The 60,948-nt window shown below is 34.5% G+C and overlaps 5 protein-coding genes across 9 annotated transcripts in view; all 5 read left to right on the forward strand.

Annotated features, from left to right (window-relative positions):
• The window catches only part of LOC110690427 (probable serine/threonine-protein kinase PBL11), a 2,584-nt gene extending 739 nt beyond the window's left edge, over nt 1–1,845 (forward strand). The window contains exons 2-6 of one of the 2 annotated variants that reach the window (XM_021867257.1): nt 98–351; nt 669–825; nt 898–1,037; nt 1,139–1,275; nt 1,396–1,845. In XM_021867257.1, the coding sequence (XP_021722949.1) occupies nt 98–351; nt 669–825; nt 898–1,037; nt 1,139–1,275; nt 1,396–1,426 (719 nt within the window). In that variant the 3' untranslated portion in view covers nt 1,427–1,845. Of the gene's footprint in view, nt 1–97; nt 352–668; nt 826–897; nt 1,038–1,138 lie in introns of both variants that reach the window. The other variant, XM_021867256.1, reaches the window with a different exon arrangement.
• A 2,848-nt stretch (nt 1,846–4,693) lies between these two features.
• On the forward strand, nt 4,694–5,494 carry LOC110690567. Its single transcript, XM_021867430.1, has one exon. It carries the CDS (start codon nt 4,694–4,696, stop codon nt 5,492–5,494), a length of 801 nt encoding a protein of 266 aa, XP_021723122.1.
• A 16,128-nt stretch (nt 5,495–21,622) lies between these two features.
• Nucleotides 21,623–23,358, forward strand: LOC110690425. Of its 3 annotated transcripts, none has more exons than XM_021867250.1 (2): nt 21,623–22,087; nt 22,296–23,358. In XM_021867250.1, the coding sequence occupies exons 1-2, from the start codon at nt 21,739–21,741 to the stop codon at nt 23,156–23,158; spliced, it is 1,212 nt and encodes a 403-aa protein (XP_021722942.1). In that variant the 5' UTR covers nt 21,623–21,738; the 3' UTR covers nt 23,159–23,358. The 3 variants fall into 3 exon arrangements, with proteins under 3 accessions (XP_021722942.1, XP_021722944.1, XP_021722943.1); XM_021867252.1 differs by having other exon boundaries at nt 21,627–22,087; nt 22,650–23,358; XM_021867251.1 differs by having other exon boundaries at nt 21,841–22,087; nt 22,312–23,358.
• A 4,430-nt stretch (nt 23,359–27,788) lies between these two features.
• Nucleotides 27,789–30,746, forward strand: LOC110690428 (probable serine/threonine-protein kinase PBL3). The gene is made up of 2 exons (XM_021867258.1): nt 27,789–29,735; nt 29,858–30,746. The coding sequence occupies exons 1-2, from the start codon at nt 29,588–29,590 to the stop codon at nt 30,163–30,165; spliced, it is 456 nt and encodes a 151-aa protein (XP_021722950.1). The 5' UTR covers nt 27,789–29,587; the 3' UTR covers nt 30,166–30,746.
• Nucleotides 30,747–33,567: 2,821 nt separating this feature from the next.
• On the forward strand, nt 33,568–38,997 carry LOC110690429 (probable serine/threonine-protein kinase PBL3). 2 transcript variants are annotated; one of them, XM_021867260.1, is made up of 7 exons: nt 33,568–33,684; nt 33,948–34,008; nt 36,038–36,390; nt 36,471–36,606; nt 37,181–37,317; nt 37,411–37,534; nt 38,183–38,997. In XM_021867260.1, exons 2-7 carry the CDS (start codon nt 33,948–33,950, stop codon nt 38,629–38,631), a joined length of 1,260 nt encoding a protein of 419 aa, XP_021722952.1. In that variant the 5' UTR covers nt 33,568–33,684; the 3' UTR covers nt 38,632–38,997. The 2 variants fall into 2 exon arrangements, with proteins under 2 accessions (XP_021722952.1, XP_021722951.1); XM_021867259.1 differs by lacking the exon at nt 33,568–33,684 and having other exon boundaries at nt 33,691–34,008.
• Nucleotides 38,998–60,948: the final 21,951 nt, after the last annotated feature.

Below are 60,948 nucleotides of genomic sequence, written 5' to 3' on the forward strand. Positions count from 1 at the left end.
AATCTCATATACGTGAGTAGTCACAGTTGAGGTAGTAAGATGATTGACATGATTCTGTGGGTGAAAATTCATGTGCCACTAAATTCTATTTTCTCAGGAGCAAGACTAGAGCAGCGCAACACTCAAAATCTTATTTCCACTAGTTTGAAGGCCTTCTCTCTTGAGGAAATTGAGACTATCACCAAAGATTTTCATGTTGACAACTTAATTAGAACATATTTTCCTTATTTTGTTTTCAAGGGATGGATAAATAAGAAAACACTTGCTCCGTCAACACCTGAAACTGGAATGGCTGTTGCTGTCAATAAGATGCAACCAGACTGTTTCCCAGGCAATCAAACCGAGTGGTTGGTACGTACGTTTCAATTCATTAATTGACATACGTATAGTTGGAGGCCCTTTTTCCATCCCTATGTGAAGGGTTCCCAATTTCCCTGTTTTTTTTTATTGTAAAAAACAATCATATGGGCATTTTCGTGAATAAATCAACAACTTTTTCATTATTGTGGGTTCCACAATTGAATAAAGTTGAATAAAATTATTGATTTATTTACGAAAATACCATGTGAGAAACAAATCACCATGAGAAACGGGGCATCCTAAAAAAAAAAAGTGACATACATATGGGAGTACGACTGTATTTCTTATGACTTATTTTATGCACCCAGGAAAAAATAATCCATCTTAGCAAACTACACCATCCTAATCTGGTGAAACTAATTGGATATCGACTTGAAAATGAATGGGAAAAATTCAGTCCATACCACTGGTATTTGGTATCCACGTTTCAGTATAGGGGAAACCTAGATAATTACTTATACGGAAGTAAGTAGCCTAATTCTTGTGAACGATCATGATATATACTCGCTCTATTAAGTACTTACTATATGAATACAGGGGAGGGCACTCGGGCGTTGTCCTGGGAGAAAAGGATGAAAGTGGCTATAGGTGCTGCCAAAGGACTTTCTTTCCTACATGATGCTCAACCAGAAGTCATTTATCGTTATTTGGATGCAACAAATATCCTGCTAGATGATGTATGTCCAACAATCTAAACATTGTGCTCTAACCTTTAATTAATTTATTCCTCACTAGCTTATTTTTCAATCTTATGTTGATCTCCTGATCAAATTTGTAGGACTATACCCCGAAGTTATCAGCTTATTTGTCAACACAAGTTAGGGACATCCAGGGTTATGCTTTAAAGGACTATTTATCACCGGGCTATTCATCACTGGGTTATGCAGCACCCGAGTTTGTAGATACTAGATACAGGTGCAACAATCGCCATAGTTTTATAAAAAAAAGTTCTCTGTTTTTATAGATAAGGTATATGTAACGTATATGCACTAGCTTTAATGAGTCTTTTAACATATTTAGCTTGATATGCACCAGGTTGCGTTTCAACAAAGAGCAATGTCTATAGTTTTGGGGTTCTACTACTTGCACTACTAACTGGAAAACAAGGAATGACAATTTATGATAAGATTCTAGTGGATTGGGTGAATTCATTTCACAATAATAACATACTCGAAATCATGGATACGAACAAAGTCATGAAAGATTATCCCAAGGAAGCTGCTATTGCAGTTGCTACACTTGCTTTAAATTGTACTCAATTTGATCCAAGCTTAAGGCCTGATATGTCAGAAGTTTTACAGTCACTTCAGAATTCTGTTGTTAGGCCTCAAAAATGGTTATAAATTTCCTCAAAAATGGCATCTTCATTGTCATCTCAACCATGATCTCCTCGTTTTTAATTTGTTTGATTGAGGAGATTTTAATTCATTGTATGTTAATTTATCTTTTATGTAGAAGACTGCCTTCAAAGGCTTCTATGTGCTTCATCTAATATATATACTCATCTGCCTTTTCTTTCTCAGTTTTGTATTGATACTACTTCATTATTTGGGGGTGTGCTTTCTATTCTAAATTCTTTACTTGGTTACTTGTATGAATTTTATCTATGAAATTGTGTTTATAAAAGATGCTTAAAATGCATGCTTTGGAACAATGGATATTTCATCTCAATCATAATGTATACTATAACATTATGCCAATGTTTACTACCCACAATACCAGCACACGACATTGGTGATCATCGAAAATATCCCTAGTAAAACCCTTTGAACAAGTAGAGCATGGCGTTGAGATAGAGAGGAATGGAATACCCAATCGTATAGGTAACACAACACACATCGGTAAGTCTTTGCGTTCATCGTCTGACCTAACCCCTAAAATAGGAACCACCTGAAGAAAAGCTAAGGTGTATGTCGTAGTTGCCCTGCTATGAAAATAGTAGAATTCACAACCCACAAACAATAACAAACAATAAGAGATTGAAAGTAGAAGGTGAAAAGAGTATAATTCACGTCCAAAAACATAGATTAGTTTTGTCCAAAGACAATTCCGACCAAACCAAACCAAAACAACAATCCAACTGTCCAAAATAAAGTCTTTTATTACATAAACAAGATGTTAAAATTTTAGCACGATCCAACGATGGAATTTCTAAAAGCGACCAAATTTGTAAAAGATATCTAGAAAAGTCCGAAAATGGAAGCACTCTAGAAACCCTCTCTTCTCTATTTTGTGTGTGTATTTGCTTACTTGGTGACTTGTTTACCACAAGATGTCACCTCAAAAGCTTCTAAAAAAATCCAAAATATAAAAACCCAAGTAGGATTTACTAAATTAGGAAAGGGACCAATTTATTACCAATTGAGCTGGACCCATACCACAATTATATTACCCCAAAACATATGATAAGTTGTTTATAACGTAATTATAACATACTGATGAATCACAATTATATAGGATTCATAGGCATGTTTATGCTAAGTTTATAATAGTTTTTTAGGTCTTTTGTTGCTTTTTGGGTCGCAAATCCATAAGTTGTTTGTTTTGTGCTCTATTGCGCCATGTTTGTGTTTTTCTTAATGTTTCAAGTGACTTCATAGTCATTTGGACGCTTTCGTAATGTTTGGAGTTGATTCGGATGATATTTGGATGGAAGTTGATGAATTGAGTTTATTAATCGAAGATCTCATGTTCATAGATGTTGACTCTGAAGATTTTATGCATGAGAAATGGAAATAGCTAGCATTCACAATGATCGTTATGCACTTTTCAGAATTGTATTTGAGATTGTCATTCTCATTCGATTCTGATAGAGTATAAAACACATTCCTAGACATCAATCGTCAGGCTAAGCTTTTAGTTGAGTTGGTCCTCTAACAGATCCCTTGGTATATTTGTTGTCAGATCATCTCAAAAATCTCCTTGTGCTCGTTTGATTATAGTGATTTCAGTTCAATGTTTATCTTCTGTGTAGAAGACCACCTTCAATTCGTGCTTATCTATTTTTTCTCTAAGATTGAAATTGATCTAGATGAAAGAAGTTTTGTTATTTCTTATACTATTTTGTACATGTATTCAATTCTGTACTATGTGTATGAATTTTAACTACACAATATATATATGTCTAAAATGCTTATAGGATGCTTGGTTTGTATTATTGTTGTGGTGATTTTCACTTATTAGTGCAACGCTTATTTTTGAAAGAAATAACGGACTATATTATATATTAAGATAAATTAAGGCCTGCAAAATTTGTAGACTTTGGGAGAATGAGTTCATACAAAGTTACAAACAACTGTATTTCCCTTTTCCACTCGTTTAACATGATTACATATTTATATATATACTAAAGTAATAACCGCTGATGTCATCACTGTCTACGTGTCACTTTCTTATTTTATTTTTTCCCTCCAAAATACATGAATAATGTCATATTTTTCCTTTACAGACTACCTTATTTAACATTGTTTTGAAAATTAAATTCCATTTGAATTTTTAAATTTTTGGTTTTCTATAGATTTTTTTTTTGACAAGAGATATTATGTTATTTAGTTATTTATGATTTGTTAACAATAGTGAATAATATAATTTAATTGAAATTTTCTAATTAAATATGAAAATTATGCACTTTTGGGAATTGTATATTCATATTTAATAAAAAATTAATTAGGAAAACGGAGGAAGTAGTTATTTTATTTCAATATGTGTTAAAAAGTTTATAATTCAATTCTTATTATAAAACTGTGCATCGCACGGGATTAACCTAGTTTACATATTAGGAGAGTGATCAACTTGATGGCCTTGTATATTATACACTCGTCATTATCAAATTGAAGTATATTCTTTCACCTAAAATATTTTTTTAAACAAGAGTCTTGTTTTGCTTTTATGATTTTTATCTAATCTTTCATTCACTTTTATTTTCTCCGTGTTTTAATAAGTACTCCGTAATACACTTTGATTAAATAAGCGTGCCAAGAAACGACTTTAACCATTGATATATCTAATTATATATTAGTAAAATTATTGGAAAATTGATACTTGTATTATATATGAAAGTATTCCTGTTAGTGAATATGATTAATATTCCTTGAGCCCTTTTGTATTATGTAATTATTATTGCTATAATTGTGTAGCTTTATGTATTCCCTCATAATTAGGTTGTAACATTTCACCTATATATTTCTGATAATGGGAATGCAATCTCCAAGGAGAATTACACAATATCCTCATCTTACATGGTATCAATTGCCTAAGGGTACTCTTTTTATCCCTTTCGACCCTTGGCCTACCGTAGCCATTCTTGCAGCCGCCATCTCTCCTTCCGTCATCTATGGCCGGCGATGATGAAACCCCTCCACCTCCCTCTAACACCTTCCAACCCGCCTATGCCGTAAACAACATCAAAAATATGATTAGCATCACCCTTGATCAAGAAGAAGGGCAATACGCCACTTGGGTAAAACTCTTCCATATTCAAGCTTGTGCGTACAATGTTCTTGACCACATCGATGCCTCCGTTTATCGACCCCCAAACATTGATGATGCGACATGGACAAGGTTGGATGCAATTGTGAAAGGTTGGGTTTATAGCACTATATCCAAAGACCTTGTTCACACTATCATGAAGCAAGGTGCAACCGCTCTTGAATTATGGACCCGACTTGAAGAAGTTTTCCATGACAACAAGCACACTAGGGCTGTGTATTTAGAGGAGAAATTCAACAATACTCGACTTGAGAATTTTGCTAATATGGCAGATTATTGCAAAGAGATCAAGCTCTTAGCCGATCAATTAAGCAATGTCGACAACCCGGTCTCCGATAGAAAGATGGTTCTTCAGATGATTTCTGGTTTGACAAAGGGGGAGTATGATATGGTTGCTGCTCTAATTTCCCATACCGAACCAACCCCAAGTTTTAGCAAGGCTCGTTCTATGTTCTTGCTAGAGGAAACTCGAAAATCCAAACAAGATGAGCATGGTCAACAAGCACTCATGGCTCAACAACCACCAACTGCCGCCACTGCACCGCCACCACCTCCACCGCAGCAGTCCGACAGCCAGCGTAGTGGGGCAGGCCATGGTGGCCAGGGTCGTGGCAGGGGACAACACAAGAACGGTAAGGGACGGTGAAGGGGGCGTAATCCGAACTCTTCCCAGCAGCAGCCCTCAAACGGCCATTCTTTGCGGCCTAACAGGCACCCCAGTGGGGCAGGCAGCCCACATGGCAGCAACAGCAGCCAGGCCAATGGGCCTTCCCGCCATGCCCTTTTCCTACAGGCCCAATGCAACAATTCAGAGGGCAGCCCCAATCATCTATATTAGGCCCACGCCCAAATCAGAATCAAGCCTACTATGCTAGCCTAGCTCAAAACAGATATGGTCCTCTCATGACTCCCACGGAATTTGGTCAAGCCTATAGCTCCATGAGTTTCCAAAATTCCGACAACGGTTGGTACATGGACACGGGGGCCACTTCTCATATGACTCGTGATTCGGGTAATTTTTCTAAACTGTTTAATTTGAGCATTCCTCAATACATTTTGGTCGGTGATGGCACACGCATTCCAATTCATGGCTACGGATCCACCACTACCCCCCACCTAATTCTTCTTTCAAACTCAAGAATGTCCTATATGTCCCTAGCATTATTAAAAACCTTATTTCTGTGCGAAAATTCACTTGTGATAATTCTGTTTCTGTTGAATTTGACCCTCTCGGTTTTTGTGTGAAGGACCTTCATTCGGGGACAATTTTAGTGAGATGCAATAGTGTGGGGGACCTCTATCCTCTATCCACAAATTCCACTACCAACACTCAACTCTCTCTAGCTGCCATTATTCCTTCAACTTGGCATCATAGACTTGGTCATCCCGGCACACCAGTTTTTGATTATCTTAGGAAAAATAATCTTATCAGTTGTAATAAGCATACTAGTACTTCTTTTTGCTACTCTTGTCCTTTAGGAAAACATGTACGGCTCCCCTTTAAGTCGTCTACTACTGTAACGTTTTCCCCTTTTGATATAATTCATGCGGACTTATGGACTTCTCCTATTACTAGCAAATTGGGTCACAAATATTATTTGGTTTTGCTTGATGACTTCTCTCATTTTCTTTGGATTTTTCCTCTAAAATTCAAATCCCAAGTCTATGATGTTCTCTTGAATTTCCGTACTTTTGTGAAAACCCAATTTGAAAGGGACATCAAAACCTTTCAAAGTGACAATGGTCGGGATTTCGATAAATCTCCTTTTCTTACCTTTTGTGCGAAAAATGGCATGGTTTTTTCGATTTTCTTGCCCTAACACTTCTTCCCAAAATGGAAAGGCCGAAAGAATAATTCGTACTATCAACAATATGTCTCGCACAATACTCTTTTATGCTTCTCTTCCACCTTCTTTTTGGGTTTATGCAATCCATATGGTGGCTTATATTCTTAATATTCTACCTTCAAAGACCATCCAAAACAAAACACCAACCGAAGTTTTATACCGTAGGGTGCCCACATACGACCATCTTCGTATTTTTGGATGTCTTTGCAACCCAAACTTGAGTGCCACCGCTCCTCATAAGCTAGCTCCCCGCTCTAAACCATGTGTTTTTTTGGGGTTCCCTTCAAACCGTCGGGGTTATCTATGCTATGACTTATCATCTAACAAAATCACGATCTCACATCATGTCACCTTTGTAGAGGACATTTTCCCCTTCTCTGACCTCCCTCAATTTCGTGAAAATGATTACGGATTTTTAGACTCCGATCTCCCTCACATACTAGCACCACTTCTCATACAAGCTCAAATCGGCCTAGCATATCAGCCCAATATTGCCGGCCCAATTTCCCCACAACCAAACCCACCTAATTCCCCTCACAACTCTCCCTTACAAACCCCTCCTCTGTCCATTTCGCAAATGGGCTGCGGCTCGGCCCAACAGACCTCACGGGATCAGCCCAGTCCGCTCACTTCCCCCATTTCTCCTTTGATCCAATTTGGATCAATTCCCACAAATGTTGTCCAAACTCCTTAAATGAGCCCACCTCCTATTCCCTCACATTCCATGACTACTCGTGCTAAGGATGGAATTTTCGAGCCTAATCCAAAGTACAATTGCTCGGTTCAAGCTATCTCTTCTATTCCTAAAAATCCCAAATTAGCCAAACTTGATCCGAATTGGAATGCCGCCATGAATGAGGAATATAATGCTCTTGTAAAACAGCAAACTTGGGAACTTGTTCCGAGACCGGAGGGGGTGAACATTATTCGATGCATGTGGCTATTTAAGCATAAATATAGGGAAAATGGTGACTTGGAGAGACACAAGGCGAGACTTGTTGTAAATGGTAAGTCTCAACAGGTTGGAGTTGACTGTGATGAGACATTTAGTCCGGTGGTTAAACCGGCGACTATTCGTACAGTTTTGAGCATTGCTATGGGGAGAAATTGGCCTATTCACCAGCTTGATGTCAAAAATGTGTTTCTTCATGGGGATCTCAAGGAGACTGTCTTTATGCATCAACCTCCAGGTTTTGTGGACCATAGGTTTCCTCATTATGTGTGTCGGTTACGAAAATCTTTGTATGGTCTGAAACAGGCTCTTCGGGCGTGGTACCAACGATTTGCTAATTATCTCCTTCGGATTGGGTTTGTGTGTAGCAAAAGTGATAACTTTCTTTTCATCTTCCGTCATGGCCCGAATGTTACTTACTTACTTTTGTATGTTGATGACATTGTCCTCACCGCATCTTCGGAGGCTCTCAAATCCCATTTTATTGGGCTCCTTAAATCCGAATTTGATATGACGGACCTCGGTAAGCTTCATTATTTTTTGGGCATTTGTGTGACACGGTCTCCGAGTGTTATGTTTCTCTCTCAACAAAAATATGTCGAGGAGATTATTAGTCGTGCCAACATGGGAAATTGCAAATCGGTTTCAACCCCGGTGGACTCCAAGTCAAAATTGAGTGCTCTTGATGGCAAACCGGTCACTGACTCTTCTTTGTACCGCAGTCTTGCGGGTGCTTTGCAATACCTCACCTTTACTCGCCCAGACATTGCCTATGCCGTACAACAAATTTGTTTGTTTATGCACGACCCTCGTGAGCCGCATTTTAATGCCCTTAAACGCATCATAAGGTACATCAAGGGGACTACCGATCATGGCCTGCCTCTCTACCGGTCTGCTCCTAGTAGCCTTGTCTCATATACGGACGCCGATTGGGGCGGATGTCCGGATACACGGAGATCGACCTCCGGCTATTGCGTCTTCCTCGGTGATAACCTTGTATCTTGGTCAGCAAAACGGCAACCTACCTTGTTTAAATCAAGTGCCGAAGCAGAATACCGCGCCGTCGCTAATGTTGTTGCAGAAACCTGTTGGATTCGCAACTTGCTGCTCGAGCTTCACTGCCCGATTAAACGGGTAACCATTGTCTACTATGATAATATCTCGACTGTTTATTTGTCTAGCAATCCCGTCCAACATCAACGAACCAAGCACATCGAATTGGACATCCTCTTTGTTCGTGAGAAGGTTGCATCGGGTCAAGTAAGGGTACTTCACGTTCCTTCTTTGTACCAGTACGCGGACATCTTCACAAAGGGTTTACCTCGGCAGCTCTTCTTGGACTTCAGAAACAGTCTAAGCGTTCGGCCACCTCCCGCTATGACTGCGAGGGTGTGTTAGTGAATATGATTAATATTCCTTAAGCCCTTTTGTATTCTGTAATTATTATTGCTATAATTGTGTAGCTTTATGTATTCCCTCATAATTAGGTTGTAACATTTCACCTATATAATTCTGATAATGGGAATGCAATCTCCAAGGAGAATTACACAATATCCTCATCTTACAATTCCGTTATAACGAATTTAATATTGTACTCTCTCTTTTTTTTTGTAAATGCATCACCTTCATTTTATGGGTGTTTTTTTTTTAAATGCATTACTTGCTTATTTGGTAACTTGATACAATATAATATCATTTCTCTCTCTTACTTTAAAACTTTACTTAAAACTCCATAAATTATTTTATCATCTCTCTCTTCCATGGTCCCCACTTATATAATAAAAATATTTACTTTCTCCCAAAACCGGTTATCGTGACGGTTGACCGGGTTCGAGCACTAGTTGACCGTCATCAAAGGTCAGGTTTTATACTTCATAATTCAATGTTAAATGTCGAAATCATATTTGTTCAAAGGCTGACGGTGGAGATTATTATTGGTTTTCCGACGAGCCACCGTGATTATCATCTATTTCCGTTGACTTTTTCTTTCGTGGTAGTGGTCCAATCTAGATGGTTGACACGGTGGTTGTATTGGATGGATTAAAGTTAGTAAAATTTAGAAAAATTGGGTAAATATTTATTAAGGGCAATAAAGTCCTTTTACTTAAAATGATGGCGGTTTGATGATATTTGATGCCGGTATTTAGCAATCATAATAAATTATTCACCCACTCATAATATTATATTACTCTCCTAAAACTCCGCGAATCACCAAGTGAGCAAATAAAAAACAGAGGGAGTATAATACAATAATATATTTTTTTAAATTTATACGAAGTATTTACTATAGTAAAATTATTAAGTTAATACCATTTTATGAATAGTGAAAAAGTCAAAGTGTTACATTTATTAAAACACGGGGAGAGTAATTAAACATGTATCACTAATTTATTGCCTTTACATATAGGCATATTAGAGAGATGATATTTTTTACAAAAAAAGTGATGGTATGCGTTTGCAAAAGCAAATAGATATCCCATTGTCCATCCCTTCCTCCCTCCCCACCCCCTCTTTTTGCTTCATTGCAAAAAAATTTGCAAATTGCAGCCATTTAAAGTTCGTATTTTGCAAATTGCAGTCTTTTTAAAAAAAAAATTGCAAATTGCAGCCCAAAAGTTCATATAAATTGTAAATTGCAGCCCGATTCAACTTTTCATCGGTTTACAAGTTGAAAAATCTTCGATTAAGATTTTAGGGGACATTTAAGGCTTAAGGAACCGAATTGAGCTCAGAATTAGCAAAAAAAATAACGCAAGTATCTCGTTTTGCGTAACAAAAATGTATCGATTTGTGGAAAACTGTAAATATGAGACACTTACATTATTTTTTTTGCTAATTTCAAGCTCAATTCGGGCCCCTAAGGGCTAAAATGACCCTTAAAACCTTAAACGAAGATTTTTCAAGATGTAAACTGATGAAAAAATTAAATCAGGCTGCAATTTACAATTTATACGAACTTTTGGGCTGCAATTTGCAAAAAAAAAATTTAAATGGCTGCAATTTGCAAAATACAAGTTTTAAATGGCTGCAATTTGCAAATTTTCCAAATTTTTGGGTTAAAATTTGAAAACTTAAAAGGTAATATAGTTATGTGAAATCCTGTTTGATTTATCTCATTATTTATTTAGTTAATATCAAATTTTTATAATTTTTCTCATCCGTGAAAATGGAGATATAAACGTTTTAACGTGTCTTAAAGATTGTGAAAAGTCTAATGAGACAACAAATAAAGGAGCAGAGGGAGCATATAATTATTAATTTTTAAATATGTAGTACGGTTTAATAATTCTCTGGGTTTATTATTATACCCACTTCCTATGCACTTTTAGCTTCTTTCCTTAATAATTATTAATTTTTAAATTTGTCCCTTCAGTTTCCATCGAAGTAAACAATACGGAGTATAAATTTTTTTTTAACATGAGTGATGAGGCAAACAAAATACTCCGTAATAAGTAGAAGTACGTTTAACGTCTACCCTAGCATGGAAAGTAATCCACATAAGATTTCGGTTTTTCTTAACTAGTCTTTAATTAATACATGTAATCACTAGATTTTATAATGCCAATCATACCTACCATTATACTTCGTATAGTGGTGGTGGTCGAGACGCCGGAGATCGGCAGAGACGACTATGAAATGGGAGGAGATGGGTGTGTGCATAATAATCCGGACTCACGTGAAACGGTCTCACACAAAACCTTCTCTTACAATAATATTATTGTGGACCTAAGGTTTATTCACACGTAAGTGTCATTATATTCAATATAGTAACCTTATTTTTAACATGGTAACCTTTTTAAAAAATTTGAGTGACTTTTAATGTTATTATTAACTTATAGTACGACATTATGTTGAATAGTGACCTAATTTTAACATAGTGAGGTTTATTATTCATATTGACCATTATATTAAAATTTTCATTAAAAATATTAACCTTTTATAGCTTTAATAATGTCAAACTAATTTTTATTTCAGCATAATAATCTTTATTTTAATATAGTGAATTAGTGACCTATATTTTTTTTTTTTTTTTAATAAAACAACCGTATTGTCTCTAATGTTAATGATCCACAATAAATTAGTGTAAACGAGGTCCATTTAAGAATTTGTATTATTCCATAAGCTTTTAAATCTAATTATTGGATTGTACTCTAATACTTTTTATTTGTGTATTTGATGTTTTTATTGTATTTCAAGTGAAATTTTGCAGGCTTGAAGGAACGTGCCACGACTTCACGACTTGATCTAACTTATTATTAAAGACTTTAAGGAACGACTTGATCTAACTTATAATTTAAAGAATACTTTGTTTACTATTATTATCCCATTTCAATTGATCCAATAGTTTGTTTGAGAGTTATAAATATGAACGAATTTTAGAATAACAGACACCAATCCAAGAGGCAATAGGCAATAAGCACTATAATAAAAATAAAGGTTTCCGTTGTCTAGTGATTTATTCAACAAAATAAACTCATGGAAAGAGCTTCAATCATGTTTTTCAAGCTCCTGCTTTTAGGAACTCTTCTGCTTCATTCTTCAGGTAAACTTTTGTATTTCATTTGGAGAGCTACGTATCACTTCTCATCATGTATTTCATTTTAGGATCACTTCTCTTCTCTCAATATTATACACGGTTTGATACATTAATTATCAGTTTGGTTTAGTCTTAATTTGTGTGAGGAGAAGAAGATCTTGTATTATTTAACTAAACAAATTATGCTTTTCTACTTTGAAAGTTAAAAATACTTTAGATGCATACATCTGATAAAATAAGTTAAACAACGTCTTGTATTATTTAGTTAAACAATTATGCTTTAATAAATACTTTTATTATAAGATAACCGGATGGAGTTTCGGTTGATCCATGACGATAAAATCTGTTCGGGTCTGGTATATTCAGTTCAAAAGTACCCTTTCAACCCACCTCGGGTTAACTTCGGGTCGGGTCAAGATATGTCGAGTCTAGATTGGGTTTGGGTCTGATCAGATCATTTCATTTCGGTTCGGATAAATTCGTATCGGGTTCAAAACGAATTTGACCAAATTAATTTCGGGTCAGATGACTTTGGATCGGGTTGGTTCCAGTTTGATTGATTTCATTTCTATTAAGTTCGGTTTGATTACTAAGGTCGATTCAGTATTCAGTCAATTCTAATTCACATACTTTTGTGTTTGGCTGTATTTTGGTTGGGTATTAAGACTAGAATAGACCCGGTCTATAATAACTTATTGTAGATCCAACCTTCTAGTATATCATACGAATGTGATTATATCATATGAAATGTGATTATATTATTACAAAAGTAATTATATCATCTTGAAACTATTATGTAAATGTATCGATCAAAAATGAATTTATTATCATAAAAAGTACTCCGTATCAAATAGTAAATTACATCATTCAAAAGATAATTTTTAAATTTTATCATCCTAAATATTATTATATAATCTCATTAAATGGTTTAATATAAGATCAAAATATGACTCACAAAAAATAATTATATCATCTAAAAAAGTGATTATATCATCCAGAATGTGATTATATTATTTGAAAGTATCAAATTTTGGGTCTACAATAATTTATTGTGGACCAGGTCCATACAAGACCAATTGTTGGTTGGGTTGACCAAATTTAACATTCAAACAAAAAAAACTAGAGTATCTAATTATTGAGGTTCTTTATTTTTTTTATTATTATCATTAAGTCGATATCAAATCATTCATGTGTCATTTTTCCTTATCGTGTCATTAGTATATGTTTAAGTAAAAAAAAAAAGGTAAATAACAGGTTTGGTATAAAATTGTGGTTGGTTCGAAATCATGTCAAGTCAAAATTAGGTCGAGTTAATATATCAGATAAAATCGGGTCTTTGTCTGGTCAATTTTGGTTCGAATTGAGTTCAAGTGGGGTCAATCAATTTGGTTTGAGTTCAGGTCAGGTCAAATCGATTTCAAGTTTTTATAGTCGGGTCAAATCAGTGTCGGGTTAGTTTAAATCGGGTCAAATTCGGATTTAGGGGTAGTTCAATTCGGTTACAGATCGGGTTTGGATCTTGAATTACTCGGATCAAATTGGAGCAATTTAAAAAATATGTTTTTTTTGGGTCGATTTGATTTTGAAACCTCTATATATAGTCCACAATCTACTTATATATATATATATATATATATATATATATATATATATTGTATAAAGATAAGGAGAAAGACCCTGACCGTACCTGAACCCTCACAGTTTTTTTAGTCCGGTATTTGCGAGTCAAACACTTTAAAAGTGAGGGAAAGGGGTAAGGGATCCCCATCCTTAAAGTGTCCCTAGTGGGGATTATTGAACCCCCAATGTCAAGATTGAAATGTGACAATCTTACCACTAGACCTAGCTTAGTTTAGTTAGTCCACAATCTACTTATATATCCATGATTCACCACATTTCATTCCTAGTAGATGATCAGTATGTAATACTAATAAATAATGAAAATTTGAATTTCTTACTAAATATTTATTTCCCATTATTGTTTTTCATGTATTATGTATTTATGTGCAGGTGTGATGGGTATACCAAGTACATTGATTACTCAAGAAGGGCAGCGGAGAGGATTGCAAGAGTGTGGTTTTTATCAAGATCCTTGCGAAAGTGTCCCTTGTTGTGAAGGTTTTACTTGTAGACAGCAATGGGTTTTCTGGGGCGACTATTATTGTATTCTGAACTTGTAATACAAATATCAAAGTGGGTCAGGACCCAATATTGCACCTTCTTGAATTGTACTTCCTCCATCCCTAACTTATGAAAAAAGTCTGAAAGGACACTAAATTTCATTAATATAAGCCATACGGCATCTACAATTGACAATGAACGATAATGAAAACGAATTTAACAAAATTAAACAACAATTAATCGTGGAAGGGCTAAGAATCCAAATACATAAATATAACAATTCGGAATATTCTCGATTCGTTGTCTCATACAACTTTTTCAGTGGATCCGTCGCCGCTTCGTAATTTTGTGAAACTATAAATTCTTGTGCTGGTTCCGTAACCCGAATCGGAGCCACAATCAATAGTAACCCCGCACAACCGAAGACCAAATTAAACACAAATAAAACCTTGTCTTTCGAAGGAGTACGAAAAACCTTGTCTTTCGAAGGAGATCGAAAAAACCTTGTCTTTCGAAGGAGATAAACTCTTTCTTTCGAGGGAGACATTATTGTAACCTAAAACAAAAGACTTTAAAGTAAATAAAGATTGGGGCTTTCCACCGGTGAAATCCGATGGAAGCCCCTTTAAAATTGACAATGGAGACTAGGTTTACAAGAGAGAAGAGAGAAGAGAGAAAAGGAGGCTAGGGTTTCTTTTTTTTTTTTAGTGATCATGAGTTGTACGATCTTAAACATGAGAGAATTAAAATTTTGATATAGCTAACAACTTAAAAGTTCTCCATCCCTAAATTATACTCCTACTTCAATACTTTTAGCATTTATTTATTCCTTACATATTAGAGAGAAGTAGGTAGAAATTTAATTTAGGGATGAAAGGAGTTTTTTTTTTTTTTTTTTTTTTTTTTTGTCAAAGGATAAAAGAGACTACAAATTAGTATTAAAGCAAATAAAATTAACTGCTTCTTCTGCAGAAATTGTATTGTTATTTTATTACAAGTATAATTTATTTTTTATACCATGCTTGTTTAAATATAACGTATCTATAATACTCCCTCCGTTTTTAAATACTTACTCCATTTTTCTATGCCTAGAGTTTTAGGAGAAATTGGATAAAGTAATAAAATATGGAGGTAGTGGGTTGGTGGAAGAATAAAATATTGTAAAAATTTCAAAAGTATAGGACAGAGAATATGGAATTAATATTGTTGGATCCACTTGGTGAGAAAAATTAATTAAGTATTGTAAAAGCTTTCCAAATAAAGAAATGGAGCAAGTATTTAAAAACGGCAGAGAAGGAAAGTGGATCAAGTATTTAAAAACGGAGGTAGTATTATTAAAACTCAAAGGGACAACATGTTGATGACATGCGTCACTTGAGTCATAATAAAATTTATGACAAGACGTCACATAGATAATGACATGACGACACATAAAAACCTGAGCCATATTGAAATCCTTACACCCCTTGAATTTTTTAACTTTTATTTTCACTAGTTGTTGGCCCGCGCGCGATCCCGACCCCCAATTTGGTGATTTTTTTTTAGTGTTTAATATGTAATTAGTCATTTCTCTATGTGTATATTACTTCTAATAGTGTCTTGGTAACAGAATCAAGTATATCTGTTAGCATTGAACAAAGATGAAATTTGATAGAATGAATTGTTTTGCTAATAAAAATGTAATATATGTGTGTGCTGATTAGCAAAATAATTTTAATAAATTAAAAAGCGATAGTATTCATTGTGAAATTGTTTATTCGAAATTTAAAGGGTTGTTAAACACTTTGGTGCCAAAAAATAGTTATTATGAATTAGAATCAAATTTAAGAATTTTGTTTTAAACGAATTAAAATTAATCACTTGGGGGCTTGGGGCATCAAATGTTGAAAGGATACTTTTAACTCAAATGGAAAAGTTATATACATACAAAATGTCTTTGTTAAAAAATTTGCATCATCATAAATATGGCACGCAGTCCCCCAATTTGACGATGTCTGATTGATTATTTTCATTTAATTAGCTTATGTTTTATGTTAATCATTATTTTATCGATTTACTTGTAATAAAGTTATGTGTATTATAAGTATAAAACAATTTTGAAAAATCATCGAACATGTAATTCTTGATAATGTGAGTGGTATTCGATGGGTATATATATCCAACTTCTCTAAACAATTTGATTTAGTAACTTATACGATTATGAATTACATTTACGTAGACAGAGAATTCATTGTCTATATATTTTGAACAATTAGTCATGTTTGGAAACATGTTATATTGAGGTGTGTTGACTGAATTGAACGAATTCAATTTCTTATTGTGCAACAATTTTATTAGTGTTTCCATTTCTGTGTAGCAGTTACACTTCAAGTCAACATTTGCTTAATCCAATACCAACCTTGGCTAGAAAAGTGTCAATGAAATAGTAAATAGGAAAATTAATGGTGACTATGACTAAAACTGATTTATTAATGTTGAATGTTATAGATTGTTTATTTATATTGTTGATTGAGCTATGTTGAGGCTTTACATGACTTATTCATCTAAGCATTAGTGGTTGATTATCCTTAGTATCTATATGAAATATATTTAGGAGTCAAGTATGTAAGACATTTCAACTTTAGGAGTCAAATATTAGAAGGGTAATATTCTTTTGTAACATTATACATACATTCACCTCATAAATTTAAACTGAGTGTTGTGATCAAGGTGATTGGAAGATTGACAAACTTGGTGTTACGATCAGAGTGTTTGGAGGACTGGAAAACTGGGTGGTGCGATAAAGGGGATGTAAGGATTGGCAAACTAGGTGGTACAATCAAGGCAATTGAAGGATTGGTAAACTAGGTGTTGAGATCAGGGCGATTGGAGGATTGCCAAATTGGATGGTCTAATCAAGGTGATTGAAGGATTAACAAATTGGGTGGTGCAATCAGGACGAATTGAGGATTGAAAAACTAAGTGGTGCGATCAAGGCAATTACAGGAATGACAAAATGGGTGGTGCGATCAAGGTGATTGGAGGATTAGCAAAATGAGTAGTACGGTTAGGGCGATAGGAAAATTACAAACTGGGTGTTGCGATTAGGGAGATTGGAAGATTGGCGACATCTAATTTGCCAATTAAAATTGAAATTTAATGATTAAAAAATAAACTTCTAGTATTTATTAACCTTATAACTTTAAAAGTTTTACCAATTGTTGTAGTGTACACTTGCTCCTTTTCCTCCCCCGATTTTCCCCTCTCTCGAGTCCCCTCTATTTCTCTTGGCTTTTCCTTATCTGCCTCTTTCTTTTGTCCTTTCAGTCTCTTTCTCTCTCGGGCCATCTTTATCTTTACCTCTCTCTCTCTCTCAACCCCTCTTTTCATGTACTGCTCTATTTCTTTCTCTTTTGACCTTTATTATCTTTTTCTCGTGGCCGTCACTCTCCTATTCTGTTTATTTTGGTCTCTTTTTTCCTCACTCCTCTTTCTTTCTTTGTCACTTCTTGCGTCTCCTCACTTCCGGCCCTTTTTCTTAATCCCTATCTCTCTCATGTCCCCTCTTTCTTTCTCTCTCTCTCTTGACCCCTCTCTTCTCCTAACATGTCTTTTCCTTTTCTCTACTCTCTTGTCCTGCCCTTTATACGTTGGCCCTTTTCTTTCTCCTGGCCCCTTTCTTTCTCTCGTCCCCTCTCTTCCTTGTCCCTTCTCAATATACCCCTCTATCTCTGCCCCTTTCTTGCTCTCTCCCATGTTCCTTATTTCTCTCTCTCTCTCGATTTTACATTAATGTTGATTTTTTTTTTCCCTAAATATATTACTAATCAATTTGTCTTTCTAGCTATACAAAGTATCACATTAATGTTGAGCTTGATCTCTCTACCACTCCCTCTCTCCCTCTTTAACGATTTTACATTAAGGTTGATTTTTTCCTAAATATATTATTAATAAATTTGTCTTTCTAGCTATACAAAGTATCACATTAATATTGAGTTTGAGCACATAAAATTGGCAATTAAGTGACCACATCTCTATTTCTCTCTCCTTCCTTCCATCACTCCATCCTTCCTTACTTTATAATTTTACAAAATTCATAAATTATAGTTAATCTTTATTTGCGTTCAAACCACCCCTCCAACCCTCACTTGCAATCGCTCTCCTCTCCCTTTCCTTCTTCCTTCACATTTTACACTTAACCTGTATGGTTTATTAAATTTTAGAATCTTTTCAAAAAGCACTTTTTATCACTTCTACTTTAATTACATTCTAAATAATTAGTCCTCTAATTGAAGTGATGATCTTCATCTCGTTCTTCTTTTTTGAACCCCCTCCTTGTTTTTTTTCACATTCCTAATTTCTCTCATTTATCTCCTTTGTGGCAGTTGTATCTTAATTAAATTCTAAAAATAGTCTCTTAAAGTGCTTTGTTCTCACCTACTCCTTGTATTGTCTCAAAGTTGTCCTCTATTTCTCTGCTCTTCTTCCCTGACCTTGTCTACTTACTTTTTTTTTTTGAAAATTATAGGTATACACTTGCTTATCTCTCACAACATTCTCCCTTAATTAAATCAAACTCTTTTTATTTATTTATTTATTTATTTATTTTTACTGATTATTCTTCTCTTAGTTCCCTCTTTTAAAAAAAAATTTAAAATGAATATAAATTAAAATTATAAGTAGTACTTGTTCCCCATTCTCTCTCTCCCCACCCACCCCCCCTAATCTAGCACAAAATTTGTGTTAAAAGTGCTTATAATTTATGTTGATTACAAGCTGATCAATAAGTTAATTATAATTATAAGTTTTAATTGGTGAACAATTATCTTAAAGGTTTTTCTCTTAGTATAACATAAAGGCCTTCATCTTTAAGGAAATTAATACTGTCACAAGAAATTTGCACCCTAACAACATCATTCTCATTGATGGTCCTTATTTAACTCGCAAGGGATGGGATGTTGCTGTCAAGAGGCTTGAACTTGATGTCCTGGCCATTCGTTATAACGAGTGGTTAGTACGTACGTTTCAATTCGTCGAAATATTGAGCAATGCCAGCATACGACACCGCGTGATCATCGAAATCCCTAGTAAAAACTCTTGAACGAGTAGAGCATGGCTTTAAGATAGAGAGGAATGGAATACCCAATCGGTAGCACAACACACATTGGTAATTCTTTGCGTTCATCGTATGAACTAACCAATAAAATAGGAACCACCTGAAGCAAAGCTGAGGTGTAGTCGCCCTGCTATGAAAAGAGTAGAATTCACAACCCACAAACAAGTAGAGAGTGAAAAAAGTAGAATTCACGTCCAAAAACATAGATTAATTTTGTCTAAAGACAATTCCGACCAAATCAAAGCAAAACAATAATCCAACTGTCCAAAATGAAGCCTTTTATTACAGAAACAAGATGTTAAATTTGAGCACGATCCAACGGTAGAATTTCTAAAAGCAACCAGATTTGTAAAAGATATCCAAAAAAGTTCGAAAATGGAAGCACTCTAGAAACCCTCTCTTTTCTATTTTGTGCGTGTATTTGCTTCCTTGGTGACTTGTTTACCACAAGATATCACCTCAAAAGATTCTAAAAAAATTCACAAAAAAAACCCAAGTAGGATTTACTATATTAGGAAATGGACCAATTTACTACCAATTGAGGTGTACCCTTCCACAATTATATTACCCCAAAGCATATTGTAACTTGTTTATAACTTAATTATAAATTGGAAAGGAGAGGCGGAAGAGCAACAAGCGCAGCAGTCGGAAACTGGACAAGGGAGGGGGAGATGACGACGAGGGGGTAGGGGTGGTCGAAAACTAGAAAAGGGAAGAGGAGGAGGGGTGGGGGTCGTTGAAAACGGGAAAAGGACGCCACGTGGGGTGGTCAACGCCAGAAAAGCGAGTCAACGGCCAGATTCCGACAAGTGGTAGTCCTTTACAACATTTTTTTAAAAGAGGTAGTCATTTACAACAATTTTTTTAAAAGTTAGTTTTTCACAAAAAGTTGTATATAAAAGGTAGTTTTTCACAAAAAAAAATCCTTATTTTAATTCATTGTGGTATTTTTATTTCTATTTCTTGCTTTTTTTTTAACAAATTATTTCTTGGTTTTAATTATGTTTTATTCCTAAGATTTAGTTTTAATTATTTATTTCATGATTTTTTTTACAAGAATTATTTATTTCATGCTAGTGTAGTTTATTTCTAAGGTTTGAGAATCTGATAGAGTATAAAACATATTCTTGGGCCTCAACCATATTTCTGGGCCTCAACCATCATCTTAAGCTTTTGATTGAGATGGTTCTCTAACAGAATCCATGTTTATATGATGAATCTTGATTATTGATATTTTTGATACTTTTATTATTGATTTTGCTAATTGATAGTATTTTATTGTTAATCTTGCAACCTGATCAATTGTTTGATTAATTATTGTTAATAAGAGTTTTAATCGAAAGATCTTACTTTTAGAGGCTTACCGACTATGTTAGCAACCGAACTACATATGTTGAATTAAAAGTATTAAAACTCGACTGTAGGCTTAGCAATTGCTCTAGATAATTGATTGATTGAATTGTTATTGATATTTGATAAATTTAGAACTATAAAAATGGTGAACCATAACCCTAGGTCATTTTTATTAATTGTTTTATTCATATTTTAATTTAGACTACTTCTTATCCCAATTTCGTGACATACTTTAGTTTCTTCAATTTCTTAAAAGTTAGATTGAATAGTCATCTCTATGTGGATTTGAACCTACTTACCCTACTACAATGTTAGTTGATTTTGTTAGGAATTTATTTTTGACAGGTGTACGACAACCTATCACATATTACTACTTATTATAACTTGATTAAGTTGTAAATTTAAATATAATATTATAATGTAGTACTCCACATACACATATAGTGAAATTAAGTTGAATGTAATTATACCTAACCATAAGTTTCCTTATTTTATATCTAATATGCAAATTACACAGATTTATGTTATTTTAATGAAACAATCAAAGGCAAAAGAGTTGCCTTTAAATTGTTGTTTATAGGAAAGAGTTGGTAGTCCTAATTGTACTAACCTCAAAGAATTAGCACTCATTAGACTGTACATAATTTTCAAGGGTATGTAGACATGTATGTGACAAGTTCCTGGACAAAAACACTTTTATAAAAAAAATTCAATTTTCAAAATTTATCTTATACAAATGATAAATCTTTTCTCATGAATTTATGAAAAAGATAAACTTTGAATCTGAATATCCATCCAGTTGTTTTTTAATCGGATAAATACATTGTTCCTAGAAGCATAACTTTTCATCTCCTATAAACCGCTTAACAAAATTTGACCCCTTATAAATATCCTTCCAACCACCAAAATTACTCACAGTCAAATCAATTAAACTCTCAAACTCTCTCAACCACAAAAATTCTACAGCTTAACCAAGAGAGCACCCATGGAAGGCGAAAATCCAAACCCTAACCAAAGTGAAAACTCACCCACCAAAGAGCAAGATCCAACCTTTATACCTCCACTCGAGATGATTATTACTGAATTTCCTAACCTATCACCTCTAAAGCAAAAAACACCAAACCAAAACCCCGAGACGAAACCGAAACCTCGTCTACTGCTAGTCTTCCAAATGTCATTGATCGAATTACGGCTTGGAAGAAACGAAAGGCCGAGAAAAGTCTTAAAGAGCAGATGGAGGAAGCGAATGCACTATCTAAGGGGGAGGACACTGTCAACAAGGATAAATCCGAGGGGGAAGAAGACCAAAAGATGTTGGAAAAACAAGCTAAAAGGTATGTGGTAGGATATAAAATCGATTATTAATTGTGTAAGAAGGTGAATTTTTTGAATTTTTGAAATTGATTGCTTTTCAAGGGTGGGATGTTTTATTTTCGACTAAAGCTAAGAATTACTTGTACCCTATGGACATGGAAGAGTTTATAAAAGAATGTTAATTTGAAAATGGAGTATGTTTTAGTAGAATTAATGAAATTGAAATAGAATTTGATGCTGCTAGATTGGGAACTCTGCTACAAGTTCCATGTGAGGGATTTGAAACCTATATGAAAGGTGATGTGAGTGTGAAGGTGGAAGGTCACACTAAAACTGAAATAGTAACATTTTTAGGAGGAAAAAGTGGTGTGAGTGTTATGAACCACAATGATCTGTCTCCCTTTCACAAACTCTTGTTCAATCTTGTTAAAAAATCCCTGATCTGGAGAACACAAAATAAAAATGAATTCTGCTACCTATACATGGCCTTGATCTTTTGCATGTCTAAGAAAATCAAAATCAACTTTCCCTCTTTGATGATGCAACACCTAAAACACTGTATTGAGAAGGAAATAAAAATAGGATATGGTGCTACCCTGGCCACGATGTTCGAAGATCTAGGAGTGAAGTTAGTGGATTTCTATGGTATAATGAAGGAGAAGAGAGAGAACATAATTAATGGGGACACCTTGAGGGGATTGAGTCTTGAGGTTATGAAGGGGAGATGTGAAAAATATGAAGCAAAAAAGGATAAGGCAAAGAAAGAAAGTCCTCAACCAACGGAATCTGTTGGGAAGAGTAGAAGACTCACTACAGGAACTCAGGTCAAGACACGCCTAAGTGAACCTCTGGAAATCAGTGACAAGGATGAGGGCACTGAGGAATTGGTCTCTGAGTTGGCTAACAGGGTAATGCAGGTTGAAGGACAGCTGATGGAGATGACGGGAAAGGTGAGATCCTTGGAGAGAACTATTCAGAACCAGGAGAAGGAGTTCCAGAAGAAGCTCTCCACCATGGAGGCAAAGATGCTAAAGATGAAAGAAGACAACAAGACAACTCTTGAGCAGATTCTCAAGACTCTTGATGATTGATCAGCTTATGCTCTCTGCCCAACCTATCCCTATGCCTATTTTGAATCCCCTGCTTCTGCTTAAGGAACTTTGTTATGGTTTTTAAGACAATTTGTTTTTAAGTATTTTGAACTTGGTTTGTAATATTTTGAACTGCTCTGGATAGTTGGCTTTTGTTATAATATTCTGGAACTTTTTCTATATATGTATGCATTTCTTGTTGAGAAAATACAAGTTGATTAGTGTGAAAGTGCTAGCTTAAGAGAGCTAGCCAGCGCTGCTTCCAGGTTCCCACATTCGATGAATTGCCTGTGGGGATGTGAGTAGATGCATAAAACTTTGAAAAATCAAGTTTTTGATAATTCCAAAAGGGGGAAAAGCAGGAGCAAACATGAAAGGTGAAGTTGTTCTAGTTCTAGTTAGGGGTGAGCAAAGACCCAGGGTACCCGGTACCGGACCCGGAACCGGTTAGGATCCGCCGGGTCCGGACCCGGAACTGGTCCCACCGGTTCCGGGACCGGGTCCAAAATGTCGGACCCGGTTGTAACCGGTTCCGGGACCGGGTCCTAAAATTTCGGACCCGGTACCCACTGGGTACCCGGTTTAAACCAATTCCAGTTCCGGGTACCCGGTCCCGGATCCAGACAATCCGGGTACCCGGAACCGGAACCGAACAAAACCGAACCAAACTGAATTATAAGCCCAATCTGGCCCAAAACTAAATACCCTAGGTATATAATGAAAAAATAAAAAAACCCTAATTCCTCTAATCCTCTCACTACCTCTCACGCTCTCAGCCTTTCTCCACTCTTTCGTCCTCCCTCGTCTGACTGTCTCCTCTGAGTCTCCGACCACCGTCCAGTACACCAGGACACCAGGCGACCACCGTCAACGGTCCACCTGCTTCTCTCTCTCCTGTCTTCTCCTACTAATTAAGGTATGAAATATGCAATTTGCGAATTCAATTTGCGATTTTAATCGTTTCTCTACTTACTTGCTCTCTCCTGTCTTCTCCTACTAAAGTACTAAATACTAATCGTTGCTACTGCATGTTCAATTGTGAATTGCGATTTTAATTTGCGATTTTAACTTGCGATTTTACTTGCTACATTTTAATTTGTGAAGAATATGGCAATTGGTGATGCTAAAATTGATGAAGTGGTCGAAATACTTGAGTGATTGCTCTGTGCTGCTACTGCTGTGTTGATCTGCTGCTACTGGCCTACTGTTTTGATGTTCTGCTGGCTGCTGCTACTGTTCTGCTGTTCTGTTGCTACTGTTCTGCTGTTCTGTTGCTACTGCTTTGCTGCCTGCTGGATTGATCTATTCTGCTGGCTGCTGCTATTGTTCTGCTGTTCTGCTGGCTGTAATGTTGCTGAATGTTGATCATGTTATGTTTAACTTAAGTAGTTCTGTTAAAACTTGTTTAATTTGAGTTTGTATGGATTGATTGGTTTGATTTGATACTTTGTTAGTTTGTTATTTAAACTGAAAACTTAAGTTTGTATGATTTGGATTGGTTTGTAGACTTTGTACTTTGTATGAATTGGACTAAATTTGTTTGCTGTTATATTTGTTAATTTGCACTGCTTGCTGTGTTAGTGAGAATAGTGACTTAGTGTGTTGATTAATGAGGCCCAATTTGCAGATTAATGAGAATAGTACTTTGTGTAATGTTTATGTCTTATTAAAGTTTAATTTGTTCCTATTTCAGAACTATGAGCAATACCGACAATTCGTCAGTCCCTATGGATGATGAAAGTGAGGTTGGAAACGAGAATGCAACAACCAAATCAACCAAGGTTGGTGACAAGAGGAAGTCTGAATACTGGAACCATTTTTGGGATTTTAGAGATCCAGTAACCAAAAAAATTGTTCAAGTCAAATGCAAATATTGTGAGAAAATGCTAACAGGTAATACTAATAATGGAACTTCTTCATTAAAGAAACACCTTGGTGCATGTTCAAAATACCCTCCAAATGTAGACAAAAAGCAAAAACTCATTTCTGTTTACAAGTCTCCTGAATCTGATGCTACTATAGTCTCTAATTGGAAATTTGATGAAACTGCTTGTAGACTTGGTTTGGCAAGAATGGTTATTGTTGATGAACAACCATTTTCTATTGTTGAGCGTGAAGGTTTTAGGTATTTTTGTAGTGTTGCTGTACCTCAATTTCATATACCTTCACGTTTTACAGTTGCAAGAGATGTGAAGAATATATTTGTTTGTGAAAGTGGAAAATTAAAGAAATTAATTGGGTGTTTGAAATCGAGAGTGTCACTAACAACTGATTGTTGGACCTCCATTCAAAATTTTAATTATCTTTGTTTGACTGCTCATTTTATTGATGATAATTGGAAGTTGCATAAAAGAATTTTAAATTTTCAATTAATGGATAGTCATAAAGGTAAGGAAATTGGAAAAGTTGTGGAGGCATGTATTCTTAAATGGGAGATTGAGGATCGATTGTTTTCTTTAACTGTTGATAATGCTAGTTCAAATGATGTGGCGGTTGGATATTTGAAAACACATTTTCATGATAAACTTGTTTTGGAGGGTTCATTTTTTCATATGAGATGTGCTTGTCATGTTCTAAATTTGATTGTGAAAGATGGTTTATCTAGTGTGAAGTCTTCGATTGCTCGAATTCGTGCTGCTGTTAGATATGTGAGGAGTTCACCTTCTAGAGCTAAATTGTTTGCACACTCTTCTATGTTGGTTAAAGTTTCTTGTAAAGGTTCAGTTTGTCTTGATGTGGCAACTAGATGGAATTCTACCTTTCTCATGCTTGAAACCGCATTGAAATTTGAAAAAGCTTTTAATAGGTTTGCGGAAGATGATCCTGATTTTAGTAGGGAACTCAAGGATGGAGTACCTACACAAGAAGATTGGGTAAATGCTAAAGTGTTGTCTTTGTGTTTGAAATTATTTTATGAGTCTACAAAGAAAATGTCGGGTAGTTTATATGTTACTACAAACTTGTATTTTCACGAGGTTTTGGAGGTGTTAAGTTGTTTGATAGAATGGGAAAACTCTACAAATATGGATATTCGTATTATGGGTAGACAAATGAGGGAAAAGTTTGATAAGTATTATGGGGATCTCGGTAAAACTAATATCATGATGTTAGTTGCGGTTGTTTTAGATCCTCGATATAAGCTTAGGTTTTTGAAGTATTCTTTTAAAAAACTTTATCCTAACGACTTTGCCAAAGTCGATGTTATTTGTGACAATTTGTATGACAATGTTCAGAAGTTATTTAACCATTATGATGCTATTATTGCTTCTTCCTCTTCCAAGAATAATCGTAATATTAATGTTGCCAATGTGGATAATGGTTCTGAAAACTTGAGCTCTTCAAATAGTGAGCAAATGAAAAAGTTTTATGATGATTTTGATGAGGAAGAAAGTGATTTTATTGTTGAAAAAAGTGAATTGGATTATTATCTTGAAGAAGCTCGGGAGAGAAGGGTTGAAGGGGAAATGTTTGATATTTTGGGTTGGTGGAAAGAAAAAAGTGACAAATACAAAGTATTGTCAACATTGGCTAAGGACATTTTGGCTATACCAATTTCTACGGTTTCTAGTGAATCCGCATTTAGTACATCGGGTCGCATACTTGATCAATTTCGTAGTAGTTTGGGGCCAAATATGGTGGAAGCTTTAGTTTGTACTCAAGATTGGTTAAGGGCGTCAAATGTATGCATTGATATTGAGCGCTTCCTTGAGGATGTTCAAAAATATGAAGAAGGTAATACACTAATACTTCTATTATTTTGTATATTTATCTATTTTATTTCTCTAAGTTTATTACTTATATTGTTTACTGTTTTTTTTAGAATTGGATGGTAGTGACACTGGCATCACACAAGTTAATGAATTTGTTGGAAATAATTGATGTGACAAAGGTTTGTATAATTGTATTCTTAATTATATTGTATGAAAAGATATCAAATGACAAATATTCTAAGGACATTTTGGCTTTTGTTTATAGGGAATTTGTGCTTCCTTGTTGGCTGCTGCCTCTTTGCTTTGTTGTCTGCTGTATGCTGTCTTTCTCCGTTGCTTAGATGGTTGCTGACTTGCTGCTGGTCTTGTTGCTGGCTGATGGTGTGCTCAGCTGCTGCCTGCTGATGGTGTGCTCAGCTGCTGCCTGTTGCTGCCCTTCCTTTTCTTCCCTTTTTTTTTCTGAACTTTTATTTAAGTAGTTGTTTTGGTTATGTTTGGATGTTTGGACTTTGCAGCATTGTTGAAGTTTGTTGTACTGATATTTTAGGTTGTTGAATTGGTACTTTTTGGCTTATTAGTTTGTAATATTTGTATTTTGAAATATTTGTATTTTGCTAGCCTCCAAAACTAATTTAGGGATATTATTATGTTAATATAACTAGCCTGCAAAATTCCATTATATATAATAATATATTATATAACAATTATAAAGAAAAAAACAGTATTTTACTACGTTGAATAATACCGGGTACCCGGTCTTGGAACCGGTTCCTACCGGGTCCGGGACCAGTTCCAAAAAATTTGGATCCGGTATTAACCGGTTCCGGGACCAGTTCCAATTCTTGGGACCCGGTTATAACCGGTTCCGGATCCGGGTATTACAAATATGACCGGGTACCCGGTCTTGCTCACCCCTAGTTCTAGTTAAGTAAGTAACAAAGGTTTCTTTTCTCTAAAATTTTTATTTGCTTTCTGTTAGTTAGTTTGTTTTTCATTCTGTTTTTGTTATTCTGTCATTTATTTTTGTTCTGTTTCTTTACTTAAATTATATGAAAAAAATAAAATTTGAAAAATAAAAAATTAACCTTCCGTTCCTTTACTTGTTATCCTTAGAAGTTTGCTCAGTTTGTCATCATCAAAAAGGGGGAAATTGTTGACCCTTATGAGGTTTTGATGATGATGTTAAGAATTGAGCAAACTTCCATCTAATAAGGATTGTCTAGTGTTGTGATGTTTGCAGTTTCAGTAGGCTCTGGGAGTTGAAGTAGGAACTGAAACAAAGGAACTTTAGAAGATCCATGAGGACAAGTAAAGACAGAAGAAGAGTTCCAGCAATGGAACTTCCTGAAGTTCTTCATAGGAACTTCAAACGGATTGTAACGACCTGGTTCCGGTGTAATGCTGGGGCAAACCTCAACAATCAAGAGTCAGTGTAGAGCTTGAGATATCAACCGAAAAATATGGACTTCATAACTTATAGTTGTAAAAGATAAGTTTGTTTTATAGGTTGATGTAAACATGTAAATGATTGTTATGCATGGAACTTATTAGAAATCTGATAAAACTTGGCAAGCTCATCAATTCATAAAAGATAACTACAGTTTTTATGAAAAAGTATTTATTTGATTTTATCTTCTAAAATTTGATTTAACTCGGTTTTATCTTTTTCATAAAATTCTATCTTTTAACCAAAACGAATTGATAAAATTGGTTTTCAAAGAAGGCGAGATTAAATTTGTTTTGATTTTGGTTTTAGAGAGATAAGGTTAGATTTTTGTTTAACTTATCATATTTGCGAAAACCCTAATTCGTGAGCTGAGAAACTTCTATAAATATAGAAGGAATTCAGTGAAGCAAAATGAGAGTTTTGAGCGTGAAAACCACTTAGTGCTTAAGAGTAAGTTTGCCAAAGGTTTAAGCTTTATCATTTTGATTTTAGGTTTCATGTGTAGCTTTCCATTTATGTGTTAAGAGTGAGTCTTTGTGTTGTAATTGGTTTTGGGGTGAGATTGTGAATTCTCTACAAATTCACGCGTGTGTGTATGAGTTTGAATTCTCTAAAATTCAAGTGGTAGTTGTGAGTGCACAGTGAGTGAAAGGAACCTGAGAAGTGTCTTGGGTCCAGTGAAAGGAACCTGAGAGGTGTCTTGGGTCACCTAAGAAGTGTCCTGGGTTAAAGGGAAAAAAGGTACCTAGGAAGTGTCTAAGGTCTGGTAGGAGGTGTCCTATCAAGTGGCAAGTGTGTGTGGTGGAACTTGCAAAGCAAAGGTCTGTGTAATAGGTTGTACTAGGAGAGTTGCCTATTATAGTGGAATTTGTTTATAAGTCCCAATAGGGTCGAGGTTTTATTTCCAGTTAGGCACTGGATGGTTTCCTCGTAAAACTTGCTGTGTTCTTTAAGTTCCTTTTACGTTTTGTTTTTAATTTTCGCATAAGTTTCATGATTGGAACCTACTACTATTCACCCCCCCCTCTTGTAGTAGTTCATCTAAAGTAACACGGCGACATACACCCAACTAACGAGAATGTCCCTGTTTCTCGTAGTATGACATTTTCGTAAATAAACCCACAAATGTATTCAACTTTATTCAATTGTGGAGCCCACAATAATAAAAAAAAAAGTTATTGATTTATTCACGAAAATGCCCTTATGAGAAATAAATTTCATTTCTCAATATGAGAAACAGGGTGTACTCTTGTCATTGATTTATTGTGATAGATGTTTCTTAATATATCTGATCTCTTGTTTTTATATATTTGCAGGATTTTAATGCAAAGTTATCAACATATGTGTCAACGTACTCAGGTCATAGACATTCAGAGTTATGCAACACAGGGTTACGCAGCACCAGAGTTTGTAAATACAGGTTTGAAAATGCCAATAACAAACGTTTACAAAATTAATTATACATCCGAGTACACCTAGAGTTAGATAGCTTGTAATCATCCATATTAACCAGTTGGCTTATTTATTTGTGTTATGGAGCAGGTAGCATTTCAGCAAAGAGCGATGTTTACAGTTATGGGATTTTGTTACTTGTACTGTTAACTAGACGACCTGCACTTAAAAGTACATTGATGGGAGAGGAAGCAGTGGTGGATTGGATAAAGGCGTTCCGGGAAAAGTTACTGCAGATGATGGATCCTAGACTAAAAGGCCAATACCCGAAAAAGGCCGCATTCACAGTTGCTACACTCGCCTTACAGTGTACACTTGTTCAAGCAAGTTCCAGGCCTGAAATGTCAGATGTCTTACAGAAACTAAAAAAAGCTGTAAGACCTTCAAAATGCATATAAAGTTCCAAAAATGCAAGCAACACAAACAACTCATTCATTCCCCGGCCTTGGCATCCTCATTGTAATCGATCTCATCGAAAATCTATTTGTGTTTGTTGATCATATTATATAGATTTCAATTCAATTTTTGATGGTTTATCGTCTCTGTAGAAGACTCCCTTCAACTAGTGTCATCACTTGCCTTAACTGATACCTAGTATATTTTGTCTTCTCCATTATGTCATTTTGCTACATCAGTGAAAAATTTACACACCTTTGCTTACTATGGTTTTGACAATTTGCTGATAGTTTTGCATTGCCTCTCTGTTTCAGCGTTGGAGTTGGAGGAGGAGGGGGGAGGGGTTTCATCATCGCCTGCCATTGAAGGAGGAGGACGACTATGATGGAGGTGGTGGACGGCTAGGTGGAAGCTTCTAGGATCGTTAGGGTTTTGTGAGAAAAGAAAAGAGAGAAAAGCCTATTAGGAATCTGATACCATGTAGAATAGTGTAATTCTCCTTATCGGAGGCATTCTCATTAATTCAATATATATAGGATTTACAACCTAGTCATGAGAAACCTAATTACACAAGATATATCTTTACAGAATATTAACAAGATAATATTAACCTATTATCTAACAAGTCTTGAATTCTAATTACGCATTATGCTACTAGGACTTTTCATTCTCTGTCTTCTATGTAGGTACTTAGGGCCTGTTCTCATACGTTTATTTTCAGTTCAGTTGAGTTCAGTCTATGAGAACAGACCCTTATTATGTCTGATTATGCAAGTGTATGTAGGACACTTTGATCATTTTGGACCAAAAGTATAGATAATTTTCACAAAATAGTCGAGTCTGACACTCTGACACATATTTGGCTTAAAAATTGTTGTTACACATGTATGTTCATAAAGTTGTTGTTACATCCAATTCTAATTATGAAATTATGAGCATCTTTGAGTTGGAAAAATGGGGAGTATAACTTTAATGATGGCTTTCAAGCTTGGACTTTTGGTAATGTTTTTCTAATAAAAGTGTTTAAAAAGTCCAACACCATAAAGTCCACAATGTTTGCGAGGACTCGTAACCGTACTTGCAGTAGTATGAAAGTAATTGAACAAGGACGTTGATCATATTTTGAATATTTGTATTGAATTAAATTTACCAGTAATTTCTAACGCATTGAGTTTTTTCATGTTTACCATACTTTTTTTTTCCTCTCTCTTTTGAATATGTATAATATATTATATATATATTGGTTGGTAACTGGTAGGAACAAGGCACCTAGTGCCTCTAGACTCTAGTGAGATTTGATCCCACAACCTTTTAATTGTACAATAATATATAAAGTATAAGCTTTTTACATTACGTGATTATGATCTAATGCATTAAATAATGAAAATTGATCCAAAATCCTCTAAAATTGGGAAAAAAGCTCTAATCACTTGGACCATCCCTCATTTTTCATATTAGCTAATAATATAAAATAATGGTAATTAATATTTAAAATAACTTGACCAATAATACATGTTTACATGAAGGGGCGCCGGGGCGGTAGTGGGGTATGTTCTTTAATACTTGGTACTAAAGGGTGTTATTACTTCGTAGTAGACAAAGACTTATAAAAATACCTTTTGGACCAATTCATTTGACATATAAATAAAGTGCACGTACAACATACGAGTCGAATATTTAAGAATTAGGAGACATTTTCTCCTTTTTTTCTAGTTAAACTATGCCAATAAAAAGCAACTCAAGTTAATATAAAAGATTAAAAGGACTATGAAATGGATCATAGTTACTCGGTAAAGTCTCCGATTAAAAAAGTATAGTGTTTCCAATGTCATAGTTTGACTTTTTAGATGTAAACCCAAAATTTCAAATTATGTACTCCATAGTAACTTATTGTGTTTTGAGGCTTAATTAACAATTACTTTGCTAGTATCAACAAATAATTAGCGTTTCTTGTAGGTGAAAGTTAATGACATGCATTAATATAACTCGTTTGGTAATCGATAATCCGTAGTAATGAGAAATGAAGCCTCGTTCGAGCAAAAGAATAAGACTTTGGAATTTTGGATTGTATGTAAATTTGGAAATAAAATTTTGTTCTTTTCAATGATTATATACAAAGATCGATAACACCTAGTTTATTTATTTTTCTTTATATCCCTATGTAATACCACCTCCCAATTGATAATGGATAGTAATGGAAAACTCGAAGAAAAACACAAGCTTGTTGGAGGATGAGATTGTTTTCTCATGAAGGTTATATAGGTTTTTTTTCCACACGGACTAAATTACACTTATAATTCATTTAAGTCATCACACAATTTATAATCTATCGACTACCACAAGGTGTGATAGCTAATAACATGTTATAGTCGAAAAAATAAATAAAAACATGTTCTATTCACTTGATTTTAATTTATCAAAACGAATTTAAATTAAGTTGTATGAATTTTAGTAGTGCTTATATTAATCTTAAATTTAATCGTTATCAACTAAATAAATTTTGTGAATGCACAAAATACGTATCATTTATGTATTCTACATACATCTTCACATAGTCACACTCACTAAATTTAATCCCACTTACATTTCCTCTCATGGACTCTAGGGAAAACAATAAAATATATCCCTAGGTCTAAAGGTAGATAAAAGATGCAAACAAAACCATTGTATGAAATTGACTGCAATCTAGGAAGACATAACAATATCTAGGACTAGTAAAACAAAGCATTTTTTTCAACACAAAGGAGGGTGCAATACTCACGGAAGTGCCTAATCCAATTCCATGAATTGTTTCTCGTGTGAATGACTTATGTGACTATGTCTATGTGTGTTGGTGTGAACTGTGAAGTTGTGAACATACAAATAGAGGTGTCAAAAGCACACCCGACCCGACCCGATCTGAAATAGATCCAAAAAACATCTGATTCAGATTTGGACTCACGTGGACATAATAAATTAGTATAACTCAACTTTAAAAATTTACCCGATCTGACCGGACCATATCAGACTCGATCCGATTATCTGAATTGACACCCCTACATACAATAGAGAACACAAACATTAACAAATTATTAAGTAAATAATTTAAAGCTCGAATAATTCACTAGTCAAGTTGGGTCATTAGTATGAGAATTGTTTACCTTAACTAATTGGTTTCGTGCTCAAGCATCTAGAGCATGATAATTTTTAATGAAAGATGGGAGTTGTTTCACCTTAACTAATTAGTTTCATGGTTAAGCATCTAGAATACAACAATGTTTATGGGACGATGAAAAGTATTTTTTCTTTAATCAATTATTTCGTGTTCAAGCATCTAGTATACAACAACATTTATCAGTAAATACAAAAACTTTCACTTATTATAAGGCTTAATTTCGGCTTAAAATTAGAATTAATCAGAGTGTAACAGTTTAACAGACTTTTGATTATCGGGTAACGTACCCCCATAAGGAAGACTTTTTTGATAAAAGAGAATTGCAGTGCGACTTCCAGGCACCCTCTAAAGACCTTCCTCTTTCTTTGTAATCATTTGAATTTTTTTTTTTTTATTCCTCTCATTTTTATTTTATTTTGCTTTCTCTTTCTTCTTCTCTTTTCTTAGCTTCACCTTCCTAGGAAACTTGTCAATTTCCCATGTGTTAATACTTTAATTTCTCTCAATTCCTTTCATACTTAATTGGGTTTTTTTTGTTTAATTTTGTTCTTGCTATAATTAGTAGCTTTGTGATCTTGGTTCAATTCCCTCTGTTTTTTTTTTTGGTTGCTGATTTGGTGCAAAACTCAGATGGGTAATTGCTTTGGTTCTTCTGCACAAGTGGATAATTTCAACTCTAATCCTACTTCTGGTATGCTTTAATTTTCTGCTGTTAATTGCATTTCTATTTTCTATATTTGGGTTTTTGATTAAATTTAGAATCTTGTTTACTTACTATGTATGGTAAATTAGTTTCTGATATTAATTAATTGCTTATTATAATCTTGCTTTTTTTCTTTATTGCTCTATTAAATGTTTGAAGATATTTATTTAGGGTGTGGAATTTTCATGTTTGATTTTGATGGTTTGTTTTGCTTTGAAAATGGGTGACTTTAAATTTTAGGGATAGAATTCAATAACCCAGATTTAGTCATTAGATTGGCACCTTCCTGTTGATTTTTCCAGAAAAATTGTTATGTATTTTGCTCTTGAAGTCCTCCTAGTTGAAGCAGGTGTCCAATCCGAACCGAAGACGGGTTTTTGGGGTTAGCTCATCCTTGCGGGATCATTACGCTTAGTTACCAACTTGATATAATTCCACCCTTAATTACCAATAATAGTGTTCACTTTGTGATGAATCATGATTGATTGTTGAGAAGGTGGTTATTGTTTCGGGGACTCGTTGACTATATGTTATGGTGTTGTTCTTGAACTTTAAGTAATCTATATCTTAATAGTTGTTGGAACTTTGGAGATTGTTTTTCATACCAAATCATTTGGTCAAAAGTTAATAAGAGTAATGAAAATCCGGTAATGATTGTGCAATAAGTATGATTTTTACTATCGAGTGTAGAATAATTGCTAGGGGTTTAATCTCAGTACTTTGTTAGAGTATGTTCATCGTTTTCCTCTAAGGCAATGGCCTGGCTTTGCATTCAAGTATTGGTTGGTTTATTTTGCTTCTTTGACCTTTTCACTAGCCGTATAAAGTAGCTGATGTCATCAGATGTTTTTTAAGATGTTTGGTAAATTCAGGCATTGTTTGGGTACTTTGATGATGCTTCGATGCTATGAGGTCAATTGAAATACAATTTTCCTATTATATACTTGCTGCTCGACCTTGTTAATTGATTTAAAACTAAGAAAAAAGGCTGGAAAATAATAATGTACCAAATAAGGTCGATGATGATCAACTGTATTGCTTGATGTTTAGATGCTACCACTGCAATGCGCATTCCTGCTGTTAAGGTGTTAACTGGCTTAAATTCTGGTTTGTTGCCTAACTTTCATCCAGGAATATGTAGTTTTCAGAAATTTGTTCGTTGTAAATTTCATGCTTTGTATAGTTCTGACCTAGGCTTTTGATGTTTTCTTGTATTGGTCTTTGAGTTCTGTGCCCGCCTGTCTAATGCAAACCGTTGTCTTAAGTAAGGGACTGTGATACAAACATATACATCAATCTTAAGGCGGCATTATGAAATTATCTCTATGTTTAGATATAGTTGTTACGTTGTCCAATCCTATAATAATTAAGGATCTAACATAAATTCATTCAGATACCAGTTATATTAGTTCTGTTTCCTCATCCTCTCTCCTTTATTTCCAATAGGGGTGTACGGGTGTCATAGATTATTCAGTGATTGTCCATTGCTTTTACTCTGTTACGAAACACAAAAAGTTTAGGGAAAAATCATGTGTTATATTTCATTCATCACACAATTTATATATGGTACAAAGAGACTCCTGACGCCCTAATGTAAACCATAAGCTACTTGTTTAACAAATTGTGCTTTGCCAAGAGCCTTCTTAAAAATTTCTTCTTGCTGAAATCCGTTGAACATAAGAAAGAGAGACTACAATGTCCTACTCTAAAGCAGAAGCTACATGTTAACAAATTAGGAAACACAATCAATCATCTATCGTAACAAAACATGACAATGTCTCACTCATCCCAAGATAACATATTCGAATATTATATCAAGTGGAAGGAGTAAATGTCTTTAGAAAAGATGAATTTTGATACCAACAACCATTAATTTGAGGAGCAATGAAGCTTACTTTGAAAGTTTTCATCAAATTTGTATAAATCATCATGGAGCTTTAGTTTTGCTTCTCTCTCTTTTTCCCCATATATCTACGTAGTATTTTAAAATTTGATGCTAAGTTTTTTTTTTTTTCAGCCTCAGGAGCCTCAAAAGTTGGTAGTGGTGGAGGGATAAGTCACTCTTCAAACTTGTCTAGTTCGGTTGTCTCAGCTCCAAGTGTCAAAAGTATCAATCAAAGTCTTCCAACTCCAAGATCTGAAGATGAAATATTGTCATCTCCTGGTTTGAAGGCCTTCTCCTTCAACGACCTTAAGACTGCCACCAAAAGTTTCCGTTCTGATAGCCTAATTGGAGAAGGTGGTTTTGGTTATGTTTTCAAGGGGTGGATTGATGAGCATACTCTCTGTCCTTCAAGACCTGGATCTGGAATGGTTGTTGCAGTCAAGAAGCTTAAACCTGATGGTTTCCAGGGTCACAAAGAGTGGTTGGTAAGTTTCTGCATCTTTAACATTTGTTCACTTCTCACTGGAACTCCTTAGCCTGTTTCCTTATAGCTGATTTAATGCAGACAGAAGTAAATTATCTTGGCCAACTACATCATGCTAATCTGGTGAAGCTTATTGGGTATTGCGTTGAAGGTGAAAATCGGCTTTTGGTATACGAATTTTTGCCCAAGGGAAGCCTAGAAAATCATCTGTTTAGACGTAAGTAACTCTAGTTGGGTGATAGTTTTTTTTTTTTATTATAGATATGCATACGAAGATTCAAGAATTATTTCTGTTAATTTCCTTGGTAATTTACCCCGATTACTTCAGAAACAACTCCTATGCAGATTTTGTAATCCATTGAGATTGACTAGTAATTTAGGTTTTTTCTTTGGTGTGTTTGGATTACTCATTACATTTAGCTGACACGCATGTGCTGATTTTAATACCTATATGGCTAAATTAAATGTTCTTTTTTTTTTTTTTGACACACAATTCAATGTTCTTAGCCTATCATAGTTTCTATTGGATTTATGATCAACTTTGCATATGCTATTTTTGCTCTGCATCTTATTTAGCATTGTCTTTTGAGTCCATTCTTTAGGTTGGTTGCTGGTTCAGTAATTTTTTGCATTAGGTTACTTCATGTCTTCATGTTTCTGTTGCTCCACTTGCATGTTGGTTCTAGACGTCTAGTCATATAATTCTTATCAAAGTAAATCCCTATAAAATTTTAGTGTTATATTTGCTTTTTCGAAGTATGGGTAATCTGATGGAAACTTATAATTTGCAGGGGGTCCTCAGCCAGTCTCCTGGGGAACAAGGATTAAAGTGGCAATCGGTGCTGCTGAAGGACTCTCTTTCCTTCATGACGCTGAATCGCAAGTCATTTATCGTGATTTCAAGGCATCAAATATCTTGCTAGATGCTGTATGTTCAGACTTCGGCATTTATATTGTGTTATCTGACTTATCACCTTACATACGATAAGCAGTTTTCTGATATCTCTTTTCACCTTTGCAGGATTTTAATGCGAAGCTATCAGATTTTGGGTTGGCAAAAGCAGGGCCCACAGGAGATCGTACTCATGTGTCAACTCAGGTCATGGGAACTCAGGGTTATGCAGCGCCAGAATATGTAGCTACAGGTTCGGTAGTTACCTATTTAATCTCAAGATTGTCTTTCCTTATTGTCTGATAATCATTAAAAGTAACTTATCCAGATCACTCCTTGTTTATGCCACTTTGCATAACACAACTCCTTATTTCGGGCTTTTCGGCTTTTCTTTTGAGATTTTTGACCAGCCACATTTTTTTACACAACTTGCCAAACATCAGCCTTTAGGTGTTTAAAATCTGGTTCGATAACCAAGTGTGTCTAAGTCTCCTTTTCACCACCAATAAGAATTACGGAAAATACTGAGGTCTGGTGTGGAAAAGAACTTAAATTGATGCTGGAGTATGTTTGGATATCCTACTGTTGCCAGAATAATGTAAATACTCATCTGGTTAAAGGGGATGTCATAAGATACCTCTTTGACTAATTGGCTGTTAAATAACTCTTAATAGACGAAAAGGCCCTGTATCATCAAGTGAAAGTTGGGAAAGAGGGATGTACATGTCGTTTTCAGCAAAAGGAGTTGGTGTGAGCTACATAGTTAAACTTAAATTTCTTATTTTATTTTATTATTATAAAATTTTAAAAATAATTAGCTGTTGGCAAATCCTTGCTATGTAACTGTTTATATTGACAGTTTTGCATAACTTAATACTAATCATATGGCTTCTTTCACTAGGTCGCCTTTCAGCAAAGAGTGATGTCTATAGTTATGGGGTTGTGTTGCTTGAACTTTTAACTGGACGTCGTGCACTTGACAAATCAAGAGTTGGTGCAGAGCAGAGTCTGGTAGATTGGGCAAAGCCATATTTAGGGGACCGAAGAAAGTTATTCCGAATTATGGATACCAAACTGGAAGGCCAATATCCCCAAAAAGCCGCTTTCACAGTTGCTTCACTTGCTTTACGATGTCTGAATCCTGAACCAAGATCAAGGCCTAAAATGTCAGAGGTCTTAGAGGAACTCAAGAAGCTGCAAGACTTCAAAAATGCAAGTAAAAGCTCCCTCGGTGGCAAAAACATTTCCAGCCCCATGAGGTCTCCAATGAAAATCCATCATTCTCCCATGCATTATACCCCTTCGGCATCCCCATTGTCATCTTATCGACAATCTCCCCGTGCTCGCTGATTATGGGGAGATTGCACTTCAGTGTTTGTTGGTGTATCTTTACCTTAAAATGTAGTATGTAAATATTGGTGGTACATCCTCGTCAAAGGCAGCCTAAAGCTTAGGTAATGTTTTACTGTCACCTGCCCTTTTTTTTTTTTTTTTTTTTTTTTTTTTTTTTTTTCTGACTTGGTCTAGAAAGAAAGTTTTGTATTTTTTTTTTTTTTAAAATCTCTTAATATTTTTGGGGTGGTGCCAGTTCTCTGTTGTATGTATTTATGAAATTCGCCATGTATTTAGGAGTATGCTTCTAGAATGCATCTTTTGTATCCAAAAAAAAAAAAAAAAAACTATATTGAGTGAAATGCTAGATTTCCATCTTTATCATTGTATCTTTTTATTCATTTATGTGCAGCAAAGATCAATACGGAATATCTTACAAACTTTGCGGTATTTTCTTAGGAGTAATTTGAGTAGAGAATCATCTGAACCTATCTGCATCTGTAGGCTAGATTAGAGAGGCATTTCGTGAAAGGGAACGATTAAGCTGCAGAAGTGAGCAAGGTATTTGCTGTAAAGGTCCGTTTGCTGAAGTACTGCAGCTTAGATTTGCAATATGGCAGTATTAAATGTCTGGGCTATAATATCAGCAGTATGCCAAAGTAACCTTCACTGAGGCAGCAGTTTTGGAAGATACTCTACCAAATTTCAATACCTTTTATGTACATTATCACGTCAATAATGGCTGCCACTCGACGATGAACAAAGAAACTAATCTGGAGTATGGTCACAGAACCTTACTATGCACTCCTATAGCTGACATGATCTCTGATAGATTAACTGCTGGCAACGCTTGCCCTGGCTGCGAACTGAAATTAAGGCCTAAACTGCCGGATTCCTTAGAGGAATCCGAGAAGCTTAAAAGTGTACTTAGCTATGTTAAATCAAGTTACAAGTTTTTCTCAGGGCAATGTTGAGGTTGGAAGGAAACAAGACCAATCCACCTTAAAATTTTTAATCAGCAGTATGGCAAGTAGTCAAGTGCCATCATCTTTAAAACCTTGAACACAGACTGTGCTATGCCTTTTATAAACAGTATGAGCCTTTGGGTTAGGATTTAGACTGGAAGTCGTGGACCGGGCTAGAAAATAAGTCTAGGCTATGCTAAAATTTTAAGAGTCTTTCGGTACCAGGACACATGCACCCTATAATATGGCCTCGATCACTTTGTGCCATCCGCTTATGTGCTCGGTCCAAATTACTTGGCTTAAACCAGCCCTAATCAGAAACAAGCAGCAAATATCCGATTTCTTGCAGTGCATTTAACAAAAAACGAATCAAATCTACAACTAATTAACACTTCTTAAAGTAAATTCAACAAATAATATATCAATTATATAACAAATTAGAGGTGAGATTTGGTAAAATGCATTAAAATTGCATCCAATATAATTCAGTTTCTTTTTTGGAATATTCCCATGAACAATTTTATGTATAAAAACAAAATTTGAACCTGGTCATGTGCATGTCCTTGTGCCAGGTTAGACTTGTCAGAAGGTGCCCAGATTCTGCATTTAGTGCCTGACTTAACCATTCTGCCTTTTCTTATCCAAACTGCACAAAATTTTGTTTTTGTTTTTTTTTTTTTGTTTTTGTTTTTTATATTTTATTTATTTATTTTTGAATTGTTAGCTTATATAGTTACATTAACATTTTTTTTTAGAAAATATATAGTTATATTAACATGTTCACATAAAAAAATTGTTTTTATTTTCTTATCATAATTGCTGTTATTGTAATACATTCATCCATTAGACCATTACAATCTTGTGTAGTTGCGTTACTAAAAATTGTCATACGACGGCTGTTAAGAAAGATTATGGTTTTCATTTTCATTACAAAGGGAGACTAAAATGTAACTTCAGTATTTCCCCATTGTTTTCTTAGGAGTCTTAAATGGAAAACAACTAAATATGTTGCATTCCGAAATTTGAAGTAATTCATTATACGTCATAATAGTATGATGTTACCTGAGAAAATCTTCTTTAGATGTTACCTTCTGTTTTGTAAATCACATTTACAAGTAGTATACAAAAATGGATTTGGAACCCAAAGAACGCGATAGCAGAGGAAACACAGAAGGATATGAGTAGATTAAAGCCGCATTGGCTTATATAATATAGATGCAGAATAAAAGAATGAAGCTTAGTAGCCGAAATTTAAACCAAAATGCCATTGCATTTCTCAACATTGTCACAGTTTTTGCACATTTCACTTCACATTAATCTTATACCGGTGTGTTTTTGGAAGAAAAATAAAATTAAAAAAATTGAATAATCGGAAATCAAATGAACCCGGGAGTTCCCCCAAACGCTTCAGTAGGGAGTCGAAAAAACGTTTCCCTAATGAAGTGTTCAGAGGAACTCTAGGGAACATCTAATGTGTTAGTATAATTTAACAATACATGATAGATGATACTTAACATAGTCATGCTATTTATAGCAAGTTGGTAAGAAACATATTCTGGTTGTCACATTTTTTTTGAGAAGTATTAGAACCTAGTCGTGTTCTTGGGCTAAATTACACATATCATAATACAGAACATCTAACAGATCTATACAACTCCTGATTATGTAATGGGTCAATATTCCATGTTCAACTTTTTTTTTTGGATTATTTATGCTTCTGATATCTGTCTTTTTTTAATACTTCTTTCTTTATCTTTTGCATTTTCTTACACATGCTTATATCTCCCACATGCCTATATCTAATACTGAGTACTTATCTTACTTTTTGTTGGTTAATCATAGATTCATAAGTGTATCCAAATATTATACTCTTTCCGTTCAGGAAAGTTTGATTTGGTTTTTGGACCGTCTTCTATGTGCATATTAATACATGGATATTGAAAAATATAACTAGTCAATGTCCCAGTCATGTTCGGAATTTTAAATTAATACATGGGTAAATAAATTGAAATTAATCCAATATATATTGGTCATCAATTGACATATTTTCTTAAAAAATTAGCATCCAAAAATACTTTATACTCATGTATACTACAATACCTTTAATTTTCCGTTCACTTTTAGGTGCTACTATTCAAATGCTTACAGTTTTTGGTGATTTACATGTATGAAAATATAAACGGTGCCAAATTATATTTTCATAATATCTCATATTTATAATTTATACTCCTTCTGTTCCTATAAAGTGGTTATGTTTTGATGTTTGGCACTGTTTTGAAAATGAGAGAATCTTCTAATTTATCCCAATATAAAAAAGAAATATATCATGTGGCGTCTTGTTTAGTTAGTCTCAACGAGTACTTTATCAATATTCAACTGTACTCCCATAGTTTCACCGTCCCTAAATTACATTTCTACTTTTCTCTATTATGTGATGAATAAATGGTAGAAGTAGGAATGTAATTTAGGAATGGAGGGAGTATGCAATAAGAATAATATATAAATCGAGATGAATATAATTATTTTGGGATAACTACTAATAATAATACGAAGTATCTATTACGAATATAATTTAGGCACGTCGAATAAACGTGCCTTACAAGACTTATTGTAGAAGTGATACTAATTTGGGAAAAATGCAGATCATACGTACTCATTCCGTCCTCTTTTAATAGTCTTTTATGGGCAATTTTTACGGAAATTAATAAACACAAATAAGAATAGTTAAAGTATATTGAAAAAGTAAATTGACATTGAGTATGCAAAAAAGTAGAGAGAAAAAGTAATAAAAGTACATGGGAAAACAAAATTTACATGGGAAATTTAAATTTTTGCACAAGTATTGTTGCAATCGGGGAGAATTTTGGTAAAAAATTAATATTAATGGTTGTTGGAAAAAGCCAATGGGGTGAACATTTTGGGACTAAAATTTACCCATAAAGGACTATCAAAAGGGGATGGAGAGAGTAGTATATATGAAATTAGTAGACCTCTCATATACTATAAATCTATATGTATACTTTATTATATATTAAAAAATGTTCCTAAAACGTTTATATGTCACATAAATAATTTGCACCACATTGCGCCACGTCATTAGTTAACAATCATTATGACATGTCACATCTAGCATTGCAACATTTATTCCATGTCATTAATAATAAGAAAAAAAATTCCCACAAGGTTTGAACATTGTATCCACCTTACCATCTTAGCCAAGGCCAATTAATGTTCTTTATATACACAGAAATAAATATATGTATAAGTAAACACAAAAGAAATAATTATATAGCTTGAAAAAAAAATGAATAAAGAGGAATAGCCTTAACAATTCCAAGACAATAAATATAATATCTTTAACAATGGGATTTTGGGTTACATTTTGTTTTAAAGTATTAATCCGGTGCAACGCTCGGGGTACACACTAGTTTATAGACTAAGGGTCTGTTCTCATACGTTGAAATTCAGTTCTGTTCAGTTCAGTTCAGCTCCTAATTTCCTTCTCTTATAAAATATTCATTTCATTTCAGTTCAGTCCAGTTCAGCTCAGCTCAGTTCAGCTGAGTTCAGTCAATGAGAATTCCTTCTCTTATAAAATATTCATTTCAGTTCAGTTTAGTTCAGCTCAGTTTAGCTGAGTTCAGTCAATGAGAACAGACCCTAATTTAAGAAACGAGGAATGGAGCCAATACAAATTATTACTAACTAGCAGAGAATATAATGAATTACATTTGAATAAATTTTTTGTCTCAAAAAAATATAGTTGAACAATCAAATTTTATCATTAACTCGATTTTTTTGACGGCAATCCATAAAATCTTGTCACTTTTTTTTTGACACGCTTGTTACATTGACATGCCAACGTCTAAACCTTTGCTAGAAAAATGTATTTATAGTTTGTATAAATAAAACTTATGAAGGGGCTTTCGTTAACTCGTTACATCTGATATATATATGATCCATCTTCCATGTCAATCATCTCTACTGCAAAACTAGCCGAAGGTTTATCAAGCATTAATACATTGCGTTACACACACAAATTAAAACAAGTCCTTTGCGTGCTCAAATAATATACTTCGTATAATCGTATATAATTATAATGATAAGACGAAGATAATGAATTAATGATAGACAATGTAATCTTACATGCATCAAATGAACCTGGGAGTTCCCCCAAACACTTCAGTAAGAGTTAATTGCCAGTATAATCCGACCCCTTAATGAAGTGTTCGGAGGAATTCTGAGGAACACTTGATACGTTACCAACCTAAGGCATTACTTGTTTACATATTATGTTGATTTCTCTTAGCTCGTATCATGTCTAGCTATTTATAACAAGCAATTTTCTCCTACGCCTTTTGAAGTAATTTTCGACATCAATGGTATCCGGCTATGCATCAAGCCAAGAGGCTCTCAGTATAGTTGAACCTAGCCGCAACTGTTGGCAAGGTTATGTACGTATGTGTATTTAGTGCAAAACTGCAAATTGTCCTAGCTTTTTTCTTTTTTGTTGTGTCATTTTCGCTTCTATTTTAAGATTCGCTTCTTTATGTCTTCAATTTTTCATGCATGTTGAACATCACTTTGGGTTTGAGACATGCATGGGACGCTTTCTACAAATATAAATGAAACTTTTGCCTTTTCTATTATATCTCGGCTTCACCAAAAATAAATAAATTATATCGATATATTATTAGATTTGTCTCCATGAGTAATTTAAGAATTGCCTCGATAAGTAATCAATCTTTGAAAAAAAAAAAGTTTAAAGTTATCTTAAAATAAGGTTAAACATTACACGAACGCCTAAACATTCTCTTACAATATTATATGTACGCTAATAATATTGTAAATTGAGAGTATAAATTAAATGAATTTGATAAAACACACCCCAAGTTTACATTAGTTTAAATAAGCTAGTGTTAATACAGTAATTATAGATAAATTTAGATAAAATAAGCACAAGAAATAAATTAAGTCAATATATATAGAGTATTAAATTAGGAATAATGCTGCTAATTACCAAGTCCAATTTCATACTAGTTAAGGTACGGAGTAGGTTCTAAACTTCTTAAAAACTTATTTAATTTCAAATGAGTTGAAATCAGTAAAAATAAGGTGAAAAAAATACACCTTGGCGTTATGCATGATATCACTTAAGAAGAGTATGGTATCAAAGAAAGTACATTTAAGATCATATAGTTTCAGTAAAGAAGTGAAATAACTTTTGATTCTTGTTAAATTTTCCTCTTTTATAAAGCAACAACATATATCAATGTGTAGAATGAACCTGGTCAGATCCAAGGCAAGGTTAATTGAAAGCGCATCAGGAAGACCATCTAGCTGCATTGTCAGTTTTGTCAATTGTCACAAACTAACATTGTATAAAAAGTACGATAAACTAAGGTACAAATAATAAACTTTATTCTATTTATCTTGTAAGAATAGAATTAGTTTAGGGGCAGATTGCAACAAATTGATTTATGACATAAAATGCATGCATTACATGCAAAAAAACTAATTTGAGTAGCCTTGGAACTTTGTATAAATTATGAGCTTAATATCGCCCACAAGCCTCAAGCATGCTTCCATATCAATAATCTTATTGATGATATACTCTACTACTAATAATAATTATTTGATTAAGATACTGATGTAATATTATTTGTCAATTTTAAATGGTCGTACTAATTTTAATATGTATATTTTTCTAAATATTTGTATGTCGATAAGTCATGTTCAAATAAGGTTTTTTTTTTTTTTTTTTTTTTTTTTTTTTTTTTTTTTTTTTTTTAATACTTACTCCGTACTACTTACAAGTTATTCTACACATGAATGTAATTTGACTCTGGAAAACTCCACCCAAACATGCTTTAGTTAATTAGCTTGTACTCTAATGCCAAGTTTAATTTCATTTGATCAATTATGTGTCACTATATGAGAGAAAAAAAAAACAATTAAAACTCGACTAGATATTAGGTAAAGGGCATGAAAATTCAATTGAGTCATACACAAGTCAAAATAAATCGAATTAGCTACTCAGATCAATAAAACCATTTGAACAATGATAACAATAACCAGTTCATATTATATAACAAGCATATATGAAGAAAGATTCAAGCTTTAATTCATTTTGTAAAAGAAAAACGGCGCAGCCAAAATAATTTGAGGGCTCTGCCCTAGAAAGATGCAATTCCTTGTATTTATATCAGCATTACACCATTCAAAAAGAGACAGCACATCAAAGAAAAAGACAGCTAAACCATTATGTCCTGACATAGCAGCTATACCAGAAACAGACAAAAATAACTACCCCATACTATACAGCATCCTATACAACATGTATTTCCTACACTCCCCCTTCAAGTTGGACTTGGGACAGATTACCAAGTCCCAACTTGGAACTTAGAAACCAGTGTTGATGACCAGGTAAGGATTTTGTCATGATATCTGCAAGTTGAAGAGAAGATTTGACATGAGCAGTAGTAATTAGTCCACTTTCAATGTTTTCTCGAATATAGTAGCAGTCCACCTTTAAATGTTTTGTGCGCTCATGAAAGGCAGAGTTATGAGCAATGTACTCTGCAGACTTGTTATCACAGAATAATGTGACAGGAAGTTGAACTTGCTGCTCTAGATCCTCAAGAATCCCAGTAACCCAAGCCACTTCACTTGTGGTCTGTGACATGCTTCTGAGCTCAGCTTCACATGAGGATTTTGACACCACCTTTTGCTTCTTTGTTTTCCAGGAGACTAGACAAGTTCCTAAGAAAACACAATAACCTGTCAAGGATCGTCCACTATGAGCACAACTTCCCCAATCCGCATCAGAAAAAGCTGTTAAGGATTCGCCCCCTGTGCTTGGATAGAACAATCCAAGGTCAAGAGTTCCTTTCAAGTATTTTATCACATGTAAAGCAGCTTCCATGTGAGGCTTTCTAGGACAACTTAGATATTGACTAAGTTGTTGAACAGAATAAGATAAGTCAGGTCTTGAAAGGTTTAAATAAAGCAGCCTTCCAATCAGTCTTCGAAATACTTCTGGATCTTCCATTAACTCTCCATCTTCTGTTGAGAGTTTGACTCCCTTAGGGAAAGGAAAATTTGATGTTTTACAATTACTCATTCCACAATCATTCACAATGTCTGTAGCATACTTTCTCTGGTTTATCATAGTTCCATGTGCACTTCTTGCTACCTCTATTCCCAGAAAATACCTGAGATGTCCGAGGTCCTTTGTGGTGAATTCTTCATTCAGCCTTTTCTTCATATTCTCAATCATTGAGTCATCATCTCCAGTGATCAAAAGAACATCTACATATACCAAAATTATGCAAATTCTTTCATTTTGTTTCCTGTAAAAGACAGAATATTCTCTCACGCATTGCTTGAACTTATGCTGTAAAAGAAACTTTTTCAGCTCTAAATTCCATTGCCTCGAGGCTTGCTTCAATCCATATAAGCTTTTCTTGAGCCTGCAAACATTCCCTTCCTGAGATGTTTCATATCCTGCAGGTATCCTCAAGTATACTTCTTCTTCTAAGTGCCCATGAAGAAAGGCATTATTAATATCCAGTTGATGCAAATCCCACCCTCTCAAAGTGGCAAGAGCAATCAACATTCTAACAGTAGCAAACTTCGCTATTGGAGAGAAAGTAGCCTTGTAGTCTTTACCCTTTATCTGCTTATCTCCTCTTGCTACCAGTCTTGCTTTGAGCCTTTCAATACTCCCATCTGGATTAAACTTTATCTTGTAAACCCATTTGCTATCTATTGCTTTCCTTCCTTCTGGAAGAAAAGTTACTTCCCATGTATCATTCTTTTCAAGAGCACTTATCTCTTCTTGCATTGCCTTCATCCAACTAGGATCTTTAGAAGCTTCATTGTAAGTTGTTGGTTCTCTTACACTCATCACATTGTTGAGAGATGCTACATATGCCTCATCATATTATTCTTGATTCTCTAGACTCCTCATAACCAAGTTTCCAGCACTATTAGTACTTTCTTTTTCATGAGTGTTTCTTGCTCTTCTATCTTCCATTACGAACTCCTTGAACTTTGCTGGAATTCTTCTATTTCTTTCCGACCTTTTCAATTCTTCTTGTGTCTCCACCTGAATCACTTCAGGTAGCTCAACCTCAACATGATCTGGACCATCTTGCCGCTGTTGAATTGAATTCTCTCCATTGTCTTCTTGCTGATCTTCAGCTTCATTAATTCTGTTAGGATTGAGAGTATTACCTGCATTATTCATATCCCTCTCAGTTCTAACAAGCTCATCTTCTTCATGACTGATTGTAACAGTCACATTGATAGGATTTTCTTCAAACTCACTAATGCTCTGTTTGAAAGGAAAAATTCCTTCCTTGAACACAACATTTCTGCAAACAAATATTTTGTTAGATTGCAAATCATAGACTCTGTATCCCTTTTGGTTACTAGGGTATCCCAACAGGATACATCTAGTACCCTTAGAGGCAAATTTATCTCCCTTTCTGTGTGTGTTGCTTGCATAGCATAGACATCCAATCACCCTTAGATGATTGTAATCTGGTTTTCTTCTCATCAGTTTTTCAAAAGGAGTTTCCCAGTTCAAAACAACACTAGGAAGCATATTTATTATATGAGTTGCTGCCAGAATACATTCTGCCCAAAACTTGCTTGGCAAACCAGCATGAATTTTAATTGCTCTAGTTGTTTCTACAAGATGCATGTGCTTTCTCTCCACCCTTCCATTTTGCTGGGGGTTCCCTGCTACACTTCTCTGGTGAATAATTCCCTTTTTTGCAAAAATAGCAGAGCATTCTTCCTGAAATATTTTTGTTCCATTATCACTTCTAACAACCTTTACAATTGTTTTGAAGTGATTCTCAACATAAGCAAAGAAGGCAACTAGAATATCTCTCACTTGCTCCTTACTGTAAAGCAAATGAGTCCAAGTCACTCTGGAATGATCATCCAGAATTGTTAAAAAATATTTTCCACCTGTTAATGCAGGAGTCCTGTATGCTCCCCAAAGATCTATGTGCAGCAAGTCAAATACATTTTCTGCCAGAGAGTGACTGACAGGGAAGGGTAACTTATGATGTTTGGCTAAACAACATGTATCACAGAAAAATTCATTCAAACCCTTACATTCACAAAAGGATAAATGTTTCATTTTGGATAAGGACCCATGTCCCAATCTTTGGTGCATCAAGTTCAACTGTTGCTCATTATTACATTTTAAAACTGAACTATTACATTCTACTCCATTACTTCCTTGATATTTCTTATTCTGCTCTCCCTTCTCTTCTAGCTTGTAGATCCCATCTACCTTCCTTCCTGCTCCCACTGTTCTTCCATTAGAAGGGTCCTGAAACACACATTCACTATCAGTGAAAATCACCTTCAATTTTGCTTGCTCCATTAGTCTGCTCACAGATAGTAGATTATGTTTAAACTCAGGTATGTATAAAACATTTCTGAGTCTTATATCTGGGCTCAGTGAGACACTTCCCATTTCTTTCACAAGTCTCATAGTCCCATCAGGAAGCCCTATAGAAATAGGTTTCTTTAAAGTTCTCATCTCGAGAAAGACATCACTACTGCTTGCCATGTGGTCTGATGCTCCTGAATCTATGATCCAGGATTTCTTGCCAAAAGTTTCATAATAAGAGCATGCATTATAGGAGGAAATTATACCTGCAAAGTTGCTCAAGTGTGACTTAGCTCCTGAAGAACTTGCTCCATCTTGTTGCTTTCCATTCATGGCCCTTAAGACCTGTTGAACTACTGCATTCACCATTTCTTTCGAAGCCCCCCCATTATGCAGAGGTGTTTCCTGCAGCTCATCTTCCTTTCCAGCACCCACGTTTGCAGCATGACTCACCTGTCCCTTTCCTTTTGAAGGATTTTTAAACCAGTCTGGGTATCCATGTAGCTTGAAACATCCCTCTTTCACATGTCCCCTCATCTTACAGTGCTCACAAAAGTATTTTCTCTGCTTCTCTTCTTTGGTTTCTCTCTTCTGAAAAACCTTTCCTTTAGGGTTGCTATTGCTCTGCTGAATCCCTCCATTATTGTGTTTACTTACTGCCATAGCACTCGATTCAACTGCTGACTCCATTGTACTACAGACCTCCTTCTGCTTTTCTACCTGTTTAATCATGTGATATGCCTTGTTCACTGTTGGCAAATGATCCATTACCAAAATATTCCCTTTCATATTATCATAAATCCCATTCAATCCCATCAAGAAATCAATGACTTTGTTCTTAGCATCTCTCTCTACCAGTTTCTTTATGACATTGCAAGTGCATTTTGTCATGGCTCCACAACTACACTCAGGGTATCCTTCAAGACTACTTATTTCATCCCAATAACTTCTAAGTTTTCCATAATAATCTCCTACACTCATTTCATTTTGTTGCAACCCATTTACTTCCTTTTTTAACAAGTATAGTTAAGGTGCATTAGTTTCACCATATCTTTCCAGAAGTTCATTCCAAAAATCTCTAGCAGATTCACATATGAGCATTTGTTCAGCAATTTTAGGTGAAACAGAGGCATACAACCAACATCTTATCATATAATCATTTCTAACCCATTTGCTCAAATCATCAGAGTTAACAGTGGTTTTTTTTTTACCTTACCATCAATGAAGCCAAGCTTGTTCTTTGCTCCTAGCGCCATCCTCACGCTTCTACTCCAGTTCAGATAATTGCTTCCATGAAAACGATGCTTCCCAATGAATTTGTTGAATGATCAGAACTACCTAAGTAGTAGGGATCAGCATAAGGCACTATTGGATTTTCACCCATTTTGTTTTAAAGATTTTGATTGATTTTGTTTAAAAGATTAAATTTTTCAGATTTTTGAGTCCCACAACCTGGTGAGCTCTGATACCATGAAGAAAGATTCAAGCTTTAATTCATTTTGTAAAAGAAAAACGGCGCAGCGAAAATAATTTGAGGGCTCTGCCCTAGAAAGATGCAATTCCTTGTATTTATATCAGCATTACACCATTTAAAAAGAGACAACACATCAAAGAAAAAGACAGCTAAACCATTATGTCCTGACATAGCAGCTATACCAGAAACAGACAAAAATAACTACCCCATACTATACAGCATCCTATACAGCATGTATTTCCTACAATATAATATAGTGGGTTTTTTTTTCTGGGTTTTCGTTCTTTGGCTGGTGTCGGTTTCTAGTCTAGTTCGCTGGTGTCGAATCTAGTTCAGTAGGTTCGGGGTGCGTTTCGAAGTGGTTGGCGAGTTTGCGGTTCGTCGGTCGTCTTTCTCCCCTTGGTTGGTGTTTAGTTCTCGGGGCTTGCTCTGGTTTTCTGGGTTCAAGTTTCTCTAGGGCTTTTCTGGTTGTGGGATTGCTGCTTGGAGGTTGAACTTGAGGTTGGTGGCAGCTCCCTTGAATTGCAGCTCCCCTGGTGTTCTTTAATTGTAAAAGGAAGGTTGAATAGTTATTATTTGCCTCCCTTTTGTTATCTTTTTTTAAATGGGAATTGCTTATTTGGTTGTAACTACTGTCTAGATGTATTGTGTTACTTTTTTTTTTCAGCTTAGGCTTCCTAGTGATTAGTGTTGTTGGGTGATGGTTCATGGTAGCGATCTTTTATCCTGTTTTGTATTGTATGCTTGCCGTACTGTCATCCTAGAAGGCTGGTTTCTGGGTTGTTATTTAGCTGTGATATTATGATTATGTCTATTGATGGTGGATAGTTTTTGGAGGTGGGTTGTCATGGTTAAGTCTGGGTCTTGTTAGCTTGCTTGGTGTGTAGTGGGTTGAGGCCCGTTTTTAATGTTGTCTCCTAGCATGAGGTGCTAGTTGATGGCCTGGGTTGTATGGTGGGTGTTTCTCCTATTGCTACCTTGTTTCTTGCTTCTGTCTGGACTTCCTTTTATGCCTCTTCTTTTGTGGTAGTTGTTGACCTATCTTTTCCTCGGCATCTTATGCTTTTCTGCTTTGCTTGAGCCCCCTTGTGTTTGTGATGTTGGCTGATGGTTCATGGCTACGATCCTTTGTCCTAATTTGTATTGCATGTATGCTATTGTTCTGTCCTGGCATGCTGACTATGGGGTTATTACCAAGCTGATTTTATGGTGATGCTGTTGGAAGGTGTTTTTCTTTGTTTTATTTGGTGGAGGTTGGCTGTCATGGTTGAGGTTTGGTCATTTTAGCTTGCCTGGTATGTAGTGGGAAGAAGCCTGTTTTTAGTGCTGTCTCCTAGCATGAGGTGCTAGCTGACGGCTTGGATTGTTGGTGGGTGGTATCCCTCTTCTTACCTTGGTTCTTGCTTTTGTCCAGGCTCCTTCTTTTGCCTCTTTTGTTGTGGTGGTTGTTGATCTACCTCTGTCCAGGCATCTTATGCTATTATGTTTTACTTGAGCCTCCTTGTGTTTGTGCTGCTAGCTGATGGTTCATGGCTACGATCTTTTGTTCTGGTTTGTACTGCATGTATGCTATTGTTCTGTCATGGCAGACTGACTATGGGGTGTTATCAATCTATTTTTATGGTGATGCTGGTGGTGGTGTATTCTCTGTCGTTGTTTTGGTGTGGTGGAAGTTGGTTGTCATGGGTGAGTCTTGGTTATTCTAGCTTGCTTGGTGTGTAGTAGGTTGAGGCCCTATTTTTAGTGCTGTCTCCTAGTATGAGGTGCTAGTTGATGGCCTGGATTGTATGGTGGGTGGTATTCCTATTGCTACCTTGTTTGTTGTTTCTTCCAGGACTCCTTCTTTTGCCTCTTCCGTTGTGATAGCTATTGATCTACCTTTATTGTGGCATCTTGTGCTTCTCTGTCTTGCTTGAGCCTCCTTATGTTTGCCCTGCTGGATGATGGTTCATGGCTGGCATCTTTTGTCCTGGATTGTACTGCTGCATGCTGTTGTTCTGTCCTGGCAGGCTGACTGTGGGATTGTTATCAAGCTGCTTTTTATGATGAATGCTGGCGGATGGTGTATGCTTTCAAGCTAAGCTGATGCTTTTTATACTCACCTTATTTGTTATCTTTGGATGTTTCGGTTAATTACCCACATTTGGTTGTTGCTTCGGTTTCCTCTTCCGTTGTTAGTAAGAGGTTCCGTAGTTGTTGTCTTTGTTTTGCCTTCGGGCTTTGGTTTTGTTGCTTCTTTGGCCCAGAGGGCATGTACTGAACTTTCATTTCTTGTAGTTGCTACTTTTATAAGTAGTAACTCTTTACTTTTGGTAATAAAATTCTTTATTTACCAAAAAAAAAAAACAACCATAATGTGTAAAATTGTACTATAGGGAGTTTGATTTATAAATTTCAACAAAGACTTCAAAATAATGTCACCAAACTTTGAGGGTTCATAGCATGTCATCACCAAGTTTGATTTTCTTCAATCCTATGTAAGGAGAGAATCGAGAACCCTTTAAAGAGGGTACTGAGTCTGCTGAGCCTATTATATATGTTGTATTTAGTTGCTTGTTTAATGGGCCGAATGTCTAGGCCTTGTTCTAGGTTGTATATAAAACACTCTACACATAGAAATACAACTAAGGAAAATACATTCCTACACTATAAACCCTAAAAAAAAAAAAATTGCCTCAAGTTTATTTGTTTCTTTCTTTGCCTCTCAAGTTCAATTCCTCGGCTTTTCAGGGGCTCATCCCTTTTTCTATTGCTTAGGCAACAACCCAATTTGTAGGAATAATGGAATAATAATAATGCATATGTTTTGCATAATTTGACACACTAAAATTCTAACATTTTTGATTGAGTAATAAAATGTGTTTTCAATGATCAAGACTTTCAAGAGTCATCAAGAAGAGAATTGGCTTTTAATGTTACGCGTTATGTTTTGTAGGAGCTAGTAAAGTTAGTGTTGGTATGTTGTATCAGTGTGCAAGGGTTTTTGATATGATTAGCCTTGTTATGTATGTTGTGCTAACTTGTAGATCAACTTCTACACGTGAACATACACTTTTAATTAATGTAAGTTTGCATTAAGCTTAGGTAAAAAAAAAAAAAAAAAAAAAAAAAAAAAAAAAAAAAAAAAAAAATCCAAAATTTATTTGCTATTCACTGCAAGTACTCAAACATGTACAAGAACAAGCTACCGAAAAGGCCAATTAAGGAGATGATGTAATGTAATGTACGAAGTACTTTCTAATTATTAAGCTTTCCACGAATTAGGGTAAATGCAAGCTAAGGTCTTTTTCACTCTACATTGAACAAAGTAAAGTTTGAAAAGACAATATGAAGAGGATTTATACATAAAGTTAAGATGATAAAATGTGGCATGTATAAGAGCCACTTATTAGCAAGTGAACCCTTATTCCAAATTACTGTCATGTTATTCTTTGTTGTATCCCAAATTAACCTACCCTATTATGATGGCTAGGTTCACATATCTGACCTTTTTACTTAGCTTAGTGTATATGATTTTCTCTTTTACAACAAATTAAATTTTACCATCTTAAAATGTTGCTATAAATAATTGAATTGGAGGCTCTTGCATCTATAACAAATTATTAATCTAGGTTTCATCAATTAATGGAGTTCGTAAATGTCTATTATCACTTGTATCCTAGAGTTCCCTCCAAACACTTCTTAAGGGTAACGGATTGAGCTATAGTCAGTAGCAATTTTGCCCTAATTGAAGTGTTTGGGGGAACTCTAGGATTCACTTGATTTATTTGAATGATCTATGGAGCCTTAATTTAGCGCGTTGATGGAAATCTTCTAAAATCTTTAGAAAATAGGTACTTTAATTTGTGTTTTATTTCCATGTTATTGTCTTTGTCTCTTATGTTAATTTTACTTTGATCAATGGCTAGCTTATATAGTTTAATATATGTAATAATAATTCATTAGGACGATAGTTTATAATAATAAATACATGTGTTTTTGTAAGATTATATCAAATTACATCAAGGTTAACTATATTGCATCAACACTCTAATTAATCTAATCTCCTTTCATTCTCATTCATGATTCATCCCATAGATTGATTACTTACTAAGGCAAACCTTTAAAAATCAAAGCTTGTTAATTAGGGTTTTTCTATATATATTTGCAGTTTTTATAAATAAAACCCTAATCGATAATTCACTTGATTTGTATTGTTTAAGTTTGCTATACTTTATAAGAATTAAATCAAATCCTTTATTGGTTCAATCTCTTTACTAAAAAAAAAGCTTAAAAAATTAAATTACACTACAATTTCAAGATAGACGACTCATAAAACAATCAATATATGTTTATTTTTGTAAAAAAAAAAAAAAAAAAAAATAATGTATGTTACGGAGTACAATCTTTTAAGTGAGGGATAGTTCAAGTGGTTAGAGCTCCTCTCCTGATTCCTAGTGATTCTGGGATCGATTCTCATCTTCCTGAGATCGATTCCCATCACCTACCCTTGTGGCTCTCTAAAAAAAATCTTTCATACTAATTCAAACTCTAGTCTCGTTAATCAATTGGTTAATAGCCCGTTTTCAAATTTGATCGGATAATTATATTAAAAAATTATCAGCAATGGTTTCATTACATATATAAACATCAAGTGAAACGAGTTCAACACACATGTAGAGATGATCACGACGAAAACGAGCATTACAACAATGTTCCATAACTCGAACAACAATAGCATCATTACGCTTTACATCCTTTGAACATAAACTAGAGATAGCATCCGTAATCGTAGTTTGTACATCTTCCTTAGTTACGTACCTAAAACTCGGGTCGACGTGTAAAAATCTTTGAGTAAGAACTTGTTTATCACTATTTTCCACATGAATTAATTGAGGTACATTGTTACCCCTACGGTTTCGATCCTCGATGGTTCGGACGTAGCACCGGCGTTGCTTAGAGTGTTGCAATTTGATGTGAACTTTGTTTCGGTTAAACGGACTAGGGTGGTTTTTTGCTTCTTCTTGTGTTTGTTCGTCACCTACTATTATTATCCACTCAGTTTTCTCAAAAGTTTGTACGATGCCATTAATTAGCAACTACGTGCTATATTTGATTTAATTAGCGGACCCCAAATCGTTTTGGAAATTAGGCTTTGTTGTTGTATATGCTGTACATGAGACTATTTTTTTTTGAGACCAACGAAGAAAAGTCGACGTCGAAAACATTTATTCATAATATGTATATAAAGACTCTAGATGATGTATATATCATTATATTGAGCCTTGCTTCCCAATTAATCTAGTTATTTATTATTTATTTCCTAACTTAGGTTAGTTTAGAATTTCCAATTAAGAATATGATAGTTGTATTGTGAAAGGATTGTTTTTTTAGTCCCAACAATAAAGAAATATGGAATCAATTGTTCTTTTTATTTATTTATTTATTTTTGGGTAAGAAATATGGAATTAAGTTTAGATTGGTTTATTTTAATTGTATTTATACATGAAAAAGTCTTTGATCAAAAGTAAATTTTTGTAATCTTTCCATAATTGGATCACTTCTCAATGGATTGTAATGCTTTGAATCTTAGCCGTTAATGTTTTGTTGTTCAATCTTGATCATTAGTTACCATGACACAATAAAAAAAATAAAAAAAATAAAAATAAAAAATAAATAAAAATAAAAAATCGAATAAGAAATTTATACACTAAAAATGCAAAAATATAAAAGAAAACAGTGCTTTTTTTTTCTGTGTTCGTGACTGGTCACATCGTGTAGTTACTTATAGGTTTACTTATTCAGAATTTACTTATAGAAGTTACTTATTCATGAGTTATAGACTTATAGGGGTTACCTATTTAGAGGTTACTCAGTCGATCAAGGGTTACTTCTGGGGTTACTCAATCTGTTAACGTAGGATTACTTATGTTAAATTTACTCAGTTGGTTAACGCATTTTATGTGTGAGAGTAACCTCTGACTGACCGATTAACCCTTAAACAAGTAACCCTGACCAAATGAGCCCCCCCCCCCACCCTATTTAAATAAGTAACCCCTATAAGTAACTTCGACCACACAATGTGGCTAGCCACATATAAGTAACCTCAGAATAAGTAACTCATCGCCTACACAACTTCCAAAATTGTTCTGGCAAATTGTAGCGGCGTATGGTTATTTAACCCAAGTGCTTTATTTTAGACACATTTCTTTGTTATTTAGAGTAAATGATAATTATATGATTTAGGCAAAAGAGATTTCATATCAAATTAAGATTAATTTAATACTCCACATGATGTGATTAAAGTAATATTTGTTGTTTATATGTCAATACAAATGTGATTAAAGTAAACACATGATGGAATGACCTAGAAAGTAAAAAGGGAAATAAGAAAAATAATTGAATTCCAAAGAAGAAAGAAACAACACTCTGACTTTTTCAAGTAACATATAACTGTAAGATTTCCACAATTCACTCACAAGAGCACCACATTTTCACCTATTTTAGTGTTCTTAATCATTCCTAACTTTACTCTTAACCCCCCAAAATTTCACCTCATTGTAATAATTTTAGAGAAAAATTACAAACTTACACTCCATAACACTTAATAAAGCATATATATAAATACCAGCATCCACTATTAGTCACAGACTCACAATTATATTACTTAAGCTAAGAAAAACATTTTTGACAAAAAAGATTAAATATTATTACAAGAAATGGAGAAGAGTTTGTTGAAAACAGCATTTTGGGCTCTAGTATTGGCATTACTATTGCTAGTATATTCACCTCTCTTAGTGTTTGCAAGAGGCTTGGCTAATGAATTCAATCATGAATGGCGTCGAGGCGGGTGGCGTGAGCCTGTAATGCCTTGTAAATCACAACATGACTGCAGATTTGCTGGTTGTCTTGCGCCTAATTGTGTTTATCATGTCTGCAGATGCCCTCCTCATAATCCTGGAATCTTAGTTGACAATTGATATTAATTAGTTGATCATAGATAATTAATTAAATGGCTTGATTTGTTTGGGTTTGTTGTTTGAATCATGGTGTAACGACTTATTATTCAGGAGATCAAATAATAATGTTAATATTGTTAACGGAGTGTTTACAGTACACATTGTCTTGACACAACAATGTGTACGAGATATGTACCAAATATAAGATCCCCTCAACAATTTTAGTTTTATGATGGAAATATTTGCTTGCTTCATTTTTCAATGTATTTTCTTAATTTAATTAGATTTTCTAAGAGATGTATAACTTTTTATCAATGAATATGAATTTATTAGAAAAAATTAAAATCTTAAAATAAAGTAACAAATTTCATTTAAAACTTATACTCCTTATTTTTGGAAAAGAATTATTTTCGTGATATGGTATTCTTGTTAAGTCTAAGGACAATTTCATAAAAATTGTGAGATAGGATCGGAGTATGCAACATTTGTGTTATGAAAGGGTAACAATAATGTTTAGAGAATTTCAATTATGTTTTCAATTTGAAAGCAAACCATACATTATCAATGACCTATTTAGTTGCTTACAAACACCACAAATTCATACTCATGCAAACAATACATTTTGACAAAGTTATTGATCCCCATAAAAAACAAATACATACATCTCTTTGTTGGATTTTAAACCAACAATATCTACCCTATAAATAACGTAACATGCCTCTAATCTATACCTTGCATCAAGAAATCAAACATAAACCTACACAAAGATAAATTAGCAGTCTAGCTAGCAGAAATGGGGAAGCAGGCTTCGTCGAAACAAGCAGTGTTGGTGCTGTTATTGGCAACACTGATCATATCAAGCACAGCAGCAACATCAGAAGCTCTGAAGTCCGATAATAATCCAAACAAAGATGTGCGAAAGGTACCTTGCTTCAACGAATATGACTGTAGACTTACAGGGTGCAAAGCACCATTGTGTTTTCATGGTTATTGTACATGTCCCGGACAACCTCCACCTTCTCCCGGAATCTGATCTGAACTATGTAATTTCACTGTCTATGTAAGCTGATATATATGTCTGAAAATAAGTCTGTTGCAGCTGACAGTCCATAGTAGTATAAACTACTATACTTTCTTAGATGCATAGTATGATCAAATAAAAGTATAAGCTAGAGAATAAAGAGGTGAGATGTAGTAATAGCCTCAGACTGTCCATGTCAATTCGATCAATACAATGATGTGAAAGAAATAAACTGTATTGCCTTTGACAGACACTCAATGAAGCAAAGACAATACTGATGCATGCATTAATGCTTTTTCATAGCAAATTCATAATATACCACCCTAATCACAATCACAAAATAATTCTACTTATTGTGAAATTAGAGTGACTTTACTCTTTCAAAAGGAGACATTCGTTAGAGAGTAATAACTTTAATTTTTTAATAAAATTAGGGCTTGTTTGGTTCACCTTATTTTTGCTCATCTGATCTGGTCTTTGACCTTAAATGTACTATAATCTATAAGAAAAAAATATATCAAGTGAATGTTGTTAGATTCGTAATAATGTCTATTTTATTAATATGTAATTTTCACAATTTTTTTTAATTACGAAATTTTAGCGATAAAAAACTGTACATAAAACAATGATCTGTTCTGAACTTATTTTTTTCGATCTGAACCTATTTTTTCTGAAATAAGTAAAAATAAGATGAACTAAACAAGGCCTTAGTGTGGAAGTTGGAACTATTCCGAATGTCCTTTTTTCTTAAATTAATTACTCCGTACAAAAGATACTTTGAGTGTTGTTACTGTTGTAAAAATTTGGTTGTACAAATACTGGTCTTAGGGCCTGTTCTCATTTACCGAGCTGAGCTGAATTAAATATTTATGAGAGAAGACAATTGGGAACTGAAATCAACTAAAAGGAAATTTTGCGAATAACTATCATTTAAATAACCATTTTTTAGAACAACTACCATTTACAAATTTTTTTTTGAAAAAACTACCACAAAAATATAAAAAGTTTGAGTAGCACTACTACATTTATTGTTTCCGACAAGAATCCCCGTTTTTGGGTATAATTTATAAAATTTCCCTCAAAAAACCCAAATTAAATGATAATATTGCACTACATTAAACCTTAATTGGATTATACACTTCAATTGTCCCAAATCCCCCAATTTCGTAAAGCCCTTAATTCAATTTTTTGACCATAAACCCTAATATTAAGATTTAATTGAGAAATTAAATAAACTATAATGCAAAATTAAAGATAATTGACTTATGATTGTGTTTTACTATCGAAATCTCTTGTTTTCTATACCACAATTGATTGAAATTTTATAAACTAGGCTTTCTCAACCAGAAATTCTTCCCGGAAAATAAAACGTGGTAGTGCTACTCAAAGTTTTTGTGACTTTGTGGTAGTTTTTTTAAAGGAAAATTTTAAATGGTAGTTGTTCACAAAAGTGGTCATTTAAAATGTAGTTGTTGGCAAAATTTCCCAACTAAAATTAAAATAAGCAGAAGAGAACATACCCTTATATCTTTTATTTGAAACAAAATAATAATGTTTGGTGATGTGTAAGACCAATATGAGGTTGTTCACAAAAAACTCCATTTTCATATTTCATGTAAAAAAAAAAAAAAAAAAAAAGGGGACCAACTTGAAGTTGCTCACGAAAAACACCAACAATGTTTAGTCTATAAATGAAACTCCACACATCAATACCACAAGTGTAAAGATTGATATTAGCAAACACGGTGAAGACTTGGCATAAGTGTATGCCACATCTGCAATTGCGGTGCTGTTGGCAACATTGACATTATTCTATATGAATATTAGCAACATTCCTAAATAAAAAGAAAAACCTTGTAAACTTGGTACTTTTCTGATCTTTAATGCATAACTTAAATCATTGGCACCTTTAAATTTGTACTAGTATAAAGACTATAAACTACAGACATTTTTTAAATAATATCTTATATTCTTACTAGACACATAGTGTAGCATACTTCATCAATAAAGTTGTTATTATTTCATGTTAAAAGTCTGTCACTAAATACAAACAAAAGGCGTAGATAGTTGCTTTGCCCTCAAAATTGCCAATATACAATGTCAAGTACCTCCAAGAGTTCCCCCAAACACTTCAGTAGAGAAAAGCTTCATTTCGAGAAGCCATATTCTATGTATCTCCATTGAAGTGTTCCGAGGGAACTCCTGAGGACACCTGACATCCTTTGTTTGAGAATACCAAATGCATTTCAATGCACAGCATTTTTTAAGGCAAAGCTTCATGGTAAATCTTTGAAAGTTGCTTAATAGTACAACAGAAAAGATGCTCTGCCTCAAAAATCAAAATGCCACCTTACATTGTCAAGTACCGCCTAGAGTTCCCCCAAACACTTCAGTAGAGAAAAGCTTCCTTTCTAAAAGCCATTTATGTCTCCATTGAAGTGTTCCGAGGGAACTCCAGAGGATACATGACTGTACTCCATGGGTTGCTGATACCAAATGCATTGCGACAACAAATTTATAAG

This window comes from Chenopodium quinoa, unplaced genomic scaffold, assembly GCF_001683475.1.
Source record: "Chenopodium quinoa cultivar QQ74 unplaced genomic scaffold, ASM168347v1, whole genome shotgun sequence".
Classification (NCBI taxonomy): Eukaryota; Viridiplantae; Streptophyta; class Magnoliopsida; order Caryophyllales; family Amaranthaceae; genus Chenopodium; species Chenopodium quinoa.

Bases quoted from the DNA above. Each gene is read 5' to 3' on its own strand.
- LOC110690429 (XM_021867260.1), top strand. From the start codon at position 33,948: ATGGGTAATTGCTTTGGTTCTTCTGCACAAGTGGATAATTTCAACTCT. The intron at 36,391-36,470 runs GTAAGTTTCTGC...GATTTAATGCAG, and splicing joins AGGGTCACAAAGAGTGGTTG to ACAGAAGTAAATTATCTTGG. The intron at 36,607-37,180 runs GTAAGTAACTCT...TATAATTTGCAG, and splicing joins AGAAAATCATCTGTTTAGAC to GGGGTCCTCAGCCAGTCTCC.
- LOC110690425 (XM_021867250.1), top strand. From the start codon at position 21,739: ATGGAAGGCGAAAATCCAAACCCTAACCAAAGTGAAAACTCACCCACC. The intron at 22,088-22,295 runs GTATGTGGTAGG...AAATTGAAATAG, and splicing joins TTGGAAAAACAAGCTAAAAG to AATTTGATGCTGCTAGATTG.
- LOC110690567 (XM_021867430.1), top strand. From the start codon at position 4,694: ATGGCCGGCGATGATGAAACCCCTCCACCTCCCTCTAACACCTTCCAA.
- LOC110690428 (XM_021867258.1), top strand. From the start codon at position 29,588: ATGTTTCTTAATATATCTGATCTCTTGTTTTTATATATTTGCAGGATT. The intron at 29,736-29,857 runs GTTTGAAAATGC...GTTATGGAGCAG, and splicing joins ACCAGAGTTTGTAAATACAG to GTAGCATTTCAGCAAAGAGC.